The 55,082-nt window shown below is 43.8% G+C and overlaps 18 non-coding genes across 18 annotated transcripts; all 18 read left to right on the plus strand.

Moving 5' to 3' along the window:
• Positions 1-3,257: 3,257 nt before the first annotated feature.
• Positions 3,258-3,330, plus strand: trnav-cac (transfer RNA valine (anticodon CAC)). The gene has a single exon. It is a non-coding gene; the product is annotated as a tRNA-Val (tRNA).
• Positions 3,331-9,151: 5,821 nt separating this feature from the next.
• trnav-cac (transfer RNA valine (anticodon CAC)) lies at positions 9,152-9,224 on the plus strand. The gene has a single exon. It is a non-coding gene; the product is annotated as a tRNA-Val (tRNA).
• A 2,674-nt stretch (positions 9,225-11,898) lies between these two features.
• On the plus strand, positions 11,899-11,971 carry trnav-cac (transfer RNA valine (anticodon CAC)). The gene has a single exon. It is a non-coding gene; the product is annotated as a tRNA-Val (tRNA).
• A 1,537-nt stretch (positions 11,972-13,508) lies between these two features.
• trnav-cac (transfer RNA valine (anticodon CAC)) lies at positions 13,509-13,581 on the plus strand. The gene has a single exon. It is a non-coding gene; the product is annotated as a tRNA-Val (tRNA).
• A 3,136-nt stretch (positions 13,582-16,717) lies between these two features.
• On the plus strand, positions 16,718-16,790 carry trnav-cac (transfer RNA valine (anticodon CAC)). The gene has a single exon. It is a non-coding gene; the product is annotated as a tRNA-Val (tRNA).
• Positions 16,791-19,464: 2,674 nt separating this feature from the next.
• trnav-cac (transfer RNA valine (anticodon CAC)) lies at positions 19,465-19,537 on the plus strand. The gene has a single exon. It is a non-coding gene; the product is annotated as a tRNA-Val (tRNA).
• Positions 19,538-22,210: 2,673 nt separating this feature from the next.
• Positions 22,211-22,283, plus strand: trnav-cac (transfer RNA valine (anticodon CAC)). Its single transcript has one exon. It is a non-coding gene; the product is annotated as a tRNA-Val (tRNA).
• A 2,671-nt stretch (positions 22,284-24,954) lies between these two features.
• trnav-cac (transfer RNA valine (anticodon CAC)) lies at positions 24,955-25,027 on the plus strand. The gene has a single exon. It is a non-coding gene; the product is annotated as a tRNA-Val (tRNA).
• Positions 25,028-27,698: 2,671 nt separating this feature from the next.
• On the plus strand, positions 27,699-27,771 carry trnav-cac (transfer RNA valine (anticodon CAC)). Its single transcript has one exon. It is a non-coding gene; the product is annotated as a tRNA-Val (tRNA).
• Positions 27,772-30,445: 2,674 nt separating this feature from the next.
• On the plus strand, positions 30,446-30,518 carry trnav-aac (transfer RNA valine (anticodon AAC)). Its single transcript has one exon. It is a non-coding gene; the product is annotated as a tRNA-Val (tRNA).
• Positions 30,519-33,193: 2,675 nt separating this feature from the next.
• On the plus strand, positions 33,194-33,266 carry trnav-aac (transfer RNA valine (anticodon AAC)). Its single transcript has one exon. It is a non-coding gene; the product is annotated as a tRNA-Val (tRNA).
• Positions 33,267-35,940: 2,674 nt separating this feature from the next.
• trnav-aac (transfer RNA valine (anticodon AAC)) lies at positions 35,941-36,013 on the plus strand. Its single transcript has one exon. It is a non-coding gene; the product is annotated as a tRNA-Val (tRNA).
• A 1,537-nt stretch (positions 36,014-37,550) lies between these two features.
• On the plus strand, positions 37,551-37,623 carry trnav-cac (transfer RNA valine (anticodon CAC)). The gene has a single exon. It is a non-coding gene; the product is annotated as a tRNA-Val (tRNA).
• Positions 37,624-40,296: 2,673 nt separating this feature from the next.
• On the plus strand, positions 40,297-40,369 carry trnav-cac (transfer RNA valine (anticodon CAC)). The gene has a single exon. It is a non-coding gene; the product is annotated as a tRNA-Val (tRNA).
• A 2,676-nt stretch (positions 40,370-43,045) lies between these two features.
• On the plus strand, positions 43,046-43,118 carry trnav-cac (transfer RNA valine (anticodon CAC)). The gene has a single exon. It is a non-coding gene; the product is annotated as a tRNA-Val (tRNA).
• Positions 43,119-45,784: 2,666 nt separating this feature from the next.
• On the plus strand, positions 45,785-45,857 carry trnav-aac (transfer RNA valine (anticodon AAC)). The gene has a single exon. It is a non-coding gene; the product is annotated as a tRNA-Val (tRNA).
• Positions 45,858-48,529: 2,672 nt separating this feature from the next.
• Positions 48,530-48,602, plus strand: trnav-aac (transfer RNA valine (anticodon AAC)). Its single transcript has one exon. It is a non-coding gene; the product is annotated as a tRNA-Val (tRNA).
• Positions 48,603-54,702: 6,100 nt separating this feature from the next.
• On the plus strand, positions 54,703-54,775 carry trnav-cac (transfer RNA valine (anticodon CAC)). The gene has a single exon. It is a non-coding gene; the product is annotated as a tRNA-Val (tRNA).
• The last annotated feature ends 307 nt before the right edge of the window (positions 54,776-55,082 follow it).

The following is a 55,082-nucleotide window of genomic DNA, read 5'->3' on the forward strand; positions in this document are numbered from 1 at the left end:
ATTAATTGTGCAAATAGATGTTAACAAATATGATGTGATTGGGATTACGGAGACGTGGCTCCAGGATGATCAGGGCTGGGAACTCAACATCCAGGGGTATTCAACATTCAGGAAGGATAGAATAAAAGGAAAAGGAGGTGGGGTAGCATTGCTGGTTAAAGAGGAGATTAATGCAATAGTTAGGAAAGACATTAGCTTGGATGATGTGGAATCTATATGGGTAGAGCTGCAGAACACTAAAGGGCAAAAATCGTTAGTGGGAGTTGTGTACAGACCTCCAAACAGTAGTAGTGATGTTGGGGAGGGCATCAAACAGGAAATTAGGAGTGCATGCAATAAAGGTGCAGCAGTTATAATGGGTGACTTTAATATGCACATAGATTGGGCTAGCCAAACTGGAAGCAATACGGTGGAGGAGGATTTCCTGGAATGCATAAGGGATGGTTTTCTAGACCAATATGTCGAGGAACCAACTAGGGGGGAGGCCATCTTAGACTGGGTGTTGTGTAATGAGAGAGGATTAATTAGCAATCTCATTGTGCGAGGCCCCTTGGGGAAGAGTGACCATAATATGGTGGAATTCTGCATTAGGATGGAGAATGAAACAGTTAATTCAGAGACCATGGTCCAGAACTTAAAGAAGGGTAACTTTGAAGGTATGAGGCATGAATTGGCTAAGATAGATTGGCTAATGATACTTAAGGGGTTGACTGTGGATGGGCAATGGCAGACATTTAGAGAACGCATGGATGAATTACAACAATTGTACATTCCTGTCTGGCGTAAAAATAAAAAAGGGAAGGTGGCTCAACCGTGGCTATCTAGGGAAATCAGGGATAGTATTAAAGCCAAGGAAGTGGCATACAAATTGGCCAGAAATAGCAGCGAACCTGGGGACTGGGAGAAATTTAGAACTCAGCAGAGGAGGACAAAGGGTTTGATTAGGGTAGGGAAAATGGAGTACGAGAAGAAGCTTGCAGGGAACATTAAGGCGGATTGCAAAAGTTTCTATCGGTATGCAAAGAGAAAGAGGTTAGTAAAGACAAACGTAGGTCCCCTGCAGTCAGAATCAGGGGAAGTCATAACGGTGAACAAAGAAATGGCAGACCAATTGAACAAGTACTTTGGTTCAGTATTCACTAAGGAGGACACAAACAACCTTCCGGATATAAAAGTGGTCAGAGGGTCTATTAAGGAGGAGGAACTGAGGGAAATCTTTATTAGTCGGGAAATTGTGTTGGGGAAATTGATGGGATTGAAGGCCGATAAATCCCCAGGGCCTGATCGACTGCATCCCAGAGGACTTCAGGAGGTGGCCTTGGAAATAGCGGATGCATTGACAGTCATTTTCCAACATTCCATTGACTCTGGATCAGTTCCTATCGAGTGGAGGGTAGCCAATGTAACCCCACTTTTTAAAAAAGGAGGGAGAGAGAAAGCAGGGAATTATAGACCGGTCAGCCTGACCTCAGTAGTGGGTAAAATGATGGAATCAATTATTAAGGATGTCATAGCAGCGCATTTGGAAAATGGTGACATGATAGGTCCAAGTCAGCATGGATTTGTAAAAGGGAGATCATGCTTGACAAATCTTCTGGAATTTTTTGAGGATGTTTCCAATAAAGTGGACAAAGGAGTACCAGTTGATGTGGTATATTTGGACTTTCAGAAGGCTTTCGACAAGGTCCCACACAGGAGATTAATGTGCAAAGTTAAAGCACATGGGATTGGGGGTAGTGTGCTGACGTGGATTGAGAACTGGTTGTCAGACAGGAAGCAAAGAGTAGGAGTAAATGGGTACTTTTCGGAATGGCAGGCAGTGACTAGTGGGGTACCGCAAGGTTCTGTGCTGGGGCCCCAGCTGTTTACATTGTACATTAATGATTTAGACGAGGGGATTAAATGTAGTATCTCCAAATTTGCGGATGACACTAAGTTGGGTGGCAGTGTGAGCTGCGAGGAGGATGCTATGAGGCTACAGAGTGACTTGGATAGGTTAGGTGAGTGGGCAAATGCGTGGCAGATGAAGTATAATGTGGATAAATGTGAGGTTATCCACTTTGGTGGTAAAAACAGAGAGACAGACTATTATCTGAATGGTGACAGATTAGGAAAAGGGAAGGTGCAACGAGACCTGGGTGTCATGGTACATCAGTCATTGAAGGTTGGCATGCAGGTACAGCAGGCGGTTAAGAAAGCAAATGGCATGTTGGCCTTCATAGCGAGGGGATTTGAGTGCAGGGGCAGGGAGGTGTTGCTGCAGTTGTACAGGGCCTTGGTGAGGCCACACCTGGAGTATTGTGTACAGTTTTGGTCTCCTAACTTGAGGAAGGACATACTTGCTGTTGAGGGAGTGCAGCGAAGATTCACCAGCCTGATTCCCGGGATGGTGGGACTGACCTATCAAGAAAGACTGAATCAACTGGGCTTGTATTCACTGGAGTTCAGAAGAGTGAGAGGGGACCTCATAGAAACGTTTAAAATTCTGACGGGTTTGGACAGGTTGGATGCAGGAAGAATGTTCCCAATGTTGGGGAAGTCCAGAACCAGGGGTCACAGTCTAAGGATAAGGGGTAAGCCATTTAGGACCGAGATAAGGAGAAACTTCTTCACCCAGAGAGTGGTGAACCTGTGGAATTCTCTACCACAGGAAGTAGTTGAGGCCAATTCACTAAATATATTCAAAAGGGAGTTAGATGAAGTCCTTACTACTCGGGGGATCAAGGGGTATGGCGTGAAAGCAGGAAGTGGGTACTGAAGTTTCATGTTCAGCCATGAACTCGTGAATGGCGGTGCAGGCTAGAAGGGCTGAATGGCCTGCTCCTGCACCTATTTTCTATGTTTCTATGTTTCTATTAAATGTGCCACTAACTTATAGAATCAAAGAATAAGGGAATGGTTGCAGCCCGTCGAGCCCATGCCAACTCTCAACAAGTCTCACTCCCCTGTCATTTACCCACAGCTGTGCAATTGTTTTCATTCGGATATTTATCCAACTCCGTTTTGAAAGATAAGATTGAGTCTGACTCCACCGCCCTTTGGAGCAGTGTATTCCAGATTCTAACCACTTGCTGAGGAATGGCCACTCCTGTTCCTATGTATAAAGGCAGAGAAACACGGGATCAATGCCTGCCACACTCACAACCTTGCTCAATTTCGCACCGTCATTCTATTCTCGTGACACAAACTCCAGAAGTGCAGTCCAGCTGTTGAGCTTAAAGCTCTGGTTATGTTCCCAACAATGTTACTGCCACAGCGTTTCCGTAGTGTAGTGGTTATCACGTTTGCCTCACACGCGAAAGGTCCCCGGTTCGAAACCGGGCGGAAACATTATGCAAACTTGTTCAATTAATGATTGTATAAAATTAAATCATTCATATTAGTGGTTCAATATTAACAGATTACAGTGTCTCACGATGCTGTTCTATTTGCTGATTTCTCTCTGCAGTTCTGTTCACACTCAAATTCTACACAGTGTCTCTCACTCCCTCCCGTTTCCAGCCCTGACGCTGGAGAAACCATATCTCAAAGCTGCACATTCCGTGCATTCAGGTCAGCTGTGAGAGATTATTAAAGGATCCTGCCACGCCACCACGCGTCACAACAGAAAATTAAAGCCACAAACAAACCCATCGAATAATCGCTCTTCCCCAGCTCCAGAGTGAGTGAGGGCGGGACAAGCCCTAACTTCCGCTCCCACACTCTCCAATCAGCCGCTGCCGGCGGAAAGCGGAGAATGCAGCATCAAACAGCGGTTTACCGCCCTTCACTGGGCTGCAAAATGCCACCGTTCGAGACAACGCTCACCGTACACCGAACAGCAGCCTCATAAGATGCTTCATCTCAGCTTCCTGACTCCGAGCCCCAGCTTGCACGAACACTTCTTCACTGGAAACACCATTAATTATCTGATTGCCACGTTTTGCATCATGAAAGTAATCCTTACCGATAATTATATAATCATAGAGGTTTACAGCATGGAAGGAGTCATTTAAGCCCATCGTATCTGCACCGGCCAACAAATGCCCACTTTTAGGTGTGTCCCCCTGCACCTTATTGCATTTCATGTGCACATCTCAGAACTTGTTAAATGTGGTGAGGGTTTCTGCCTGCACCACACTTTCAGGCAGTGAGTTTGAGACCCCCACAAACATCTGCATGCAGAATGTTCACTTCAAATCCACTTTAACCCTTACACTAATTACTTTTAAATTATGCAGCCTGGTTGTTGACCACTCCACTATGTGAAATAGACCCTTTTACTCAACAATATCTAGGCCCCTCCTATTTTTATACACCTCAATGCTGTCGCCCATCATGCTCCTCTGTTCCAAGGAAAACAAACCCATCCTATCCAATCTGTCCTCATAGCAAAGTTGCTCCACTCCCGGCAACATCTACGTAAATCTCCTCTGTACCCTCTCCAGCGTATTCACGTCCTTCCTTCAATGCGGTGACTAGAACTGCACGCAGTACTCCAGCTGTGGCCTAACCAGAATTTTATACAGTTCTAGCATAACCCACTTGCTGTTCTGTTCCTTGCTTCTGCCAATAAATGCAACCATTCCATATGACCTTCTTAACCAACTTTTCCAACTTTCCAGCTACCTTCAGGGATCTGTGGACAAGCAATCCCAGTTACCTTTGTTCCTCTACACTTCTCAATGTCATACCAGTTGATGTGTATTCCCTTTCCTTGCTAGCCCTCCACAAATGCGCGATCTCTCACATCTCTGGATTAAATTCCATTTGCGACTGCTCTACCCCCTTATCAGTTGATTGATATCTTCCTGGAGTCTCCAGCTTTCTTCTTCATTGTCAACCCACTGCCTATTTTAATAACACCTGAAAACTTCGTCATCATAACACCTATATTCAAGTTTAGATCATTGATAAATACCATAAAAAGCAATGGATCTGGCACTGAAAACTGCGGAACCCCACTGGAAACATACTTCGAGTCACAAAAACACCCATCAAACATTACCCTTTGCTTCCTGCCTCTGAGCCAAATTTGGATCCAATATGCCACTTCGCCATGAATCACATGGGCTTTTACTTAGAAAATGCATAATCATTAAATGTTATCCTGCCTTCATGGGAAAACATCATTAATTGACTGATGATCTTCATTTGCACAACTAAAGAAATGTTAACTGAAGGAGAGTCCTTAATTGAATAACTTAGCTGTGCTCTGCACTTTACCTCTGAATCCATAAACCATTTTGGACACTGTGCTTTAGAAGTCTGCTTCAAAATGTTCATTGCTGGTAACATGTACATGAGACGTTGGAAACAGTGAGATAGACTGTAGTGCAAGGGACTGGTTATTGTGAAACAGCAAAGAAAATATACATTCTGGAAGAATACCATCGAAAAGAAGTGTGACCCGAACAGCCAAAAAGAAGATGAAGTGCTGAGCCCTTTTCAGCAAAAAATTATTTTCCCAAACATTTCTCTGACCGAATCTTCACAAAACAAAAATGATGCTTTTAAAGTCATTAAACCCGAATTTTCGTGCACCCGAATCTTCTGAATCAGATGCCTCTCGTTGTGCCGACTGAATCCATGTCCCTTTCAATATTCTGCTGACATGCACACTATTGTGTCCGGAACCAATGTCCTAGGGGGAGTGTTTGCTAGTGCTGTTGGGGAGGAGTTAAACTAATATTGCAGGGGGATGGGAACCTCTACAGGGAGACAGAGGGAGACAAAAAGGAGGCAAAAGCAAAAGACAGAAAGGAGATGAGGAAAAGTGGAGGGCAGAGAAACCCAAGGCAAAGAACAAAAAGGGCCACTGTACAGCAAAATTCTAAAAGGACAAAGGGTGTTAAAAAAGCAAGCCTGAAGGCTTTGTGTCTTAATGCAAGGAGTATCCGCAATAAGGTGGATGAATTAATTGTGCAAATAGATGTTAACAAATATGATGTGATTGGGATTACGGAGACGTGGCTCCAGGATGATCAGGGCTGGGAACTCAACATCCAGGGGTATTCAACATTCAGGAAGGATAGAATAAAAGGAAAAGGAGGTGGGGTAGCATTGCTGGTTAAAGAGGAGATTAATGCAATAGTTAGGAAAGACATTAGCTTGGATGATGTGGAATCTATATGGGTAGAGCTGCAGAACACTAAAGGGCAAAAATCGTTAGTGGGAGTTGTGTACAGACCTCCAAACAGTAGTAGTGATGTTGGGGAGGGCATCAAACAGGAAATTAGGAGTGCATGCAATAAAGGTGCAGCAGTTATAATGGGTGACTTTAATATGCACATAGATTGGGCTAGCCAAACTGGAAGCAATACGGTGGAGGAGGATTTCCTGGAATGCATAAGGGATGGTTTTCTAGACCAATATGTCGAGGAACCAACTAGGGGGGAGGCCATCTTAGACTGGGTGTTGTGTAATGAGAGAGGATTAATTAGCAATCTCATTGTGCGAGGCCCCTTGGGGAAGAGTGACCATAATATGGTGGAATTCTGCATTAGGATGGAGAATGAAACAGTTAATTCAGAGACCATGGTCCAGAACTTAAAGAAGGGTAACTTTGAAGGTATGAGGCATGAATTGGCTAAGATAGATTGGCTAATGATACTTAAGGGGTTGACTGTGGATGGGCAATGGCAGACATTTAGAGAACGCATGGATGAATTACAACAATTGTACATTCCTGTCTGGCGTAAAAATAAAAAAGGGAAGGTGGCTCAACCGTGGCTATCTAGGGAAATCAGGGATAGTATTAAAGCCAAGGAAGTGGCATACAAATTGGCCAGAAATAGCAGCGAACCTGGGGACTGGGAGAAATTTAGAACTCAGCAGAGGAGGACAAAGGGTTTGATTAGGGTAGGGAAAATGGAGTACGAGAAGAAGCTTGCAGGGAACATTAAGGCGGATTGCAAAAGTTTCTATCGGTATGCAAAGAGAAAGAGGTTAGTAAAGACAAACGTAGGTCCCCTGCAGTCAGAATCAGGGGAAGTCATAACGGTGAACAAAGAAATGGCAGACCAATTGAACAAGTACTTTGGTTCAGTATTCACTAAGGAGGACACAAACAACCTTCCGGATATAAAAGTGGTCAGAGGGTCTATTAAGGAGGAGGAACTGAGGGAAATCTTTATTAGTCGGGAAATTGTGTTGGGGAAATTGATGGGATTGAAGGCCGATAAATCCCCAGGGCCTGATCGACTGCATCCCAGAGGACTTCAGGAGGTGGCCTTGGAAATAGCGGATGCATTGACAGTCATTTTCCAACATTCCATTGACTCTGGATCAGTTCCTATCGAGTGGAGGGTAGCCAATGTAACCCCACTTTTTAAAAAAGGAGGGAGAGAGAAAGCAGGGAATTATAGACCGGTCAGCCTGACCTCAGTAGTGGGTAAAATGATGGAATCAATTATTAAGGATGTCATAGCAGCGCATTTGGAAAATGGTGACATGATAGGTCCAAGTCAGCATGGATTTGTAAAAGGGAGATCATGCTTGACAAATCTTCTGGAATTTTTTGAGGATGTTTCCAATAAAGTGGACAAAGGAGTACCAGTTGATGTGGTATATTTGGACTTTCAGAAGGCTTTCGACAAGGTCCCACACAGGAGATTAATGTGCAAAGTTAAAGCACATGGGATTGGGGGTAGTGTGCTGACGTGGATTGAGAACTGGTTGTCAGACAGGAAGCAAAGAGTAGGAGTAAATGGGTACTTTTCGGAATGGCAGGCAGTGACTAGTGGGGTACCGCAAGGTTCTGTGCTGGGGCCCCAGCTGTTTACATTGTACATTAATGATTTAGACGAGGGGATTAAATGTAGTATCTCCAAATTTGCGGATGACACTAAGTTGGGTGGCAGTGTGAGCTGCGAGGAGGATGCTATGAGGCTACAGAGTGACTTGGATAGGTTAGGTGAGTGGGCAAATGCGTGGCAGATGAAGTATAATGTGGATAAATGTGAGGTTATCCACTTTGGTGGTAAAAACAGAGAGACAGACTATTATCTGAATGGTGACAGATTAGGAAAAGGGAAGGTGCAACGAGACCTGGGTGTCATGGTACATCAGTCATTGAAGGTTGGCATGCAGGTACAGCAGGCGGTTAAGAAAGCAAATGGCATGTTGGCCTTCATAGCGAGGGGATTTGAGTGCAGGGGCAGGGAGGTGTTGCTGCAGTTGTACAGGGCCTTGGTGAGGCCACACCTGGAGTATTGTGTACAGTTTTGGTCTCCTAACTTGAGGAAGGACATACTTGCTGTTGAGGGAGTGCAGCGAAGATTCACCAGCCTGATTCCCGGGATGGTGGGACTGACCTATCAAGAAAGACTGAATCAACTGGGCTTGTATTCACTGGAGTTCAGAAGAGTGAGAGGGGACCTCATAGAAACGTTTAAAATTCTGACGGGTTTGGACAGGTTGGATGCAGGAAGAATGTTCCCAATGTTGGGGAAGTCCAGAACCAGGGGTCACAGTCTAAGGATAAGGGGTAAGCCATTTAGGACCGAGATAAGGAGAAACTTCTTCACCCAGAGAGTGGTGAACCTGTGGAATTCTCTACCACAGGAAGTAGTTGAGGCCAATTCACTAAATATATTCAAAAGGGAGTTAGATGAAGTCCTTACTACTCGGGGGATCAAGGGGTATGGCGTGAAAGCAGGAAGTGGGTACTGAAGTTTCATGTTCAGCCATGAACTCGTGAATGGCGGTGCAGGCTAGAAGGGCTGAATGGCCTGCTCCTGCACCTATTTTCTATGTTTCTATGTTTCTATTAAATGTGCCACTAACTTCTAGAATCAAAGAATAAGGGAATGGTTGCAGCCCGTCGAGCCCATGCCAACTCTCAACATGTCTCACTCCCCTGTCACTTACCCACAGCTGTGCAATTTTTTTCATTCGGATACTTATCCAGCTCCGTTTTGAAAGATAAGATTGAGTCTGACTCCACCGCCCTTGAGAGCAATGTATTCCAGATTCTAACTACTTGCTGAGGAATGGCCACTCCTGTTCCTATGTATAAAGGCAGAGAAACACGGGATCAATTCCTGCCTCACTCACAACCTTGCGAAATATAGCACCGTCATTCTATTCTCGTGACACAAGCTCGAGAAGTGTAGTCCAGCTGTTGAGGTTAAAGCTCTGGTTATGTTCCCAACAACGTTACTGGCACAGCGTTTCCGTAGTGTAGTGGTTATCACGTTCGCCTCACACGCGAAAGGTCCCTGGTTCGAAACCGGGCGGAAACATTATGCAAACGTGTTCAATTAATGATTAGATAAAATTAAATCATTCACATTTGTGGTGCAATATTAACACAGTGCAGTGTCTCACGATGCTGGTCCATTTGCTGATTTCTCTCTGCAGTTCTGTTCACACTCAAATTCTACACAGTGTCTCTCACTCCCTCCCGTTTCCAGCCCTGACGCTGGAGAAACCATATCTCAAAGCTGCACATTCCGTGCATTCAGGTCAGCTGTGAGAGATTATTAAAGGATCCTACCACGCCACCACGCTTCACAACAGAAAATTAAAGCCACAAACAAACCCATCGACTAATCGCTCTTCCACAGCTCCAGAGTGAGTGAGGGCGGGACAAGCCCTAACTTCCGCTCCCACACTCTCCAATCAGCCGCTGCCGGCGGAAAGCGGAGAATGCAGCATCAAACAGCGGTTTACCGCCCTTCACTGAGCTGCAAAATGCCACCGTTCGAGACAACGCTCCCCGTACACCGAACAGCAGCCTCATAAGATGCTTCATCTCAGCTTCCTGACTTCGAGCCCCAGCTTGCACGAACACTTCTTCACTGGAAACACCATTAATTATCTGATTGCCACGTGTTGCATCATGAAAGTAATCCTTACCGATAATTATATAATCATAGAGGTTTACAGCATGGAAGGAGTCATTTAAGCCCATCGTATCTGCACCGGCCAACAAATGCCCAGTTTTAGGTGTGTCCCCCTGCACCTTATTGCATTTCATGTGCACATCTCAGAACTTGTTAAATGTGGTGAGGGTTTCTGCCTGCACCACACTTTCAGGCAGTGAGTTTGAGACCCCCACAAACATCTGCATGCAGAATGTTCACTTCAAATCCCCTTTAACCCTTACACTAATTACTTTTAAATTATGCAGCCTGGTTGTTGACCACTCCACTATGTGAAATAGACCCTTTTACTCAACAATATCTAGGCCCCTCCTATTTTTATACACCTTAATGCTGTCGCCCATCAGGCTCCTCTGTTCCAAGGAAAACAAACCCATCCTATCCAATCTGTCCTCATAGCAAAGTTGCTCCACTCCCGGCAACATCTACGTAAATCTCCTCTGTACCCTCTCCAGCGTATTCACGTCCTTCCTTCAATGCGGTGACTAGAACTGCACGCAGTACTCCAGCTGTGGCCTAACCAGAATTTTATACAGTTCTAGCATAACCCACTTGCTGTTCTGTTCCTTGCTTCTGCCAATAAATGCAACCATTCCATATGACTTCTTAACCAACTTTTCCAACTTTCCAGCTACCTTCAGGGATCTGTGGACAAGCAATCCCAGTTACCTTTGTTCCTCTACACTTCTCAATGTCATACCAGTTGATGTGTATTCCCTTTCCTTGTTAGCCCTCCACAAATGCGCGATCTCTCACATCTCTGGATTAAATTCCATTTGCCACTGCTCTACCCCCTTATCAGTTGATTGATATCTTCCTGGAGTCTCCAGCTTCCTTCTTCATTATCAACCCACTGCCTATTTTAATAACACCTGAAAACTTCGTCATCATAACACCTATATTCAAGTTTAGATCATTGATAAATACCATAAAAAGCAATGGATCTGGCACTGAAAACTGCGGAACCGCACTGGAAACATACTTCCAGTCACAAAAACACCCATCAAACATTACCCTTTGCTTCCTGCCTCTGAGCCAAATTTGGATCCAATGTGCCACTTCGCCCTGAATCACATGGGCTTTTACTTCGAAAATGCATCATCATTAAATGTTATCCTGCCTTCATGGGAAAACATCCTTAATTGACTGATGATCTTCATTTGCACAACTAAAGAAATGTTAACTGAAGGAGAGTCCTTAATTGAATAACTTATCTGTGCTCTGCACTTTACCTCAGAATCCATAAACCATTTTGGACACTGTGCTTCAGAAGTCAGCTTCAAAATGTTCATTGCTGGTAACATGTACATGGGAAGTTGGAAACAGTGAGATAGACTATAGTGCAAGGGACTGATTATTGTGAAACAGCAAAGAAAATATACATTCTGGAAGAATACCATCGAAAAGAAGTGTGACCCTAACAGCCAAAAAGAAGATGAAGTGCTGAGTCCTTTTCAGCAAAAAATTCTTTTCCCAAACATTTCTCTGACCGAATCTTCACAAAACAAAAATGATGCTTTTAAAGTCATTAAACCCGAATTTTCGTGCACCCGAATCTTCTGAATCAGATGCCTCTCGTTGTGCCTACTGAATCCATGTCCCTTTCAATATTCTGCTGACATGCACACTATTAAATGTGCCACTAACTTATACAATCAAAGAATAAGGGAATGGTTGCAGCCCGTCGAGCCCATGCCAACTCTCAACAAGTCTCACTCCCCTGTCATTTACCCACAGCTGTGCAATTTTTTGCATTCGGATACTTATCCAACTCCGTTTTAAAAGATAAGATTGAGTCTGACTCCACCGCCCTTTAGAGCAGTGTATTCCAGATTCTAACCACTTGCTGAGGAATGGCCACTTCTGTTCCTATGTATAAAGACAGAGAAACACGAGATCAATTCCTGCCACACTCACAACCTTGCTAAATATAGCACCGTCATTCTGTTCTCGTGACACAAGCTCCAGAAGTGTAGTCCAGCTGTTGAGGTTAAAGCTCTGGTTATGTTCCCAACAATGTTACTGCCACAGCGTTTCCGTAGTGTAGTGGTTATCACGTTCGCCTCACACGCGAAAGGTCACCGGTTCGAAACCGGGCGGTAACATTATGCAAACGTGTTCAATTAATGATTGGATAAAATTAAATCATTCATATTCGTGGTTCAATATTAACAGAGTGCAGTGTCTCACGATGCTGTTCCATTTGCTGACTTCTCTCTACAATTCTGTCCACACTAAAATTCAACACAGTGTCTCTCACTCCCTCCCGTTTCCACCCCTGACGCTGGAGAAACCATATCTCAAAGCTGCACATTCCGTGCATTCAGGTCAGCTGTGAGAGATTATTAAAGGATCCTGCAACGCCACCACGCTTCACAACAGAAAATTGAAGCCACAAACAAACCCATCGACGAATCGCTCTTCCCCAGCTCCAGAGTGAGTGAGGGCTGGACAAGCCCTAACTTCCGCTCCCACACTCTCCAATCAGCCGCTGCCGGCGGAAAGCGGAGAATGCAGCATCAAACAGCGGTTTACCGCCCTTCACTGGGCTGCAAAATGCCACCGTTCGATAGAACGCTCCCCGTACACCGAACAGCAGCCTCATAAGATGCTTCATCTCAGCTTCCTGAGTTCGAGCCCCAGCTTGCACGAACACTTCTTCACTGGAAACACCATTAATTATCTGATTGCCACGTTTTGCATTATGAAAGTAATCCTAACCGATAATTATATAATCATAGAGGTTTACAGCATGGAAGGAGTCATTTAAGCCCATCGTATCTGCACCGGCCAACAAATGCCAAGTTTTAGGTGTGTACCCCTGAACCTTATTGCATTTCATGTGCACGTCTAAGAACTTGTTAAATGTGGTGAGGGTTTCTGCCTGCTTCAAAATGTTCATTGCTGGTAACATGTACATGGGAAGTTGGAAACAGTGAGATAGACTCTAGTGCAAGGGACTGATTATTGTGAAACAGCAAAGAAAATATACATTCTGGAAGAATACCATCGAAAAGAAGTGTGACCCTAACAGCCAAAAAGAAGATGAAGTGCTGAGTCCTTTTCAGCAAAAAATTATTTTCCCAAACATTTCTCTGACCGAATCTTCACAAAACAAAAATGATGCTTTTAAAGTCATTAAACCCGAATTTTCGTGCACCCGAATCTTCTGAATCAGATGCCTCTCGTTGTGCCTACTGAATCCATGTCCCTTTCAATATTCTGCTGACATGCACACTATTAAATGTGCCACTAACTTATACAATCAAAGAATAAGGGAATGGTTGCAGCCCGTCGAGCCCATGCCAACTCTCAACAAGTCTCACTCCCCTGTCATTTACCCACAGCTGTGCAAGTTTTTTCATTCGGATATTTAACCAACTCCGTTTTGAAAGATAAGATTGAGTCTGACTCCACCGCCCTTTAGAGCAGTGTATTCCAGATTCTAACCACTTGCTGAGGAATGGCCACTCCTGTTCCTATGTATAAAGGCAGAGAAACACGTGATCAATTCCTGCCGCACTCACAACCTTGCGAAATATCGCACCGTTGTTCTCTTCTCGTGACACAAGCTCCAGAAGTGTAGTCCAGCTGTTGAGGTTAAAGCTCTGATTATGTTCCCAACAATGTTTCTGCCGCAGCGTTTCTGTAGTGTAGTGGTTATCACGTTCGCCTCACACGCGAAAGGTCCCCGGTTCGAAACCGGGTGGAAACATTATGCAAACGTGTTCAATTAATGATTGGATAAAATTAAATCATTCATATTAGTGGTTCAATATTAACAGAGTGCAGTGTCTCACGATGCTGTTCCATTTGATGATTTCTCTCGACAGTTCTGTTCACACTCAAATTCTACACAGTGTCTCTCACTCCCTCCCGTTTCCAGCCCTGACGCTGGAGAAACCATATCTCAAAGCTGCACATTCCGTGCATTCAGGTCAGCTGTGAGAGATTATTAAAGGATCCTGCCACGCCACCACGCTTCACACCAGAAAATTAAAGCCACAAACAAACCCATCGACTAATCGCTCTTCCCCAGCTCCAGAGTGAGTGAGGGCGGGACAAGCCCTAACTTCCGCTCCCACACTCTCCAATCAGCCGCTGCCGGCGGAAAGCGGAGAATGCAGCATTAAACAGCGGTTTACCGCCCTTCACTGGCCTGCAAAATGCCACCGTTCGAGACAACGCTACCCGTACACCGAACAGCAGCCTCATAAGATGCTTCATCTCAGCTACCTGAGTTCGAGCCCCAGCTTGCACGAACACTTCTTCACTGGAAACACCATTAATTATCTGATTGCCACGTTTTGCATCATGAAAGTAATCCTAACCGATAATTATATAATCATAGAGGTTTACAGCATGGAAGGAGTCATTTAAGCCCATCGTATCTGCACCGGCCAACAAATGCCAAGTTTTAGGTGTGTACCCCTGCACCGTATTGCATTTCATGTGCACGTCTAAGAACTTGTTAAATGTGGTGAGGGTTTCTGCCTGCTTCAAAATGTTCATTGCTGGTAACATGTACATGGGAAGTTGGAAACAGTGAGATAGACTCTAGTGCAAGGGACTGATTATTGTGAAACAGCAAAGAAAATATACATTCTGGAAGAATACCATCGAAAAGAAGTGTGACCCTAACAGCCAAAAAGAAGATGAAGTGCTGAGTCCTTTTCAGCAAAAAATTCTTTTCCCAAACATTTCTCTGACCGAATCTTCACAAAACAAAAATGATGCTTTTAAAGTTATTAAACCCGAATTTTCGTGCACCCGAATCTTCTGAATCAGATGCCTCTCGTTGTGCCTACTGAATCCATGTCCCTTTCAATATTCTGCTGACATGCACACTATTAAATGTGCCACTAACTTATACTATCAAAGAATAAGGGAATGGTTGCAGCCCGTCGAGCCCATGCCAACTCTCAACAAGTCTCACTCCCCTGTCATTTACCCACAGCTGTGCAATTTTTTGCATTCGGATACTTATCCAACTCCGTTTTAAAAGATAAGATTGAGTCTGACTCCACCGCCCTTTAGAGCAGTGTATTCCAGATTCTAAACTCTTGCTGAGGAATGGCCACTTCTGTTCCTATGTATAAAGGCAGAGAAACACGGGATCAATTCCTGCCACACTCACAACCTTGCTAAATATAGCACCGTCATTCTGTTCTCGTGACACAAGCTCCAGAAGTGTAGTCCAGCTGTTGAGGTTAAAGCTCTGGTTATGTTCCCAACAATGTTACTGCCACAGCGTTTCCGTAGTGTAGTGGTTATCACGTTCGCCTCACACGCGAAAGGAAACCGGGCGGTAACATTATGCAAACGTGTTCAATTAATGATTAGATAAAATTAAATCATTCATATTAGTGGTTCAATATTTACAGAGTGCAGCGTCTCACGATTCTGTTCCATTTGCTGACTTCTCTCTACAGTTCTGTCCACACTAAAATTCAACACAGTGTCTCTCACTCCCTCCCGTTTCCAGCCCTGACGCTGGAGAAACCATATCTCAAAGCTGCACATTCCGTGCATTCAGGTCAGCTGTGAGAGATTATTAAAGGATCCTGCCACGCCACCACGCTTCACAACAGAAAATTGAAGCCACAAACAAACCCATCGACGAATCGCTCTTCCCCAGCTCCAGAGTGAGTGAGGGCGGGACAAGCCCTAACTTCCGCTCCCACACTCTCCAATCAGCCGCTGCCGGCGGAAAGCGGAGAATGCAGCATCAAACAGCGGTTTACCGCCCTTCACTGGGCTGCAAAATGCCACCGTTCGATAGAACGCTCCACGTACACCGAACAGTAGCCTCATAAGATGCTTCATCTCAGCTTCCTGAGTTCGAGCCCCAGCTTGCACGAACACTTCTTCACTGGAAACACCATTAATTATCTGATTGCCACGTTTTGCATTATGAAAGTAATCCTAACCGATAATTATATAATCATAGAGGTTTCCAGCATGGAAGGAGTCATTTAAGCCCATCGTATCTGCACCGGCCAACAAATGCCAAGTTTTAGGTGTGTACCCCTGCACCTTATTGCATTTCATGTGCACGTCTAAGAACTTGTTAAATGTGGTGAGGGTTTCTGCCTGCTTCAAAATGTTCATTGCTGGTAACATGTACATGGGAAGTTGGAAACAGTGAGATAGACTGTAGTGCAAGGGACTGATTATTGTGAAACAACAAAGAAAATATACATTCTGGAAGAATACCATCGAAAAGAAGTGTGACCCTAACAGCCAAAAAGAAGATGAAGTGCTGAGTTCTTTTCAGCAAAAAATTCTTTTCCCAAACATTTCTCTGACCGAATCTTCACAAAACAAAAATGATGCTTTTAAAGTCATTAAACCCGAATTTTCGTGCACCCGAATCTTCTGAATCAGATGCCTCTCGTTGTGCCTACTGAATCCATGTCCCTTTCAATATTCTGCTGACATGCACATTATTAAATGTGCCACTAACGCATACAATCAAAGAATAAGGGAATGGTTGCAGCCCGTCGAGCCCATGCCAACTCTCAACAAGTCTCACTCCCCTGTCATTTACCCACAGCTGTGCAATTTTTTGCATTCGGATACTTATCCAACTCCGTTTTAAAAGATAAGATTGAGTCTGACTCCACCGCCCTTTAGAGCAGTGTATTCCAGATTCTAACCACATGCTGAGGAATGGCCACTCCTGTTCCTATGTATAAAGGCAGAGAAACACGTGATCAATTCCTGCCACACTCACAAACTTGCTAAATATCGCACCGTTATTCTATTCTCGTGACACAAGCTCCAGAAGTGTAGTCCAGCTGTTGAGGTTAAAGCTCTGGTTATGTTCCCAACAATGTTAATGCCGCAGCGTTTCCGTAGTGTAGTGGTTATCACGTTCGCCTCACACGCGAAAGGTCCCCGGTTCGAAACCGGGTGGAAACATTATGCAAACGTGTTCAATTAATGATTAGATAAAATTAAATCATTCATATTAGTTGTTCAATATTAACAGAGTGCAGTGTCTCATGATGCTGTTCCATTTGATGATTTCTCTCTGCAGTTCTGTTCACACTCAAATTCTACACAGTATCTCTCACTCCCTCCCGTTTCCAGCCCTGACGCTGGAGAAACCATATCTCAAAGCTGCACATTCCGTGCATTCAGGTCAGCTGTGAGAGATTATTAAAGGATCCTGCCACGCCATCACGCATCACACCAGAAAATTAAAGCCACAAACAAACCCATCGACTAATCGCTCTTCCCCAGCTCCAGAGTGAGTGACCTCGGGACAAGCCCTATCTTGCGCTCCCACACTCTCCAATCAGCCGCTGCCGGCGGAAAGCGGAGAATGCAGCATCAAACAGCGGTTTACCGCCCTTCACTGGGCTGCAAAATGCCACCGTTCGAGACAACGCTACCCGTACACCGAACAGCAGCCTCATAAGATGCTTCATCTCAGCTACCTGAGTTCGAGCCCCAGCTTGCACGAACACTTCTTCACTGGAAACACCATTAATTATCTGATTGCCACGTTTTGCATCATGAAAGTAATCCTAACCGATAATTATATAATCATAGAGGTTTACAGCATGGAAGGAGTCATTTAAGCCCATCGTATCTGCACCGGCCAACAAATGTCCAGTTTTAGGTGTGTCCCCCTGCACCTTATTGCATTTCATGTGCACATCTCAGAACTTGTTAAATGTGGTGAGGGTTTCTGCCTGCACCACACTTTCAGGCAGTGAGTTTGAGACCCCCACAAACATCTGCATGCAGAATGTTCACTTCAAATCCCCTTTAACCCTTACACTAATTACTTTTAAATTATGCAGCCTGGTTGTTGACCACTCCACTATGTGAAATAGACCCTTTTACTCAACAATATCTAGGCCCCTCCTATTTTTATACACCTCAATGCTGTCGCCCATCAGGCTCCTCTGTTCCAAGGAAAACAAACCCATCCTATCCAATCTGTCCTCATAGCAAAGTTGCTCCTCTCCCGGCAACATCTACGTAAATCTCCTCTTTACCCTCTCCAGCGTATTCACGTCCTTCCTTCAATGCGGTGACTAGAACTGCACGCAGTACTCCAGCTGTGGCCTAACCAGAATTTTATACAGTTCTAGCAAAACCCACTTGCTGTTCTGTTCCTTGCTTCTGCCAATAAATGCAACCATTCCATATGACTTCTTAACCAACTTTTCCAACTGACCAGCTACCTTCAGGGATCTGTGCACAAGCAATCCCAGTTACCTTTGTTCCTCTACACTTCTCAATGTCATACCAGTTGATGTGTATTCCCTTTCCTTGTTAGCCCTCCACAAATGCGCGATCTCTCACATCTCTGGATTAAATTCCATTTGCCACTGCTCTACCCCCTTATCAGTTGATTGATATCTTCCTGGAGTCTCCAGCTTTCTTCTTCATTATCAACCCACTGCCTATTTTAATAACACCTGAAAACTTCGTCATCGTAACACCTATATTCAAGTTTAGATCATTGATAAATACCATAAAAAGCAATGGATCTGGCACTGAAAACTGCGGAACCCCACTGGAAACATACTTCCAGTCACAAAAACACCCATCAAACATTACCCTTTGCTTCCTGCCTCTGAGCCAAATTTGGATCCAATGTGCCACTTCGCCCTGAATCACATGGGCTTTTACTTAGATAATGCATAATCATTAAATGTTATCCTGCCTTCATGAGAAAACATCATTAATTGACTGATGATCTTCATTTGCACAACTAAAGAAATGTTAACTGAAAGAGAGTCCTTAATTGAATAACTTATCTGTGCTCTGCACTTTACCTCTGAATCCATAAACCATTTTGGACACTGTGCTTTAGAAGTCTGCTTCAAAATGTTCATTGCTGGTAACATGTACATGAGACGTTGGAAACAGTGAGATAGAGTGTAGTGCAAGGGACTGGTTATTGTGAAACAGCAAAGAAAATATACATTCTGGAAGAATACCATGGAAAAGAAGTGTGACCCTAACAGCCAAAAAGAAGATGAAGTGCTGAGCCCTTTTCAGCAAAAAATTATTTTCCCAATCTTTTCCCTGACCGAATGTTCACAAAACAAAAATGATGCTTTTAAAGTCATTAAACCCGAATTTTCGTGCGCCCGAATCTTCTGAATCAGATGCCTCTCGTTGTGCCGACTGAATCCATGTCCCTTTCAATATTCTGCTGACATGCACACTATTAAATGTGCCACTAACTTATAAAATCAAAGAATAAGGGAATGGTTGCAGCCCGTCGAGCCCATGCCAACTCTCAACAAGTCTCACTCCCCTGTCATTTACCCACAGCTGTGCAAATTTTTTCATTCGGATATTTAACCAACTCCGTTTTGAAAGATAAGATTGAGTCTGACTCCACCGCCCTTTAGAGCAGTGTATTCCAGATTCTAACCACTTGCTGAGGAATGGCCACTTCTGTTCCTATGTATAAAGGCAGAGAAACACGGGATCAATGCCTGCCACACTCACAACCTTGCTTAATATCGCACCGTCATTCGATTCTCGTGACACAAGCTCCAGAAGTGTAGTCCAGCTGTTGAGGTTAAAGCTCTGGTTATGTTCCCAACAATGTTATTGCCACAGCGTTTCCGTAGTGTAGTGGTTGTCACGTTTGCCTCACACGCGAAAGGTCCACGGTTCGAAACCGGGCGGAAACATTATGCAACCGTGTTCAATTAATGATTGTATAAAATTAAATCATTCATATTAGTGGTTCAATATTAACAGAGTACAGTGTCTCACGATGCTGTTCCATTTGCTGATTTCTCTCTGCAGTTCTGTTCACACTCAAATTCTACACAGTGTCTCTCACTCCCTCCCGTTTCCAGCCCTGACGCTGGAGAAACCATATCTCAAAGCTGCACATTCCGTGCATTCAGGTCAGCTGTGATAGATTATTAAAGGATCCTGCCACGCCACCACGCTTCACAACAGAAAATTAAAGCCACAAACTAACCCATCGAATAATCGCTCTTCCCCAGCTCCAGAGTGAGTGAGGGCGGGACAAGCCAAAACTTCTGCTCCCACACTCTCCAATCAGCCGCTGCCGGCGGAAAGCGGAGAATGCAGCATCAAACAGCGGTTTACCGCCCTTCACTGGGCTGCAAAATGCCACCGTTCCAGACAACGCTCCCCGTGCTCCGAACAGCAGCCTCATAAGATGCTTCATCTCAGCTTCCTGAGTTCGAGCCCCAGATTGCACGAACACTTCTTCACTGGAAACAGCATTAATTATCTGATTGCCACGTTTTGCATCATGAAAGTAATCCTAACCGATAATTATTTCATCATAGAGGTTTACAGCATGGAAGGAGTCATTTACGCCCATCGTATCTGCACCGGCCAACAAATGCCCAGTTTTAGATGTGTACCCCTGCACCTTATTGCATTTCATGTGCACATCTAAGAACTGGTTAAATGTGGTGAGGGTTTCTGCCTGCACCACACTTTCAGGCAGTGAGTTTGAGACCCCCACAAACATCTGCATGCAGAATGTTCACTTCAAATCCCCTTTAACCCTTACACTAATTACTTTTAAATTATGCAGCCTGGTTGTTGACCACTCCACTATGTGAAATAGACCCTTTTAATCAACAATATCTAGGCCCCTCCTATTTTTATACACCTCAATGCTGTCGCCCATCAGCCTCCTCTGTTCCAAGGAAAACAAACCCATCCTATCCAATCTGTCCTCATAGCAAAGTTGCTCCACTCCCGGCAACATCTACGTAAATCTCCTCTGTACCCTCTCCAGCGTATTCACGTTCTTCCATCAATGCGGTGAACAGAACTGCACGCAGTACTCCAGCTGTGGCCTAACCAGAATTTTATACAGTTCTAGCATAACCCACTTGCTGTTCTCTTCCTTGCTTCTGCCAATAAATGCAACCATTCCATATGACTTCTTAACCAACTTTTCCAACTGGCCAGCTACCTTCAGGGATCTGTGGACAAGCAATCCCAGTTACCTTTGTTACTCTATACTTCTCAATGTCATACCAGTTGATGTGTATTCCCTTTCCTTGTTAGCCCTCCACAAATGCGCTATCACTAACATCTCTGGATTAAATTCCATTTGCCACTGCTCTACCCCCTTATCTGTTGATTGATATCTTCCTGGAGTCTCCAGCTTTCTTCTTCATTATCAACCCACTGCCTATTTTAATAACACCTGAAAACTTCGTAATCATAACACCTATATTCAAGTTTAGATCATTGATAAATACCATAAAAAGCAATGGATCTGGCACTGAAAACTGCAGAACCCCACTGGAATCATCCTTCCAGTCACAAAAACACCCATCAAACATTACCCTTTGCTTACTGCCTCTGAGCCAAATTTGGATCCAATATGCCACTTCGCCCTGAATCACATGGGCATTTACTTAGAAAATGCATAATCATTAAATGTTATCCTGCCTTCATGGGAAAACATCATTAATTGACTGATGATCTTCATTTGCACAACTAAAGAAATGTTAACTGAAGGAGAGTCCTTAATTGAATAACTTATCTGTGCTCTGCACTTTACCTCTGAATCCCTAAACCATTTTGGACAGTGTGCTTTAGAAGTCTGCTTCAAAATGTTCCTTGCAGGTAACATGTACATGGGACGTTGGAAACAGTGAGATAGACTGTAGTGCAAGGGACTGGTTATTGTGAAACAGCAAAGAAAATATACATTCTGGAAGAATACCATCGAAAAGAAGTGTGACCCTAACAGCCAAAAAGAAGATGAAGTGCTGAGCCCTTTTCAGCAAAAAATTCTTTTCCCAAGCATTTTTCTGACCGAATCTTCACAAAACAAAAATGATGCTTTTAAAGTCATTAAACCCGAATTTTCGTGCACCCAAATCTTCTGAATCAGATGCCTCTCGTTGTGCCGACTGAATCCATGTCCCTTTCGATATTCTGCTGACATGCACACTATTAAATGTGCCACTAACTTATACAATCAAAGAATAAGGGAATGGTTGCAGCCCGTCGAGCCCATGCCAACTCTCAACAAGTCTCACTCCCCTGTCATTTACACACAGCTGTGCAATTTTTTTCATTCGGATAATTATCCAACTCGTTTTGAAAGATAAGAATGAGTCTGACTCCACCGCCCTTTAGAGCAGTGTATTCCAGATTTTAACCACTTGCTGAGGAATGGCCACTCCTGTTCCTCTGTATAAAGGCAGAGAAACACGGGATCAATTCCTGCCACACTCACAACCTTGCTAAATTTCGCACCGTCATTCTATTCTCGTGACACAAGCTCCATAAGTGTAGTCCAGCTGTTGAGGTTAAAGCTCTGGTTATGTTCCCAACAATGCTGCTGCCAAAGCATTTCCGTAGTGTAGTGGTTATCACGTTCGCCTCACACGCGAAAGGTCCCCAGTTCCAAACCGGGCGGAAACATTATGCAAACGTGTTCAATTAATGATTAGCTAAAATTAAATCATTCATATTCGTGGTTCAATATTAACAGAGTGCAGAGTCTCACGATGCTGGTCCATTTGCTGATTTCTCTCTGCAGTTCTGTTCACACTCAAATTCTTCACAGTGTCTCTCACTCCCTCCCGTTTCCATCCCTGACGCTGGAGAAACCATATCTCAAAGCTGCACATTCCGTGCATTCTGGTCAGCTGTGAGCTTTTATTAAAGGATCCTGTCACGCCACCAAGCTTCACAACAGAAAATTAAAGCCACAAACAAACCCATCGACTAATCGCTCTTCCACAGCTCCAGAATGAGTGAGGGCGGGACAAGCCCTAACTTCCGCTCCCACACTCTCCAATCAGCCGCTGCCGGCGGAAAGCGGAGAATGCAGCATCAAACAGCGGTTTACCGCCCTTCACTGGGCTGCAAAATGCCACCGTTCGAGACAACGCTCCCCGTACACCGAACAGCAGCCTCATAAGATGCTTCATCTCAGCTTCCTGAGTTCGAGCCCCAGCTTGCACGAACACTTCTTCACTGGAAACACCATTAATTATCTGATTGCCACGTTTTGCATCATGAAAGTAATCCTAACCGATAATTATATAATCATAGAGGTTTACAGCATGGAAGGAGTCATTTAAACCCATCGTATCTGCACCGGCCAACAAATGCCCAGTTTTAGGTGTGTCCCCCTGCACCTTATTGCATTTCATGTGCACATCTAAGAACTTGTTAAATGTGGTGAGGGTTTCTGCCTGCACCACACTTTCAGGCAGTGAGTTTGAGACCCCCACAAACATCTGCAAGCAGAATGTTCACTTCAAATCCCCTTTAACCCTTACACTAATTAATTTAAATTATGCAGCCTGGTTGTTGACCACTCCGCTATGTGAAATAGACCCTTTTAAACAACAATATCTAGGCCCCTCCTATTTTTATACACCTCAATACTGTCGCCCATCAGCCTCCTCTGTTCCAAGGAAAACAAACCCATCCTATCCAATCTGTCCTCATAGCAAAGTTGCTCCACTGCTGGCAACAACTACGTAAAGCTCCTCTGTACCCTCTCCAGCGTATTCACGTCCTTCCTTCAATGCGGTGACTAGAACTGCACGCAGTCCTCCAGCTTTGGCCTAACCAGAATTTTATACAGTTCTAGCATAAACCACTTGCTGTTCTGTTCCTTGCTTCTGCCAATAAATGCAACCATTCCATATGACTTCTTAACCAACTTTTCCAACTGGCCAGCTACCTTCGGGGATCTGTGGACAAGCAATCCCAGTTACCTTTATCCTCTACACTTCTCAATGTCATACCAGTTGATGTGTATTCCCTTTCCTTGTTAGCCCTCCACAAATGCGCGATCTCTCACATCTCTGGATTAAATTCCATTTGCCACTGCTCTACCCCCTTATCAGTTGATTGATATCTTCCTGGAGTCTCCAGCTTTCTTCTTCATTATCAACCCACTGCCTATTTTAATAACACCTGAAAACTTCGTAATCATAACACCTATATTCAAGTTTAGATCATTGATAAATACCATAAAAAGCAATGGAACTGGCACTGAAAACTGCGGAACCCCACTGGAATCATCCTTCCAGTCACAAAAACACCCATCAAACATTACCCTTTGCTTACTGCCTCTGAGCCAAATTTGGATCCAATATGCCACTTCGCCCTGAATCACATGGGCATTTACTTAGAAAATGCATAATCATTGAATGTTATCCTGCCTTCATGGGAAAACTTCATTAATTGACTGATGATCTTCATTTGCACAACTAAAGAAATGTTAACTGAAGGAGAGTCCTTAATTGAATAACTTATCTGTGCTCTGCACTTTACCTCTGAATCCATAAACCATATTGGACAGTGTGCTTTAGAAGTCTGCTTCAAAATGTTCCTTGCTGGTAACATGTACATGGGACGTTGGAAACAGTGAGATAGACTGTAGTGCAAGGGACTGGTTATTGTGAAACAGCAAAGAAAATATACATTCTGGAAGAATACCATCGAAAAGAAGTGTGACCCTAACAGCCAAAAAGAAGATGAAGTTCTGAGCCCTTTTCAGCAAAAAATTCTTTTCCCAAACATTTTTCTGACCGAATCTTCACAAAACAAAAATGATGCTTTTAAAGTCATTAAACCCGAATTTTCGTGCACCCAAACCTTCTGAATCAGATGCCTCTCGTTGTGCCGACTGAATCCATGTCCCTTTCAATATTCTGCTGACATGCACACTATTAAATGTGCCACTAACTTATACAATCAAAGAATAAGGGAATGGTTGCAGCCCGTCGAGCCCATGCCAACTCTCAACAAGTCTCACTCCCCTGTCATTTACACACAGCTGTGCAATTTTTTTCATTCGGATATTTATCCAACTCGTTTTGAAAGATAAGAATGAGTCTGACTCCACCGCCCTTTAGAGCAGTGTATTCCAGATTTTAACCACTTGCTGAGGAATGGCCACTCCTGTTCCTCTGTATAAAGGCAGAGAAACACGGGATCAATTCCTGCCACACTCACAACCTTGCTAAATTTCGCACCGTCATTCTATTCTCGTGACACAAGCTCCATAAGTGTAGTCCAGCTGTTGAGGTTAAAGCTCTGGTTATGTTCCCAACAATGCTGCTGCCAAAGCATTTCCGTAGTGTAGTGGTTATCACGTTCGCCTCACACGCGAAAGGTCCCCAGTTCCAAACCGGGCGGAAACATTATGCAAACGTGTTCAATTAATGATTAGCTAAAATTAAATCATTCATATTCGTGGTTCAATATTAACAGAGTGCAGAGTCTCACGATGCTGGTCCATTTGCTGATTTCTCTCTGCAGTTCTGTTCACACTCAAATTCTTCACAGTGTCTCTCACTCCCTCCCGTTTCCATCCCTGACGCTGGAGAAACCATATCTCAAAGCTGCACATTCCGTGCATTCTGGTCAGCTGTGAGCTTTTATTAAAGGATCCTGTCACGCCACCAAGCTTCACAACAGAAAATTAAAGCCACAAACAAACCCATCGACTAATCGCTCTTCCACAGCTCCAGAATGAGTGAGGGCGGGACAAGCCCTAACTTCCGCTCCCACACTCTCCAATCAGCCGCTGCCGGCGGAAAGCGGAGAATGCAGCATCAAACAGCGGTTTACCGCCCTTCACTGGGCTGCAAAATGCCACCGTTCGAGACAACGCTCCCCCTACACCGAACAGCAGCCTCATAAGATGATTCATCTTAGCTTCCTGAGTTCGAACCCCAGCTTGCACGAACACTTCTTCACTGGAAACACCATTAATTATCTGATTGCCACGTTTTGCATCATGAAAGTAATCCTAACCGATAATTATATAATCATAGAGGTTTACAGCATGGAAGGAGTCATTTAAACCCATCGTATCTGCACCGGCCAACAAATGCCCAGTTTTAGGTGTGTCCCCCTGCACCTTATTGCATTTCATGTGCACATCTAAGAACTTGTTAAATGTGGTGAGGGTTTCTGCCTGCACCACACTTTCAGGCAGTGAGTTTGAGACCCCCACAAACATCTGCAAGCAGAATGTTCACTTCAAATCCCCTTTAACCCTTACACTAATTAATTTAAATTATGCAGCCTGGTTGTTGACCACTCCGCTATGTGAAATAGACCCTTTTAAACAACAATATCTAGGCCCCTCCTATTTTTATACACCTCAATACTGTCGCCCATCAGCCTCCTCTGTTCCAAGGAAAACAAACCCATCCTATCCAATCTGTCCTCATAGCAAAGTTGCTCCACTGCTGGCAACAACTACGTAAAGCTCCTCTGTTCCCTCTCCAGCGTATTCACGTCCTTCCTTCAATGCGGTGACTAGAACTGCACGCAGTCCTCCAGCTTTGGCCTAACCAGAATTTTATACAGTTCTAGCATAAACCACTTGCTGTTCTGTTCCTTGCTTCTGCCAATAAATGCAACCATTCCATATGACTTCTTAACCAACTTTTCCAACTGGCCAGCTACCTTCGGGGATCTGTGGACAAGCAATCCCAGTTACCTTTATCCTCTACACTTCTCAATGTCATACCAGTTGATGTGTATTCCCTTTCCTTGTTAGCCCTCCACAAATGCGCGATCTCTCACATCTCTGGATTAAATTCCATTTGCCACTGCTCTACCCCCTTATCAGTTGATTGATATCTTCCTGGAGTCTCCAGCTTTCTTCTTCATTATCAACCCACTGCCTATTTTAATAACACCTGAAAACTTCGTAATCATAACACCTATATTCAAGTTTAGATCATTGATAAATACCATAAAAAGCAATGGATCTGGCACTGAAAACTGCGGAACCCCACTGGAATCATCCTTCCAGTCACAAAAACACCCATCAAACATTACCCTTTGCTTACTGCCTCTGAGCCAAATTTGGATCCAATATGCCACTTCGCCCTGAATCACATGGGCATTTACTTAGAAAATGCATAATCATTGAATGTTATCCTGCCTTCATGGGAAAACATCATTAATTGACTGATGATCTTCATTTGCACAACTAAAGAAATGTTAACTGAAGGAGAGTCCTTAATTGAATAACTTATCTGTGCTCTGCACTTTACCTCTGAATCCATAAACCATATTGGACAGTGTGCTTTAGAAGTCTGCTTCAAAATGTTCCTTGCTGGTAACATGTACATGGGACGTTGGAAACAGTGAGATAGACTGTAGTGCAAGGGACTGGTTATTGTGAAACAGCAAAGAAAATATACATTCTGGAAGAATACCATCGAAAAGAAGTGTGACCCTAACAGCCAAAAAGAAGATGAAGTGCTGAGCCCTTTTCAGCAAAAAATTCTTTTCCCAAACATTTTTCTGACCGAATCTTCACAAAACAAAAATGATGCTTTTAAAGTCATTAAACCCGAATTTTCGTGCACCCAAACCTTCTGAATCAGATGCCTCTCGTTGTGCCGACTGAATCCATGTCCCTTTCAATATTCTGCTGACATGCACACTATTAAATGTGCCACTAACTTATACAATCAAAGAATAAGGGAATGGTTGCAGCCCGTCGAGCCCATGCCAACTCTCAACAAGTCTCACTCCCCTGTCATTTACACACAGCTGTGCAATTTTTTTCATTCGGATATTTATCCAACTCGTTTTGAAAGATAAGAATGAGTCTGACTCCACCGCCCTTTAGAGCAGTGTATTCCAGATTTTAACCACTTGCTGAGGAATGGCCACTCCTGTTTCGATGTATAAAGGAAGAGAAACACGGGATCAATTCCTGCCACACTCACAACCTTGCTAAATACAGCACCGTCATTCTATTCTCGTGACACAAGCTCCATAAGTGTAGTCCAGCTGTTGAGGTTAAAGCTCTGGTTATGTTCCCAACAATGCTACTGCCACAGCGTTTCCGTAGTGTAGTGGTTATCACGTTCGCCTCACACGCGAAAGGTCCCTGGTTCGAAACCGGGCGGAAACATTATGCAAAGGTGTTCAATTTATGATTAGATAAAATTAAATCATTCATATTAGTGGTACAATTATAACAGAGTGCAGTGTCTCACGATGCTGTTCCATTTGCTGATTTCTCTCTGCAGTTCTGTACACACTCAAATTCTGCACAGTGTCTCCCACTCCCTCCCGTTTCCAGCCCTGACGCTGGAGAAACCATATCTCAAAGCTGCACATTCCGTGCATTCAGGTCAGCTGTCAGCTTTTATTAAAGGATCCTGCCACGCCACCAAGCTTCACAACAGAAAATTAAAGCCACAAACAAACCCATCGACTAATCGCTCTTCCCCAGCTCCAGAATGAGTGAGGGCGGGACAAGCCCTAACTTCCGCTCCCACACTCTCCAATCAGCCGCTGCCGGCGAAAAGCGGAGAATGCAGCATCAAACAGCGGTTTACCGCCCTTCACTGGGCTGCAAAATGCCACCGTTCCAGACAACGCTCCCCGTGCTCCGAACAGCAGCCTCATAAGATGCTTCATCTCAGCTTCCTGAGTTCGAGCCCCAGCTTGCACGAACACTTCTTCACTGGAAACAGCATTAATTATCTGATTCCCACGTTTTGCATCATGAGAGTAATCCTAACCGATAATTATATAATCATAGAGGTTTACAGCATGGAAGGAGTCATTTACGCCCAACGTATCTGCACCGGCCAACAAATGCCCAGTTTTAGGTGTGTCCCCCTGCACCTTATTGCATTTCATGTGCACATCTAAGAACTTGTTAAATGTGGTGAGGGTTTCTGCCTGCACCACACTTTCAGGCAGTGAGTTTGAAACCCCCACAAACATCTGCATGCAGAATGTTCACTTCAAATCCCCTTTAACCCTTACACTAATTACTTTTAAATTATGCAGCCTGGTTGTTGACCACTCCACTATGTGAAATAGACCCTTTTAATCAACAATATCTAGGCCTCTCCTATTTTTATACACCTCAATGCGGTCGCCCATCAGCCTCCTCTGTTCCAAGGAAAACAAACCCATCCTATCCAATCTGTCCTCATAGCAATGTTGCTCCACTCCCGGCAACATCTACGTAAATCTCCTCTGTACCCTCTCCAGCGTATTCACGTTCTTCCTTCAATGCGGTGACCAGAACTGCACGCAGTACTCCAGCTGTGGCCTAACCAGAATTTTATACAGTTCTAGCACAACCCACTTGCTGTTCTGTTCCTTGCTTCTGCCAATAAATTCAATCATTCCATATGACTTCTTAATCAACTTTTCCAACTGGTCAGCTACTTTCAGGGATCTGTGGACAAGCAATCCCAGTTACCTTTGTTCCTCTACACTTCTCAATGTCATACCAGTTGATGTGAATTCCCTTTCCTTGTTAGCCCTCCACAAATGCGCGATCTCTCACATCTCTGGATTAAATTCAATTTGCCACTGCTCTACCCCCTTATCAGTTGATTGATATCTTCCTGGAGTCTCCAGCTATCTTCTTCATTATCAACCACACTGCCTATTTTAATAACACCTGAAAACTTCGTAATCATAACACCTATATTCAAGTTTAGATCATTAATAAATACCATAAGAAGCAATGGATCTGGCACTGAAAACTGTGGAACCCCACTGGAAACATCCTTCCAGTCACAAAAACACCCATCAAACATTACCCTTTGCTTCCTGCCTCTGAGCCAAATTTGGATCCAATTTGCCACTTCGCCTTGAATCACATGGGCTTTTACTTAGAAAATGCATAATCATTAAATGTTATCCTGCCTTCATGGGAAAACATCATTAATTGACTTATGATCTTCATTTGCACAACTAAAGAAATGTTAACTGAAGGAGAATCCTTAATTGAATAACTTATCTGTGCTCTGCACTTTACCTCTGAATCCATAAACCATTTTGGACACTGTGCTTTAGAAGTCTGCTTCAAAATGTTCATTGCTGGTAACATGTATATGAGACGTTGGAAACAGTGAGATAGACTGCAGTGCAAGGGACTGGTTATTGTGAAACAGCAAAGAAAATATACATTCTGGAAGAATACCATCGAAAAGAAGTGTGGCCCTAACAGCCAAAAAGAAGATGAAGTGCTGAGCCCTTTTCAGCAAAAAATTCTTTTTGAAACATTTCTCTGACCGAATCTTCACAAAAGAAAAATGATGCTTTTAAAGTCATTAAACCCGAATTTTCATGCACCGGAATCTTCTGAATCAGATGCCTCTCGTTGTGCCAACTGAATCCATGTCCCTTTCAATATTCTGCTGACATGCACACTATTAAATGTGCCACTAACTTATAGAATCAAAGCATAAGGGAATGGATGCAGCCCGTCGAGCCCATGCCAACTCTCAACAAGTCTCACTCCCCTGTCATTTACCCACAGCTGTGCAATTTTTTTCATTCGGATACTTATCCAACTCCGTTTTGAAAGATAAGATTGAGTCTGACTCCACCACCCTTTAGAGAAGTGTATTCCAGATTCTAACCACTTGCTGAGGAATGGCCACTCCTGTTCCTATGTATAAAGGCAGATAAACACGGGATCAATTCCTGCCACACTCACAACCTTGCTAAATATCGCACCGTTATTCTATTCTCGTGACACAAGCTCCAGAAGTGTAGTCCAGCTGTTGAGGTTAAAGCTCTGGTTATGTTCCCAACAATGTTACTGCCACAGCGTTTCCGTAGTGTAGTGGTTATCACGTTCGCCTAACACGCGAAAGGTCCCCGGTTCGAAACCGGGCGGAAACATTATGCAAACGTGTTCAATTCATGATAAGATAAAATTGAATCATTCATATTAGTGGTTCAATGTTAACAGAGTGCAGTGTCTCACGATGCTGTTCCATTTGCTGATTTCTCTCTGCAGTTCTGTTCACACTCAAATTCTACACAGTGTCTCTCACTCCCTCCCGTTTCCAGCCCTGACGCTGGAGAAACCATATCTCAAAGCTGCACATTCCGTGCATTCAGGTCAGCTGTGAGAGATTATTAAAGGATGCTGCCACGCCACCACGCTTCACAACAGAAAATTAAAGCCACAAACAAACCCATCGACTAATCGCTCTTCCCCAGCTCCAGAGTGAGTGAGGGCGGGACAAGCCCTAACTTCCGCTCCCACACTCTCCAATCAGCCGCTGCCGGCGGAAAGCGGAGAATGCAGCATCAAACAGCGGTTTACCGCCCTTCACTGGGCTTCAAAATGCCACCGTTCGAGACAATGCTCCACCTGCTCCGAACAACAGCCTCACAAGATGCTTGATCTCAGCTTCCTGAGTTCGAGCCCCAGCTTGCACGAACACTTCTTCACTGGAAACACCATTAATTATCTGATTGCCACGTCTTGCATCATGAAAGTAATCCTAACCGATAATTATATAATCATAGAGGTTTACAGCATGGAAGGAGTCATTTAAGCCCATCGTATCTGCACCGGCCAACAAATGCCCAGTTTTAGGTGTGTACCCCTGCACCTTATTGCATTTCTTGTGCACATCTAAGAACTGGTTAAATGTGGTGAGGGTTTCTGCCTGCACCACACTTTCAGGCAGTGAGTTTGAGACCCCCACAAACATCTGCATGCAGAATGTTCACTTCAAATCCCCTTTAACCCTTACACTAATTACTTTTAAATTATGCAGCCTGGTTGTTGACCACTCCACTATGTGAAATAGACCCTTTTAATCAACAATATCTAGGCCCCTCCTATTTTTATACACCTCAATGCTGTCGCCCATCAGCCTCCTCTGTTCCAAGGAAAACAAACCCATCCTATCCAATCTGTCCTCATAGCAAAGTTGCTCCACTCCCGGCAACATCTACGTAAATCTCCTCTGTACCCTCTCCAGCGTATTCACGTTCTTCCATCAATGCGGTAAACAGAACTGCACGCAGTACTCCAGCTGTGGCCTAACCAGAATTTTATACAGTTCTAGCATAACCCACTTGCTGTACTCTTCCTTGCTTCTGCCAATAAATGCAACCATTCCATATGACTTCTTAACCAACTTTTCCAACTGGCCAGCTACCTTCAGGGATCTGTGGACAAGCAATCCCAGTTACCTTTTATTCCTCTACACTTCTCAATGTCATACCAGTTGATGTGTATTCCCTTTCCTTGTTAGCCCTCCACAAATGCGCGATCTCTCACATCTCTGGTTTAAATTCAATTTGCCACTGCACTACCCCCTTATCAGTTGATTGATGTCTTCCTGGAGTCTCCAGCTTTCTTCTTCATTATCAACCACACTGCCTATTTTAATAACACCTGAAAACTTCGTAATCATAACACCTATATTCAAGTTTAGATCATTGATAAATACCATAAAAAGCAATGGATCTGGCACTGAAAACTGTGGAACCACACTGGAAACATCCTTCCAGTCACAAAAACACCCATCAAACATTACCCTTTGCTTCCTGCCTCTGAGCCAAATTTGGATCCAATTTGCCACTTCGCCCTGAATCACATGGGCTTTTACTTAGAAAATGCATAATCATTAAATGTTATCCTGCCTTCATGGGAAAACATCATTAATTGACTGATGATCTTCATTTGCACAACTAAAGAAATGTTATCTGAAGGAGAATCCTTAATTGAATAACTTATCTGTGCTCTGCACTTTACCTCTGAATCCATAAACCATTTTGGACACTGTGCTTTAGAAGTCTGCTTCAAAATGTTCATTGCTGGTAACATGTACATGAGAGGTTGGAAACAGTGAGATAGACTGCAGTGCAAGGGACTGGTTATTGTGAAACAGCAAAGAAAATATACATTCTGGAAGAATACCATCGAAAAGAAGTGTGGCCCTAACAGCCAAAAAGAAGATGAAGTGCTGAGCCCTTTTCAGCAAAAAATTCTTTTTCAAACATTTCTCTGACCGAATCTTCACAAAAGAAAAATGATGCTTTTAAAGTCATTAAACCCGAATTTACATGCACCGGAATCTTCTGAATCAGATGCCTCTCGTTGTGCCGACTGAATCCATGTCCCTTTCAATATTCTGCTGACATGCACACTATTAAATGTGCCACTAACTTATAGAATCAAAGAATAAGGGAATGGATGCAGCCCGTCGAGCCCATGCCAACTCTCAACAAGTCTCACTCCCCTGTCATTTACCCACAGCTGTGCAATTTTTTTCATTCGGATACTTATCCAACTCCGTTTTGAAAGATAAGATTGAGTCTGACTCCACCGCCCTTTAGAGAAGTGTATTCCAGATTCTAACCACTTGCTGAGGAATGGCCACTCCTGTTCCTATGTATAAAGGCAGAGAAACACGGGATCAATTCCTGCCACACTGACAACCTTGCTAAATATAGCACCGTCATTCTATTCTCGTGACACAAGCTCCAGAAGTGTCGTCCAGCTGTTGAGGTTAAAGCTCTGGTTATGTTCCCAACAATGTTACTGCCACAGCGTTTCCGTAGTGTATTGGTTATCGCGTTCGCCTAACACGCGAAAGGTCCCCGGTTCGAAACCGGGCGGAAACATTATGCAAACGTGTTCAATTCATAATAAGATAAAATTAAATCATTCATATTAGTGGTTCAATGTTAACAGAGTGCAGTGTCTCACGATGCTGTTCCATTTGCTGATTTCTCTCTGCAGTTCTGTTCACACTCAAATTCTACACAGTGTCTCTCACTCCCTCCCGTTTCCAGCCCTGACGCTGGAGAAACCATATCTCAAAGCTGCACATTCCGTGCATTCAGGTCAGCTGTGAGAGATTATTAAAGGATCCTGCCACGCCAACACGCTTCACAACAGAAAATTAAAGCCACAAACAAACCCATCGACTAATCGCTCTTCCCCAGCTCCAGAGTGAGTGAGGGCGGGACAAGCCCTAACTTCCGCTCCCACACTCTCCAATCAGCCGCTGCCGGCGGAAAGCGGAGAATTCAGCATCAAACAGCGGTTTACCGCCCTTCACTGGGCTTCAAAATGCCACCGTTCGGGACAACGCTCCACCTGCTCCGAACAACAGCCTCACAAGATGCTTGATCTCAGCTTCCTGAGTTCGAGCCCCAGCTTGCACGAACACTTCTTCACTGGAAACACCATTAATTATCTGATTGCCACGTTTTGCATCATGAAAGTAATCCTAACCGATAATTATATAATCATAGAGCTTTACAGCATGGAAGGAGTCATTTAAGCCCATCGTATCTGCACCGGCCAACAAATGCCCAGTTTTAGGTGTGTACCCCTGCACCTTATTGCATTTCATGTGCACATCTACGAACTGGTTAAATGTGGTGAGGGTTTCTGCCTGCACCACACTTTCAGGCAGTGAGTTTGAGACCCCCACAAACATCTGCATGCAGAATGTACACTTCAAATCCCCTTTAACCCTTACACTAATTACTTTTAAATTATGCAGCCTGGTTGTTGACCACTCCACTATGTGAAATAGACCCTTTTAATCAACAATATCTAGGCCCCTCCTATTTTTATACACCTCAATGCTGTCGCCCATCAGCCTCCTCTGTTCCAAGGAAAACAAACCCATCCTATCCAATCTGTCCTCATAGCAAAGTTGCTCCACTCCCGGCAACATCTACGTTAATCTCCTCTGTACCCTCTCCAGCGTATTCACGTTCTTCCATCAATGCGGTAAACAGAACTGCACGCAGTACTCCAGCTGTGGCCTAACCAGAATTTTATACAGTTCTAGCATAACCCACTTGCTGTACTCTTCCTTGCTTCTGCCAATAAATGCAACCATTCCATATGACTTCTTAACCAACTTTTCCAACTGGCCAGCTACCTTCAGGGATCTGTGGACAAGCAATCCCAGTTACCTTTGTTCCTCTACACTTCTCAATGTCATACCATTTGATGTGTATTCCCTTTCCTTGTTAGCCCTCCACAAATGCGCGATCTCTCACATCTCTGGTTTAAATTCAATTTGCCACTGCACTACCCCCTTATCAGTTGATTGATATCTTCCTGGAGTCTCCAGCTTTCTTCTTCATTATCAACCACACTGCCTATTTTAATAACACCTGAAAACTTCGTAATCATAACACCTATATTCAAGTTTAGATCATTGATAAATACCATAAAAAGCAATGGATCTGGCACTGAAAACTGTGGAACCACACTGGAGACATCCTTCCAGTCACAAAAACACCCATCAAACATTACCCTTTGCTTCCTGCCTCTGAGCCAAATTTGGATCCAATTTGCCACTTCGCCCTGAATCACATGGGCTTTTACTTAGAAAATGCATAATCATAAAATGTTATCCTGCCTTCATGGGAAAACATCATTAATTGACTGATGATCTTCATTTGCACAACTAAAGAAATGTTATCTGAAGGAGAATCCTTAATTGAATAACTTATCTGTGCTCTGCACTTTACCTCTGAATCCATAAACCATTTTGGACACTGTGCTTTAGAAGTCTGCTTCAAAATGTTCATTGCTGGTAACATGTACATGAGACGTTGGAAACAGTGAGATAGACTGCAGTGCAAGGGACTGGTTATTGTGAAACAGCAAAGAAAATATACATTCTGGAAGAATACCATCGAAAAGAAGTGTGGCCCTAACAGCCAAAAAGAAGATGAAGTGCTGAGCCCTTTTCAGCAAAAAATTCTTTTTCAAACATTTCTCTGACCGAATCTTCACAAAAGAAAAATGATGCTTTTAAAGTCATTAAACCCGAATTTACATGCACCGGAATCTTCTGAATCAGATGCCTCTCGTTGTGCCGACTGAATCCATGTCCCTTTCAATATTCTGCTGACATGCACACTATTAAATGTGCCACTAACTTATAGAATCAAAGAATAAGGGAATGGATGCAGCCCGTCGAGCCCATGCCAACTCTCAACAAGTCTCACTCCCCTGTCATTTACCCACAGCTGTGCAATTTTTTTCATTCGGATACTTATCCAACTCTGTTTTGAAAGATAAGATTGAGTCTGACTCCACCGCCCTTTAGAGAAGTGTATTCCAGATTCTAACCACTTGCTGAGGAATGGCCACTCCTGTTCCTATGTATAAAGGCAGATAAACACGGGATCAATTCCTGCCACACTCACAACCTTGCTAAATATAGCACCGTCATTCTATTCTCGTGACACAAACTCCAGAAGTGTAGTCCAGCTGTTGAGGTTAAAGCTCTGGTTATGTTCCCAACAATGTTAATGCAACAGCGTTTCCGTAGTGTAGTGGTTATCACGTTCGCCTAACACGCGAAAGGTCCCCGGTTCGAAACCGGGCGGAAACATTATGCAAACGTGTTCAATTAATGATTAGATAAAATTAAATCATTCATATTAGTGGTTCAATATTAACAGAGTGCAGTGTCTCACGATGCTGTTCCATTTGCTGATTTCTCTCTGCAGTTCTGTTCACACTCAAATTCTACACAGTGTCTCTCACTCCCTCCCGTTTCCAGCCCTGACGCTGGAGAAACCATATCTCAAAGCTGCACATTCCGTGCATTCAGGTCAGCTGTGAGAGATTATTAAAGGATGCTGCCACGCCACCACGCTTCACAACAGAAAATTAAAGCCACAAACAAACCCATCGACTAATCGCTCTTCCCCAGCTCCAGAGTGAGTGAGGGCGGGACAAGCCCTAACTTCCGCTCCCACACTCTCCAATCAGCCGCTGCCGGCGGAAAGCGGAGAATGCAGCATCAAACAGCGGTTTACCGCCCTTCACTGGGCTGCAAAATGCCACCGTTCGAGACAACGCTCCCCGTGCTCCGAACAGCAGCCTCACAAGATGCTTCATCTCAGCTTCCTGAGTTCGAGCCCCAGCTTGCACGAACACTTCTTCACTGGAAACACCATTAATTATCTGATTGCCACGTTTTGCATTATGAAAGTAATCCTAACCGATAATTATATAATCATAGAGGTTTACAGCATGGAAGGAGTCATTTAAGCCCATCGTATCTGCACCGGCCAACAAATGCCAAGTTTTAGGTGAGCACCCCTGCACCTTATTGCATTTCATGTGCACGTCTCAGAACTTGTTAAATGTGGTGAGGGTTTCTGCCTGCTTCAAAATGTTCATTGCTGGTAACATGTACATGGGAAGTTGGAAACAGTGAGATAGACCGTAGTGCAAGGGACTGATTATTGTGAAACAGCAAAGAAAATATACATTCTGGAAGAATACCATCCAAAAGAAGTGTGACCCGAACAGCCAAAAAGAAGATGAAGTGCTGAGCCCTTTTCAGCAAAAAATTATTTTCCCAAACATTTCTCTGACCGAATCTTCACAAAACAAAAATGATGCTTTTAAAGTCATTAAACCCGAATTTTAGTGCAACCGAATCTTCTGAATCAGATGCCTCTCGTTGTGCCTACTGAATCCATGTCCCTTTCAATATTCTGCTGACATGCACACTATTAAATGTGCCACTAACGTATACAATCAAAGAATAAGGGAATGGTTGCAGCCCGTCGAGCCCATGCCAACTTTCAACAAGTCTCACTCCCCTGTCATTTACCCACAGCTGTGCAATTTTTTGCATTCGGATACTTATCCAACTCCGTTTTAAAAGATAAGATTGAGTCTGACTCCACCGCCCTTTAGAGCAGTGTATTCCAGATTCTAACCACTTGCTGAGGAATGGCCACTCCTGTTCCTATGTATAAAGGCAGAGAAACACGTGATCAATTCCTGCCACACTCACAACCTTGCTAAATATCGCACCGTTATTCTATTCTCGTGACACAAGCTCCAGAAGTGTAGTCCAGCTGTTGAGGTTAAAGCTCTGGTTATGTTCCCAACAATGTTACTGCCGCAGCGTTTCCGTAGTGTAGTGGTTATCACGTTCGCCTCACACGCGAAAGGTCCCCGGTTCGAAACCGGGTGGAAACATTATGCAAAAGTGTTCAATTAATGATTCGATAAAATTAAATCATTCATATTAGTGGTTCAATATTAACAGAGTGCAGTGTCTCACGATGCTGTTCCATTTGATGATTTCTCTCTACAGTTCTGTTCACACTCAAATTCTACACAGTGTCTCTCACTCCCTCCCGTTTCCAGCCCTGACGCTGGAGAAACCATATCTCAAAGCTGCACATTCCGTGCATTCAGGTCAGCTGTGAGAGATTATTAAAGGATCCTGCCACGCCACCACGCTTCACACCAGAAAATTAAAGCCACAAACAAACCCATCGACTAATCGCTCTTCCCCAGCTCCAGAGTGAGTGAGGGCGGGACAAGCCCTAACTTCCGCTCCCACACTCTCCAATCAGCCGCTGCCGGCGGAAAGCGGAGAATGCAGCATCAAACAGCGGTTTACCGCCCTTCACTGGGCTGCAAAATGCCACCGTTCGAGACAACGCTACCCGGACACCGAACAGCAGCCTCATAAGATGCTTCATCTCAGCTACCTGAGTTCGAGCCCCAGCTTGCACGAACACTTCTTCACTGGAAACACCATTAATTATCTGATTGCCACGTTTTGCATCATGAAAGTAATCCTAACCGATATTTATATAATCATAGAGGTTTACAGCATGGAAGGAGTCATTTAAGCCCATCGTATCTGCACCGGCCAACAAATGCCCAGTTTTAGGTGTGTACCCCTGCACCTTATTGCATTTCATGTGCACATCGAAGAACTTGTTAAATGTGGTGAGGGTTTCTGCCTGCACCACACTTTCAGGCAGTGAGTTTGAGACCCCCACAAATATCTGCATGCAGAATATTCACTTCAAATCCCCTTTAACCCTGACACTAAATACTTTTAAATTATGCAGCCTGGTTGTTGACCACTCCACCATGTGAAATAGACCCTTTTAATCAACAATATCTAGGCCCCTCCTATTTTTATACACCTCAATGCTGTCGCCCATCAGCCTCCTCTGTTCCAAGGAAAACAAACCCATCCTATCCAATCTGTCCTCATAGCATAGTTGCTCCACTCCCGGCAACATCTACGTAAATCTCCTCTGTACCCTCTCCAGCGTATTCACGTTCTTCCATCAATGCGGTGAACAGAACTGCACGCAGTACTCCAGCTGTGGCCTAACCAGAATTTTATACAGTTCTAGCATAACCCACTTGCTGTTATGTTCCTTGCTTCTGCCAATAAATGCAACCATTCCATATGACTTCTTAACCAACTTTTCCAACTCGCCAGCTACCTTCAGGGATCTGTGGACAAGCAATCCCAGTTGCCTTTGTTCCTCTACACTTCTCAATGTCATACCAGTTGATGTGTATTCTCTTTCCTTGTTAGCCCTCCACAAATGCGCGATCTCTCACATCTCTGGATTAAATTCCATTTGCCACTGCTCTACCCCCTTATCAGTTGATTGATATCTTCCTGGAGTCTCCAGCTTTCTTCTTCATTATCAACCACACTGCCTATTTTAATAACACCTGAAAACTTCGTAATCATAACACCGATATTCAAGTTTAGATCATTGATAAATACCATAAAAAGCAATGGATCTGGCACTGAAAACTGTGGAACCCCACTAGAAACATCCTTCCAGTCACAAAAACACCCATCAAACATTACCGTTTGCTTCCTGCCTCTGAGCCAAATTTGATCAATTTGCCACTGCGCCCTGAATCACATGGGCTTTTACTTAGAAAATGCATAATCATTAAATGTTATCCTGCCTTCATGGGAAAACATCATTAATTGACTGATGATCTTCATTTGCACAACTAAAGAAATGTTAACTGAAGGAGAGTCCTTAATTGAATAACTTATCTGTGCTCTGCACTTTACCTCTGAATCCATAAACCATTTTGGACAGTGTTCTTTAGAAGTCTGCTTCAAAATGTTCCTTGCTGGTAACATGTACATGGGACGTTGGAAACAGTGAGATAGACTGTAGTGCAAGGGACTGGTTATTGTGAAACAGCAAAGAAAATATACATTCTGGAAGAATACCATCGAAAAGAAGTGTGGCCCTAACAGCCAAAAAGAAGATGAAGTGCTGAGCCCTTTTCAGCAAAAAAATCTTTGCCCAAACATTTCTCTGACCGAATCTTCACAAAACAAAAATGATGCTTTTAAAGTCATTAAACCCGAATTTTCGTGCACCCGAATTTTCTGAATCAGATGCCTCTCGTTGTGCCGACTGAATCCATGTCCCTTTCAATATTCTGCTGACATGCACACTATTAAATATGCCACTAACTTATAGAATCAAAGAATAAGGGAATGTTTGCAGCCCGTCGAGCCCATGCCAACTCTCAACAAGTCTCACTCCCCTGTCATTTACCCACAGCTGTGCAATTTTTTTCATTCGGATACTTATCCAACTCCGTTTTGAAAGATAAGATTGAGTTTGACTCCACCGCCCTTTAGAGCAGTGTATTCCAGATTCTAACCACTTGCTGAGGAATGGCCACTCCTGTTCCTATGTATAAAGGCAGAGAAACACGGGATCAATTCCTGCCTCACTCACAACCTTGTTAAATACAGCACCGTCATTCTATTCTCGTGACACAAGCTCCAGAAGCGTTGTGCAGCTGTTGAGGTTAAAGCTCTGGTTATGTTCCCAACAATGTTGCTGGCACAGCGTTTCCGTAGTGTAGTGGTTATCACGATCGCCTCACACGCGAAAGATCCCCGGTTCGAAACCGGGCGGAAACATTATGCAAACGTGTTCAATTAATGATTAGATAAAATTAAATCATTCATATTATTGGTTCAATATTAACAGAGTGCAGTGTCTCACGATGCTGGTCCATTTTCTGATTTCTCTCTACAGTTCTGTTCACACTCAAATTCTACACAGTGTCTCTCACTCCCTCCCGTTTCCAGCCCTGACGCTGGAGAAACAATATCTCAAAGCTGCACATTCCGTGCATTCAGGTCAGCTGTGAGAGATTATTAAAGGATCCTGCCACGCCACCACGCTTCACAACAGAAAATTAAAGCCACAAACAAACCCATCGAATAATCGCTCTTCCCCAGCTCCAGAGTGAGTGAGGGCGGGACAAGCCCAAACTTCCGCTCCCACACTCTCCAATCAGCCGCTGCCGGCGGAAAGCGGAGAATGCAGCATCAAACAGCGGTTTACCGCCCTTCACTGGGCTGCAAAATGCCACCGTTCGAGACAACGCTCACCGTACACCGAACAGCAGCCTCATAAGATGCTTCATCTCAGCTTCCTGACTTCGAGCCCCAGCTTGCACGAACACTTCTTCACTGGAAACACCATTAATTATCTGATTGCCACGTTTTGCATCATGAAAGTAATCCTTACCGATAATTATATAATCATAGAGGTTTACAGCATGGAAGGAGTCATTTAAGCCCATCGTATCTGCACCGGCCAACAAATGCCCAGTTTTAGGTGTGTCCCCCTGCACCTTATTGCATTTCATGTGCACATCTCAGAACTTGTTCAATGTGGTGAGGGTTTCTGCCTGCACCACACTTTCAGGCCGTGAGTTTGAGACCCCCACAAACATCTGCATGCAGAATGTTCACTTCAAATCCCCTTTAACCCTTACACTAATTTCTTTTAAATTATGCAGCCTGGTTGTTGACCACTCCACTATGTGAAATAGACCCTTTTAATCAACAATATCTAGGCCCCTCCTTTTTATTTACACCTTAATGCTGTCGCCCATCAGCCTCCTCTGTTCCAAGGAAAACAAACCCATCCGATCCAATCTGTCCTCAGAGCAAAGTTGCTCCACTCCCGGCAACATCTACGTAAATCTCCTCTGTACCCTCTCCAGCGTATTCACGTCCTTCCTTCAATGCGGTGACTAGAACTGCACGCAGTACTCCAGCTGTGGCCTAACCAGAATTGTATACAGTTCTAGCAAAACCCACTTGCTGTTCTGTTCCTTGCTTCTGCCAATAAATGCAACCATTCCATATGACTTCTTAACCAACTTTTCCAACTGACCAGCTACCTTCAGGGATCTGTGGACAAGCAATCCCAGTTACCTTTGTTCCTCTACACTTCTCAATTTCATACCAGTTGATGTATATTCCCTTTCCTTGTTAGCCCTCCACAAATGCGCGATCTCTCACATCTCTGGATTAAATTCCATTTGCCACTGCTCTACCCCCTGATCAGTTGATTGATATCTTCCTGGAGTCTCCAGCTTTCTTCTTCATTATCAATCACACTGCCTATTTTAATAACACCTGAAAACTTCGTAATCATAACACCTATATTCAAGTTTAGTTCATTGATAAATAGCATAAAAAGCAATGGATCTGGCACTGAAAACTGTGGAACCCCACTGGAAACATCCTTCCAGTCACAAAAACACCCATCAAACATTACCCTTTGCTTCCTGCCTCTGAGCCAAATTTGGATCCAATTTGCCACTTCGCCCTGAATCACATGGGCTTTTACTTCGAAAATGCATCATCATTAAATGTTATCCTGCCTTCATGGGAAAACATCATTTATTGACTGATGATCTTCATTTGCACAACTAAAGAAATGTTAACTGAAGGAGAGTCCTTAATTGAATAACTTAGCTGTGCTCTGCACTTTACCTCTGAATCCATAAACCATTTTGGACACTGTGCTTTAGAAGTCTGCTTCAAAATGTTCATTGCTGGTAACATGTACATGAGACGTTGGAAACAGTGAGATAGACTGTAGTGCAAGGGACTGCTTATTGTGAAACAGCAAAGAAAATATGCATTCTGGAAAAATAACATCGAAAAGAAGTGTGGCCCTAACAGCCAAAAAGAAGATGAAGTGCTGAGCCCTTCTCAGGAAAAACTTCTTTTCCCAAACATTTCTCTGACCGAATCTTCACAAAACAAAAATTATGCTTTTAAAGTCATTAAACCCGAATTTCCGTGCACCCGAATCTTCTGAATCAGATGCCTCTCGTTGTGCCGACTGAATCCATGTCCCTTTCAATATTCTGCTGACATGCACACTATTAAATGTGCCACTAACTTATAGAATCAAAGAATAAGGGAATGGTTGCAGCCCGTCGAGCCCATGCCATCTCTGAACAAGACTCACTCCCCTGTCATTTACCCACAGCTGTGCAACTTTTTTTCATTCGGATATTGATCCAACTCCGTTTTGAAAGATAAGATTGAGTCTGACATTCCCGCCCTTTAGAGCAGTGTATTCCAGATTCTAACCACTTGCTGAGGAATGGCCACTCCTGTTCCTATGTATAAAGGCAGAGAAACACGGGATCAATTCCTGCCTCACTCACAACCTTGCTAAATATAGCACCGTCATTCTATTCTCGTGACACAAGCTCCTGAAGCGTAGTCCAGCTGTTGAGGTTAAAGCTCTGGTTATGTTCCCAACAATGTTACTGGCACAGCGTTTCCGTAGTGTAGTGGTTATCACGTTCGCCTCACACGCGAAAGATCCCCGGTTCGAAACCGGGCGGAAACATTATGCAAACGTGTTCAATTAATGATTAGATAAAATTAAATCATTCCTATCAGTGGTTCAATATTAACAGATTGCAGTGTCTCACGATGCTGTTCCATTTGCTGATTTCTCTCTGCAGTTCTGCACAAACTCAAATTCGACACAGTGTCTCTCACTCCCTCCCGTTTCCAGCCCTGACGTTGGAGAAACCATATCTCAAAGCTGCACATTCCGTGCATTCAGGTCAGCTGTGAGAGATTATTAAAGGATCCTGCCACGCCGCCACGCTTCACAACAGAAAATGAAAGCCACAAACAAACCCATCGACTAATCGCTCTTCCCCAGCTCCAGAGTGAATGAGGGCGGGACAAGCCCTCACTTCCGCTCCGACACTCTCCAATCAGCCGCTGCCGGCGCAATGCGGAGAATGCAGCATCAAACAGTGGTTTACCACCCTTCACTGGGCTGCAAAATGCCACCGTTCGAGACAACGCTCCCCGTACACCGAACAGCAGCCTCATAAGATGCTTCATCTCAGCTTCCTGAGTTCGAGCCCAAGCTTGCACGAACACTTCTTCACTGGAAACACCATTAATTATCTGATTGCCACGTTTTGCATCATGAAAGTAATCCTAACTGATAATTATATCATCATAGAGGCTTACAGCATGGAAGGAGTCATTTAATCCCATCGTATCTGCACCGGGCAACGAATGCCCAATGTGAGGTGTGCACACCTGCACCTTATTGCATTTCATGTGCACATCTAAGAACTTGTTAAATGTGGTGAGGCTTTCTGCCTGCACCACACTTTCAGGCAGTGAGTTTGAGACCCCACAAAGATCTGCATGCAGAATGTTCACTTCAAATCCCCTTTAACACTTACACTAATTACTTTTAAATTATGCAGCCTGGTTGTTGACCACTCCACTTTGTGAAATAGACCCTTTTAATCAACAATATCTAGGCCCCTCTTATTTTTATACACCTCAATGCTGTCGCCCATCAGCCTCCTCTGTTCCAAGGAAAACAATCCCATCCTATCCAATCTGTCATCATAGCAAAGTTGCTCCACTCCCGGCAACATCTACGTAAATCTCCTCTGTACCCTCTCCAGCGTATTCACGTTCTTCCTTCAATTCGGTGACCAGAACTGCACGGCTGTGTGGCCTAATCAGAATTTTATACAGTTCTAGCATAACCCACTTGCTGTTCTGTTCCTTGCTTCTGCCAATAAATGCAACCATTCCATATGACTTCTTAACCAACTTTTCCAACTGGCCAGCTACCTTCAGGGTTCTGTGGACAAGCAATCCCAGTTACCTTTGTTCCTCTACACTTCTCAATGTCATACCAGTTGATGTGTATTCCCTTTCCTTGTTAGCCCTCCACAAATGCGCGATCTCTCACATCTCTGGATTAAATTCCATTTGCCACTGCTCTACCCCCTTATCAGTTGATTGATATCTTCCTGGAGTCTCCAGCTTTCTTCTTCATTATCAACCACACTGCCTATTTTAATAACACCTGAAAATCTCGGAATCATAACATCTATATTCAAGTTTCGATCATTGATAAATACCATAAAAAGCAATGGATCTGGCACTGAAAACTGTGGAACCCCACTGGAAACATCCTTCCAGTCACAAAAACACCCATCAAACATTACCCTTTGCTTCCTGCCTCTGTGCCAAATTTGGATCCAATTTGCCACTTCGCCCTGAATCACATGGGCTTTTACTTAGAAAATGCATAATCATTAAATGTTATCCTGCCTTCATGGGCAAACATCATTAATTGACTGATGATCTTCATTTGCACAACTAAAGAAATGTTAACTGAAGGAGAATCGTTAATTGAATAACTTATCTGTGCTCTGCACTTTACCTCTGAATCCATAAACCATTTTGGACACTGTGCTTTAGAAGTCTGTTTAAAAATGTTCCTTGCTGGTAACATGTACATGGGACGTTGGAAACAATGAGATAGACTGTAGTGCAAGGGACTGGTTATTGTGAAACAGCAAAGAAAATATACATTCTGGAAGAATACCATCGAAAGGAAGTGTGGCCCTAACAGCCAAAAAGAAGATGAAGTGCTGAGCCCTTTTCAGCAAAAAATTCTTTTCCCAAACATTTCTCTGACCGAATCTTCACAAAACAAAAATGATGCTTTTAAAGTCATTAAACCCGAATTTACGTGCACCCGAATCTTCTGAATCAGATGCCTCTCGTTGTGCCGACTGAATCCATGTCCCTTTCAATATTATGCTGACATGCACACTATTAAATGTGCCACTAACTTATAGAATCAAAGAATAAGGGAATGGTTGCAGCCCGTCGAGCCCATGCCAACTCTCAACAAGTCTCACTCCCCTGTCATTTACCCACAGCTGTGCAATTTTTTTCAGTCGGATACTTATACAACTCCCTTTTGAAAGATAAGATTGAGTCTGACTCCACCGCCCTTTGGAGCAGTGTGTTCCAGATTCTAACCACTTGCTGAGGAATGGCCACTCCTGTTCCTATGTATAAAGGCAGAGAAACACGGGATCAATTCCTGCCACACGAACAACCTTGCTAAATATAGCACCGTTATTCGATTCTCGTGACACAAGCTCCAGAAGTGTAGTCCAGCTGTTGAGGTTAAAGCTCTGGTTATGTTCCCAACAATGTTACTGCAACAGCGTTTCCGTAGTGTAGTGTTTATCACATTCGCCTAACATGCGAAAGGTCCCCGGTTCGAAACCGGGAGGAAATATTATGCAAACATGTTCAATTAATGACAAGATAAAATTAAATCATTCATATTAGTGGTTCAATGTTAACAGAGTGCAGTGTCTCACGATGCTGTTCCATTTGCTGATTTCTCTCTGCAGTTCTGTTCACACTCAAATTCTACACAGTGTCTCTCACTCCCTTCCGTTTCCAGCCCTGACGCTGGAGAAACCATATCTCAAAGCTGCACATTCCGTGCATTCAGGTCAGCTGTGAGAGATTATTAAAGGATCCTGCCACGCCACCACGCTTCACAACAGAAAATTAAAGCCACAAACAAACCAATCGACTAATCGCTCTTCCCCAGCTCCAGATTGAGTGAGGGCGGGACAAGCCCTAACTTCCGCTCCCACACTCTCCAATCAGCCGCTGCCGGCGGAAAGCGGAGAATGCAGCATCAAACAGCGATTTACCGCCCTTCACTGGGCTGCAAAATGCCACCGTTCGAGACAACGCTCCCCGTACACCGAACAGCAGCCTCATAAGATGCTTCATCTCAGCTTCCTGAGTTCGAGCCCCAGCTTGCACGAACACTTCTTCACTGGAAGCACCATTAATTATCTGATTGCCACGTTTTGCATCATGAAAGTAATCCTAACCGATAATTATATAATCATAGAGGTTTACAGCATGGAAGGAGTCATTTAAGCCCATCGTATCTGCACCGGCCAACAAATGCCCAGTTTTAGGTGTGTACCCTGCACCTTATTGCATTTCATTTGCACATCTAAGAACTTGTTAAATGTGGTGAGGGTTTCTGCCTGCACCACACTTACAGGCAGTGAGTTTGAGACCCCCACAAACATCTGCATGCAGAATGTTCACTTCAAATCCCCTTTAACCCTTACACTAATTACTTTTAAATTATGCAGCCTGGTTGTTGACCACTCCACTCTGTGAAATAGACCCTTTTAATCAACAATATCTAGGCCCCTCCTATTTTTACACACCTCAATGCTGTCGCCCATCAGCCTCCTCTGTTCCAAGGAAAACAAACCCATCCTATCCAATCTGTCCTCATAGCAAAGTTGCTCCACTCCCGGCAACATCTACGTAAATCTCCTCTGTACCCTCTCCAGTGTATTCACGTTCTTCCTTGAATGCGGTGACCAGAACTGCACGCAGTACTCCAGCTGTGGCCTAACCAGAATGTTATACAGTTCTAGCATAACCACTTGCTGTTCTGTTCCTTGCTTCAGCCAATAAATGCAACCATTCCATATGACTTCTTAACCAACTTTTCCAACTGGCCAGCTACCTTCAGGGATCTGTGGACAAGCAATCCCAGTTACCTTTGTTCCTCTACACTTCTCAATGTCATACCAGTTGATCTGTATTCCCTTTCCTTGTTAGCCCTCCACAAATGCGCGATCTCTCACATCTCTGGATTAAATTCCATTTGCCACTGCTCTACCCCCTTATCAGTTGATTGTATCTTCCTGGAGTCTCCAGCTTTCTTCTTCATTATCAACCACACTGCCTATTTTAATAACACCTGAAAACATCGTAATCATAACACCTATATTCAAGTTTAGATCATTGATAAATACCATAAAAAGCAGTGGATCTGGCACTGAAAACTGTGGAACCCCACTGGAATCATCCTTCCAGTCACAAAAACACCCATCAAACATTAAACTTTTACTTCCTGCCTCTGAGCCAAATTTGGATCCAATTTGCCACTTCGCCATGAATCACATGGGCTTTTACTTAGAAAATGCATAATCATTAAATGTTATCCTGCCTTCATGGGAAAACATCATTAATTGACTGATGATCTTCATTTGCACAACTAAAGAAATGTTAACTGAAGGAGAGTCCTTAATTGAATAACTTATCTGTGCTCTGCACTTTACCTCTGAATCCATAAACCATTTTGGACACTGTGCTTTAGAGGTCTGGTTCAAAATGTTCATTGCTGGTAACATGTACATGAGACGTTGGAAACAGTGAGATAGACTGTAGTGCAAGGGACTGGTTATTGTGAAACAGCAAAGAAAATATCCATCTGGAAGAATACCATCGAAAAGAAGTGTGGCCCTAACAGCAAAAAAGAAGATGAAGTGCTGAGCCCTTTTCAGCAAAAATTTCTTTTCCCAAACATTTCTCTGACCGAATCTTCACAAAACAAAAATGATGCTTTTAAAGTCATTAAACCCGAATTTTCTTGCACCCGAATCTTCTGAATCAGATGCCTCTCGTTGTGCCGACTGAATCCATGTCCCTTTCAATATTTTGCTCACATGCACACTATTAAATGTGCCACTAACTTATAGAATCAAAGAATAAGGGAATGGTTGCAGCCCGTCGAGCCCATGCCAACTCTCAACAAGTCGCACTCCAATGTCATTTACCCACAGCTGTGCAATTTTTTTCATTCGGATACTTATCCAACTCCGTTTTGAAAGATAAGATTGCGTCTGACTCCACCGCCCTTTAGAGCAGTGTATTCCAGATTCTAACCACTTGCTGAGGAATGGCCACTCCTGTTCCCATGTATAAAGGCAGAGAAACACGGGATCAATTCCTGCCACACTCACAACCTTGCAAAATATCGCACCGTTATTCTATTCTCCTGACACAAGCTCCAGAAGTGTCGTCCAGCTGTTGAGGTTAAAGCTCTGGTTATGTTCCCAACAATGTTACTGCCACAGCGTTTCCGTAGTGTAGTGGTTATCACGTTCGCCTAACACGCGAAAGGTCCCCAGTTCGAAACCGGGCGGAAACATTATGCAACCGTGTTCAATTAATGATAAGATAAAATTAAATCATTCATATTAGTGGTTCAATATTAACAGAGTACAGTGTCTCACGATGCTGTTCCATTTGCTGATTTCTCTCTGCAGTTCTGTTCACACTCAAATTCTACACAGTGTCTCTCACTCCCTCCCGTTTGCAGCCCTGACGCTGGAGAAACCATATCTCAAAGCTGCACATTCCGTGCATTCAGGTCAGCTGTGAGAGATTATTAAAGGATCCTGCCACGCCACCACGCTTCACAACAGAAAATTAAAGCCACAAACAAACCCATCGACTAATCGCTCTTTCCCAGCTCCAGAGTGAGTGAGGGCGGGACAAGCACTAACTTCCGCTCCCACACTCTCCAATCAGCCGCTGCCGGCGGAAAGCGGAGAATGCAGCATCAAACAGCGGTTTACCGCTCTTCACTGGGCTGCAAAATGCCAGCGTTCGACAGAACGCTCCCCGTACACCGAACAGCAGCCTCATAAGATGCTTCATCTTAGCTTCCTGAGTTCGAGCCCCAGCTTGCACGAACACTTCTTCACTGGAAACACCATTAATTATCTGATTGCCACGTTTTGCATCATGAAAGTAATCCTAACCGATAATTATATAATCATAGAGGTTTACAGCATGGAAGGAGTCATTTAAGCCCATCGCATCTGCACCGGCCAACAAATGCCCAGTTTTAGTTGTGTACACCTGCACCTTATTGCATTTCATGTGCACATCTCAGAACTGGTTAAATGTGGTGAGGGTTTCTGCCTGCACCACACTTTCAGGCAGTGAGTTTGAGACCCCCACAAACATCTGCATGCAGAATGTTCACTTCAAATCCCCTTTAACCCTTACACTAATTACTTTTAAATTATGCAGCCTGGTTGTTGACCACTCCACTATGTGAAATAGACCCTTTTAATCAACAATATCTAGGCCCCTCCTATTTTTATACACCTCAATGCTGTCGCCCATCAGCCTCCTCTGTTCCAAGGAAAACAAACCCATCCTATCCAATCTGTCCTCATAGCAAATTTGCTCCACTCCCGGCAACATCTACGTAAATCTCCTCTGTACCCTCTCCAGCGTATTCACGTTTTTCCTTCAATGCGGTGACCAGAACTGCACGCAGTACTCCAGCTGTGGCCTAACCAGAATTTTATACAGTTCTAGCATAACCCACTTGCTGTTCTGTTCCTTGCTTCTGCCAATAAATGCAACCATTCCATATGACTTCTTAACCAACTTTTCCAACTGGCCAGCTTCCTTCAGGGATCTGTGGACAAGCAATCCCAGTTACCTTTGTTCCTCTACACTTCTCAATGTCATACCAGTTGATGTGTATTCCCTTTCCTTGTTAGTCCTCCACAAATGCGCGATCTCTCACATCTCTGGATTAAATTGAATTTGCCACTGCTCTACCCCCTTATCAGTTGATTGATATCTTCCTGGAGTCTCCAGCTTTCTTCTTCATTATCAACCACACTGCCTGTTTTAATAACACCTGAAAACTTCGTAATCATAACACCTATATTCAAGTTTAGATCATTGATAAATACCATAAAAAGCAATGGATCTGGCACTGAAAACTGTGGAACCCCACTGGAAACATCCTTCCAGTCACAAAAACACCCATCAAACATTACCCTTTGCTTCCTGCCTCTGAGCCCAATTTGGATCCAATTTGCCACTTCGCCCTGAATCACATGGGCTTTTAATTAGAAAATGCATAATCATTAAATGTTATCCTGCCTTCATGGGAAAACATCATTAATTGACTGATGATCTTCATTTGCACAACTAAAGAAATGTTAACTGAAGGAGAATCCTTAATTGAATAACTTATCTGTGCTCTGCACTTTACCTCTGAATCCATAAACCATTTTGGACACTGTGCTTTAGAAGTCTTCTTCACTGGAAACACCATTAATTATCTGATTGCCACGTTTTGCATCATGAAAGTAATCCTAACCGATAATTATATAATCATAGAGGTTTACAGCATGGAAGGAGTCATTTAAGCCCATCGTATCTGCACCGGCCAACAAATGCCAAGTTTTAGGTGTGTACCCCTGCACCTTATTGCATTTCATGTGCACGTCTAAGAACTTGTTAAATGTGGTGAGGGTTTCTGCCTGCTTCAAAATGTTCATTGCTGGTAACATGTACATGGGAAGTTGGAAACAGTGAGATAGACTATAGTGCAAGGGACTAATTATTGTGAAACAGCAAAGAAAATATACATTCTGGAAGAATACCATCCAAAAGAAGTGTGACCCTAACAGCCAAAAAGAAGATGAAGTGCTGAGTCCTTTTCAGCAAAAAATTCTTTTCCCAAACATTTCTCTGACCGAATCTTCACAAAACAAAAATGATGCTTTTAAAGTCATTAAACCCGAATTTTCGTGCACCCGAATCTTCTGAATCAGATGCCTCTCGTTGTGCCTACTGAATCCATGTCCCTTTCAATATTCTGCTGACATGCACACTATTAAATGTGCCACTAACTTATACAATCAAAGAATAAGGGAATGGTTGCAGCCCGTCGAGCCCATGCCAACTCTCAACAAGTCTCACTCCCCTGTCATTTACCCACAGCTGTGCAATTTTTTGCATTCGGATACTTATCCAACTCCGTTTTAAAAGATAAGATTGAGTCTGACTCCACCGCCCTTTAGAGCAGTGTATTCCAGATTCTAACCACTTGCTGAGGAATGGCCACTTCTGTTCCTATGTATAAAGGCAGAGAAACACGGGATCAATTCCTGCCACACTCACAACCTTGCTAAATGTAGCACCGTCATTCTGTTCTCGTGACACAAGCTCCAGAAGTGTAGTCCAGCTGTTGAGGTTAAAGCTCTGGTTATGTTCCCAACAATGTTACTGCCACAGCGTTTCCGTAGTGTAGTGGTTATCACGTTTGCCTCACACGCGAAAGGAAACCGGGCGGTAACATTATGCAAACGTGTTCAATTAATGATTAGATAAAATTAAATCATTCATATTAGTGGTTCAATATTAACAGAGTGCAGTGTCTCACGATGCTGTTCCATTTGCTGACTTCTCTCTACAGTTCTGTCCACACTAAAATTCAACACAGTGTCTCTCACTCCCTCCCGTTTCCAGCCCTGACGCTGGAGAAACCATATCTCAAAGCTGCACATTCCGTGCATTCAGGTCAGCTGTGAGAGATTATTAAAGGATCCTGCCACGCCACCACGCTTCACAACAGAAAATTGAAGCCACAAACAAACCCATCGACGAATCGCTCTTCCCCAGCTCCAGAGTGAGTGAGGGCGGGACAAGCCCTAACTTCCGCTCCCACACTCTCCAATAAGCCGCTGCCGGCGGAAAGCGGAGAATGCAGCATCAAACAGCGGTTTACCGCCCTTCACTGGGCTGCAAAATGCCACCGTTCGATGGAACGCTCCCCGTACACCGAACAGTAGCCTCATAAGATGCTTCATCTCAGCTTCCTGAGTTCGAGCCCCAGCTTGCACGAACACTTCTTCACTGGAAACACCATTAATTATCTGATTGCCACGTTTTGCATTATGAAAGTAATCCTAACCGATAATTATATAATCATAGAGGTTTACAGCATGGAAGGAGTCATTTAAGCCCATCGTATCTGCACCGGCCAACAAATGGCAAGTTTTAGGTGTGTCCCCCTGCACCTTATTGCATTTCATGTGCACGTCTAAGAACTTGTTAAATGTGGTGAGGGTTTCTGCCTGCTTCAAAATGTTCATTGCTGGTAACATGTACATGGGAAGTTGGAAACAGTGAGATAGACTGTAGTGCAAGGGACTGATTATTGTGAAACAGCAAAGAAAATATACATTCTGGAAGAATACCATCGAAAAGAAGTGTGACCCTAACAGCCAAAAAGAAGATGAAGTGCTGAGTTCTTTTCAGCAAAAAATTCTTTTCCCAAACATTTCTCTGACCGAATCTTCACAAAACAAAAATGATGCTTTTAAAGTCATTAAACCCGAATTTTCGTGCACCCGAATCTTCTGAATCAGATGCCTCTCGTTGTGCCTACTGAATCCATGTCCCTTTCAATATTCTGCTGGAATGCACACTATTAAATGTGCCACTAACTTATACAATCAAAGAATAAGGGAATGGTTGCAGCCCGTCGAGCCCATGCCAACTCTCAACAAGTCTCACTCCCCTGTCATTTACCCACAGCTGTGCAATTTTTTGCATTCGGATACTTATCCAACTCCGTTTTAAAAGATAAGATTGAGTCTGACTCCACCGCCCTTTAGAGCAGTGTATTCCAGATTCTAACCACTTGCTGAGGAATGGCCATTTCTGTTCCTATGAAAAAGGCAGAGAAACACGGGATCAATTCCTGCCACACTCACAACCTTGCTAAATATAGCACCGTCATTCTGTTCTCGTGACACAAGCTCCAGAAGTGTAGTCCAGCTGTTGAGGTTAAAGCTCTGGTTATGTTCCCAACAATGTTACTGCCACAGCGTTTCCGTAGTGTAGTGGTTATCACGTTCGCCTCACACGCGAAAGGAAACCGGGCGGTAACATTATGCAAACGTGTTCAATTAATGATTAGATAAAATTAAATCATTCATATTAGTGGTTCAATATTAACAGAGTGCAGTGTCTCACGATGCTGTTCCATTTGCTGACTTCTCTCTACAGTTCTGTCCACACTAAAATTCAACACAGTGTCTCTCACTCCCTCCCGTTTCCAGCCCTGACGCTGGAGAAACCATATCTCAAAGCTGCACATTCCGTGCATTCAGGTCAGCTGTGAGAGATTATTAAAGGATCCTGCCACGCCACCACGCTTCACAACAGAAAATTGAAGCCACAAACAAACCCATCGACGAATCGCTCTTCCCCAGCTCCAGAGTGAGTGAGGGCGGGACAAGCCCTAACTTCCGCTCCCACACTCTCCAATCAGCCGCTGCCGGCGGAAAGCGGAGAATGCAGCATCAAACAGCGGTTTACCGCCCTTCACTGGGCTGCAAAATGCCACCGTTCGATAGAACGCTCCCCGTACACCGAACAGTAGCCTCATAAGATGCTTCATCTCAGCTTCCTGAGTTCGAGCCCCAGCTTGCACGAACACTTCTTCACTGGAAACACCATTAATTATCTGATTGCCACGTTTTGCATTATGAAAGTAATCCTAACCGATAATTATATAATCATAGAGGTTTACAGCATGGAAGGAGTCATTTAAGCCCATCGTATCTGCACCGGCCAACAAATGCCAAGTTTTAGGTGTGTACCCCTGCACCTTATTGCATTTCATGTGCACGTCTAAGAACTTGTTAAATGTGGTGAGGGTTTCTGCCTGCTTCAAAATGTTCATTGCTGGTAACATGTACATGGGAAGTTGGAAACAGTGAGATAGACTGTAGTGCAAGGGACTGATTATTGTGAAACAACAAAGAAAATATACATTCTGGAAGAATACCATCGAAAAGAAGTGTGACCCTAACAGCCAAAAAGAAGATGAAGTGCTGAGTTCTTTTCAGCAAAAAATTCTTTTCCCAAACATTTCTCTGACCGAATCTTCACAAAACAAAAATGATGCTTTTAAAGTCATTAAACCCGAATTTTCGTGCACCCGAATCTTCTGAATCAGATGCCTCTCGTTGTGCCTACTGAATCCATGTCCCTTTCAATATTCTGCTGACATGCACATTATTAAATGTGCCACTAACGCATACAATCAAAGAATAAGGGAATGGTTGCAGCCCTTCGAGCCCATGCCAACTCTCAACAAGTCTCACTCCCCTGTCATTTACCCACAGCTGTGCAATTTTTTGCATTCGGATATTATCCAACTCCGTTTTAAAAGATAAGATTGAGTCTGACTCCACCGCCCTTTAGAGCAGTGTATTCCAGATTCTAACCACTTGCTGAGGAATGGCCACTCCTGTTCCTATGTATAAAGGCAGAGAAACACGTGATCAATTCCTGCCACACTCACAAACTTGCGAAATATCGCACCGTTATTCTATTCTCGTGACACAAGCTCCAGAAGTGTAGTCCAGCTGTTGAGGTTAAAGCTCTGGTTATGTTCCCAACAATGTTACTGCCGCAGCGTTTCCGTAGTGTAGTGGTTATCACGTTCGCCTCACACGCGAAAGGTCCCCGGTTCGAAACCGGGTGGAAACATTATGCAAACGTGTTCAATTAATGATTAGATAAAATTAAATCATTCATATTAGTGGTTCAATATTAACAGAGTGCAGTGTCTCACGATGCTGTTCCATTTGCTGATTTCTCTCTGCAGTTCTGTTCACACTCAAATTCTACACAGTATCTCTCACTCCCTCCCGTTTCCAGCCCTGACGCTGGAGAAACCATATCTCAAAGCTGCACATTCCGTGCATTCAGGTCAGCTGTGAGAGATTATTAAAGGATCCTGCCACGCCACCACGCTTCACACCAGAAAATTAAAGCCACAAACAAACCCATCGAC

Source organism: Pristiophorus japonicus, chromosome 3 (assembly GCF_044704955.1).
Source record: "Pristiophorus japonicus isolate sPriJap1 chromosome 3, sPriJap1.hap1, whole genome shotgun sequence".
NCBI lineage: Eukaryota > Metazoa > Chordata > Chondrichthyes > Pristiophoridae > Pristiophorus > Pristiophorus japonicus.